The sequence below is a fragment of the Megalops cyprinoides genome, chromosome 14, assembly GCF_013368585.1.
Source record: "Megalops cyprinoides isolate fMegCyp1 chromosome 14, fMegCyp1.pri, whole genome shotgun sequence".
In the NCBI taxonomy this organism is placed as follows: Eukaryota; Metazoa; Chordata; class Actinopteri; order Elopiformes; family Megalopidae; genus Megalops; species Megalops cyprinoides.
In genome coordinates this window covers 20,853,506-20,921,994 of record NC_050596.1, presented here as the reverse complement: position 1 = coordinate 20,921,994, position 68,489 = coordinate 20,853,506, and the positions used below count along the sequence as shown (strand labels likewise).

Below are 68,489 nucleotides of genomic sequence, written 5' to 3'. Positions count from 1 at the left end.
AAAAGGATATAGGCTATAGAGTGTACACTCTATTTTTGAAGTCCGTTAGGCTTCTGGTACGCATTGTGTTAAGAACAAATAGAGTTGAGAGTTGCCAGTAAACGTATATCTTCCCAAAATTGTTTGCTTCAAGGCACTTTGTACTAGCCGATTATCCCTTCGACACTTCAACACCATAGCGTCTGTATGCAAAATAGGACTTAGGGAAATGCCCTTTACCAAACACGGTAAGCCTACGCAGCCGGGTCAAAACGTCGCGCAATGTCTATTTGTGACTGATATCATCTGTTCTACGCTTTTCTACTATGGTTTTTCCAACACCACCCCAACCCACCTGTAGAAATGCGCGGTATACAGTGCTGAAATGCAGGACGATTAAGAGCGAGGACAAATGTTCATAATCCTTCAACTAAACTGCTTATTATTTATTGACGTTTATGGATTTTATTAATGAATATAGATCATGCGTGATGTGCAAAATACGTTTTAATTCTTTTTAGTTTGACAAACTCAATATCCTTTGAAAAGTTCTACTCGATTCATTTTCATTTAACCTTTAGCCCTATTTATCGAGTCCAGAGGAGAAAAAAAAACGAGTAAAAGAAGTGTAAAAGAAAACGAACAACCGAACAAAACCATGTGAATTCAGTTACGAAGTTGTGAATAATATTTTGAACTAAAGGTATTTATTATAGAATAATAGTAAAAAGTCCACTTTCAAGTGGAAAGCCGTTTTGGTTCCATGTGCCCTGCGGTCCTAAAATTTGAAGTGCTGCCAAATACGAAAGTTCAGTAAATTATGAGTGTTGAGTAGCGTTTTGATTTGTTTGTAAGATCAGCTGGCACTGATATTGATCCTTTCCTAAGCTTGAGGCTACAGGTCCTCTGCGCAAAGATTGTATTGTTGTCGGAAATAATTTATTTCTGTACTGCTGTATCTATTATTTTAATATCCGTGAAACACTTTAGCAACCACCCTTCTCCTCTATCAACACAATGTACACCACTCTGAAGGTCTTATTGCTCACTGAAGATGCTGACTATAATTACATTAATTAAGGTGCTGCTAACTGAATATTGGATATACCCTTGAAAAGAGCTTCTGCTCTCAACTAATTTACATTCATATGCAGGTATCGACAGGGACATTGCTGGCATTAGATAGGGCCGAGTTAAAAAGACCAATTTGTGTGTAATTTCAAATGAAGATGAGAAAGGTGACAGGATCCCTCAGGTGGCAAGTGACACTTTAGTTTCCCAAATTAGCCCTCTCTCTATTTTGCGATGAGTAGGGTGTGTTTAGAATAAAATTATGAAAATAAAAGAATAAAAATGTAGCAGGATGGAGGGAGGATTGTCAAAGAACTCCTGTGTGGTTTCATCTCACGCTTCACAGAAACAAGCAATGAGAATATGCCGCAGTGATAAGAAGGTAAATACACTGGCACAGTAGAAGAGAGATGAAACACAGCCCCAGCCTAACTACAAAGAGAAAGAAGGGTCCTTTAGCAGCAGAGATGTCACTTTAGTATTTACTGATAATGATCACTGACTAAAAGGAGCCTGAGGGTGTCCACTTGCGGATGCTTCAATTCTGTTTGTTTATTTTGGGCAGGATGACCTATCTATGTGGATCATGCTAGAATGATCACCCTCAAGGCTCTCAGATATCGGTCCTTGTGTAACTTTTCCCTCCTGTTCAGTTTACACCTCGCCTGTGCACACAAACAATGGTCTGCTGTAGCAATAGAAGTAACGGCCGCTGTGACGCATCACGCTATGTATTTTCAAAATACAAGCCGGATCATGCCCTGAAGTTCATGAATGAAACAATGTAGAACTCCAGTTTCTCCCTAGATGCACAGGTGAAGGGAAGGGCAGCATTTGTCTTCAGGTCTTTGGGGATTATTAAAACGCATATTAGATATGAAAAACTGAAACATTTTTTTTTTTCACTTGCTTATGGCTTGCAAGGTTCCCTTCCAGGATGTACCTATGCCCTCTAACAAACCATCCCAGGCATGAAAACGATTTTTCCCTCTCTTTTTCTCTCTTGTTTAGAGCAGATCTACTTGCCCTCAGGGGCCACGCTCATGCCCTCTTAGTCAGTGGATGTTTCAACAGGCTGCTACAGGGTTCAGGTTTTTTTTTTGTCGCATCTTTTGAATTCCCACAAAAAGGAATTCGTTCAAGCTCAGGCATTGCACTGCCCGTCTCTTCCCATCACATTGCTGCTTTTATCCCATGGCAGCGCCGGGAGTGCAGGAACAGAAGGCGGATGGGTATGTGCTGCTATAGGGGAATAACAAAAGCAACACAGTTTCAAGCTTGTGCGTCCCTTAAGGGGAGGCCGCTGTCTCAGAAGGAAAACATGAAAACTCTAAGGCAAATAGCACAAAGGACAGGCATACAAACCCCTTAAAAATGCCACGAACGAAAGAGACACACTCACGTGAGCACACCCGCATGAATATGCAGACACATTCACAAATAAGCAAAAACATGCACTCACATAAACACATACAAATAAACGCACCCACGCATATACACACACGCGGTTTTCTGAACTCCCTTCCTTTCACAAGATGTGCTTTTCTCAATGGAAATTGAATTTACTCACACATACAGCTGAAAGAGGCGCTGCTTTGTGCCTGAGCGCCTCTCATTACAGTTCATTAGGTCTCAGTGACTGGGCATCTAGCACGGGTGCAGGGAGGGGGGTAAATTTCCTTGCTATTGAAGGCAGACAGGGAATGTGTGAGGAGAGGTAGCGGGCACATGATGAAGAGCTGAGGCGTCTGGAGGACAGAGCATTAGCATATAGGCTCACAGGCATACAGGGCATTGAAGATTATGGAGAGGCTGCGGGGGAGGGTGTCCTTAATATTGCTCTTCCACCCTCTCCAATTTACTCAGCCCCGAGTTTCCACTGCACACCTCAAGCAACATTTTTTGTGCTTAAATGTAGCCGTCCTCAACTCACTATGAGCTTACAGAGGGTAACCTCAATGTGGATAATCCTGTTGCTGTGTCAACTCAATTTACATTACAGATGAGGTTTGTTAGCATCAAGACTAACTCACTGCATTCTCATTGGTTTATAGGAGCCTTGGGCTGTTCCTTAAAAAGGCTGTAAAAATGAAGTGGATCAACTCCTTGTAATATTGTGCCATGAAAATCATTGCATATTTAAAAAGGAGACTGCAGCTTAGTCCTCCATCTGGCAGGTTCAACTTTCAGCAACATTAAACACTCACTGACCTCTGACCCCGGTGAATGCTGGTGCAACAGTCACAGACTAGAATTGGGCAGCTTCAATTACAGCGTTCTGCTTGGCATGACTTACCCTTGGCTCAACAGCTTTATTTTGGAACTAAAATGTACACAAGAGGCACTGTCTTTCCCTCAGTAGAATATTATCTGAGTCACTCTATGACTACTGAATAAGTTTAATGGAATGCAGATAAAAACAAGACGAATTTGGAGAGCCATGCATTACCTTATCTGGTGCTTTGCTAAGAGAGGGGAAGAAAGGAAAAAAAACAAAAAACAAAACAGATTGCTTTGATACACTTGTCTGGGTAGCGACACTCATTGCTGGATTTGATTGTGGAAAATTTTTTAATTAAACTCCACTGCTTGTGTTTTCTCAAGCCTAAACATGATTATGCTGTGAGAGGAATTTAATTAAGCCCAGTGATCCTCTGGCATTCGGAGATTTTGGGAGCAAGTTTGAAATTACTGTATGAGTGTGGGATGAGAGAGAGAGCAAGACCTGCAGTCAATATGGCTTCAAATCATATGAGTGTCTAACTGAATAAATACAGAGAGAGGTACACTGTCTGATGAGGAACAAAATATTAGGAGCACCAAACATGGAACATTTGTCTTCTGTCATCATAGAGACAGGTGTCTATATGTGACAGAAAGGGTGCACCATTTGAACTCCAGGGGACATTGGTGATACCTCCACAGTACCTTCTGTACCTCCTTCTGTCAAATATTTTCAGCCATACCTTTCGATGGTCTCCTGAGACACTAGAGCCAACCCTCATAAGTGCACAGGCCTTTGCGGTTTACGTGTCTGCCCTGTCTCCAGAGAGCTGGCGGTTAAATCTAGCACCGACTTCATACCACAGACTTTGTGGTTTGCATTTCCTCTCTGCATGGCAATTAGCCCTACAAGAGATGCATTGTGGGTAATGACCCTGTGATACATTGGGCCCCTGTCTGGAGAGAGTGCTTGTACCCTAACTTGTGCGTCTGTTTCATGCCATAGAAACTGGAATCACATCAGGTGCCACCCAGACTCAGACACTGCCTAAAGGACTTATAAGTACGAATGTGTCACAGAGTTTACACTGTATAACAGAGACCACCAGAGGCCTCCGAGAGCTGGAATGCAGCTGAGAACATCACGGAAAAAATGAAGCAGTGTTCTTTGCTAATATCAACAGCTCCTTGTTTAAAGACGGTGTCTGTTCTGAGAGGCCATAAGTCAACCTTGCTCAAAGTGCAGACTCATTTCTTTACTTCACAGAGTGTCTGTTCCCTGCACTTTGTAAAGACATGCATATATTTTGGAGGTGACCTGCACAAAACAATGGCCAGTTAGTATCAGTGGCTTATCTTCATCAGTTAATTATGCTGAACCTGTTTTTGTTTGTTTTACTTGATTAACAATGTCGCCAATTTAAATAAGCATCACCCCTTAGTGGCTGATTTCATTTTACTTGATTGCATCTAAGGTGGTAGCTCTGCTTTTGTGCACCACCCGTGAAATCATTATCCTTGCACTGGAAAAAAAGAACACAAAAGTGGTTTGAACTCCCAGTCACTTTATTAAAAAAGAGAATCATTTATTGTTTCATTATATCTACCATACAAGTGAATCTGATATGAAGTGCACAAAGGCGGTTCTGAAACACCAGCGAACTTGTAAATCAAGGAAACAGGACCAAAACTTCTTCCTCCCCTGTTTGTGGCTCATTGACCACCACTTTTTAATATTCACATCTTCAAAGCTGTCAAAGAGATGAGAAACACATTAGCACCCAAGATGGGAAACAGCAGACAGTAATTAAGAGAGTAGAATTAGCAATAAAAGAAGTATTACAGCTTCTTAAAGCAGTGGAATTGAAACATGTCGCAGGCTGGCCATAGCTTCAGGGGTACTAATGAGAGTTTTAATGTGAATTATAAGAGCAATGAACATTAAGAAAAGTTGCCAGGTTTGGTAGGTGAAAAAGTGATGCATTAAAAGTAGTGACATCACCAAGCTTCTGCCTTTTTGCCAGCACAGAAGCATTACTCTACAAAAGCATTGCTCCTTGCTTCAAAAGATGCCAATGCAAGTGTCGATCCAAAGTAACTTTACCCATATTATTTCCCTTTTTCATTCATTCTCATTCACCTAATGTGTGCCCCAAGTCAGAGTTGTGAAGTCTCCAATCACAAAAATGATAGCATCAGGCATAATCACAAATAGGGCTCTGTGTCAGGGCCAAAGGATGGGGGAAACTTAGCACAACTTTATGTCTGAAGATAAAAAAAAAATCCACAAAGAAATAAGTCCACGACTACAGAGTTAATGTCTCGGTGAGGAGCAGGAGGAACTGTCCGTTAAAACGTTGGGGCATAGGCTGCTTTGTTGTCTCCAGCAGTGCACTGTGTGATTTATTTGACCATGCTCCCCCCCCCAAAAAATTTCATTCCCTCCTGTCAGTGGCTGAGCACAAGTGATAGATGTGGCCGCAGCTCTTTTTGAGAGACAGCGCAAGCCTGCCAGTGATTGATTCCGAAACAAGTCCTACTAAAAGGGGTTTCTGATCCAGAGAACTTAACTCTTCAGTGTCAAAGAGCTTATAGTGTTTGTTACTATCTTATAAGGTTGTTGCCTGTGTCTTATTCCCTGTAAGTGCACAGACGGGGTTATGATTAAGGCTGTTGTTATTGTCTTGCATATAAATATTGGTGACTGACTGGATTGTTCATAGCAGGGGCATTGGACTGGATTCTAAGCAGGATAAAATTGTTATACGTTCAAACAAAACCTTTTTAACTTTAAAATTTGGGGTTTTGGACACCAGCTATCAGATTCATATCAGCCAAAATGGTTTGCTAGTTTACATGAACCTGAATACATGAATACACAACAGTCTCTGTGTCAAGAGTTGGTTCTTTCTGAAGTACATAAATTTTAGAAAGTGCGAAATGCAGAAAAGAGACTGTGGCGAAAAACAAAATCCGCCGTGGGTGTGAAGCTGAAAAACATTATTAAATATTGATGGTACAATTCCCAGATGGTTGCTTAACACTCTTAAGTGTGGGGAAGTAAACATTCCCTGAGTTGTAATCATTTGCAGGCCACATAGCCTAAAGTTCTGCAGCACCCATAGCTCAAGAAAAAAAAAATCTCCTTCCAACCAGAGGGTCTCAATGTCTCCCAAACCTCAGAGGTGAGACGGGCTGATTGAAGCAAGGAGGTTTATTGTTTTATATTCACAGGTATGTTTTATGTCTGTTTATATCTTTACATGTACATAGATGAATCTCCATGATTGATTTAAACATTTCAGTGATCGTGTTTGTCAAAGCTTCCATGGCGCTTTCACATTTGTTATGGTCCTAGACTGTACTACGTCCAAAAAAATGTGCATATTTAATATACTGTATGTTTATTGGAAGGTTCTTGTCTACAAACCCCTAACATCATCCAATAAATCACCAAAGTGTATTTTCTGAAAAGGTGCTCCAGCACTAGTGTGCATTAGGTGGGAGTTGGAGCAGATGGTTTTTGCATATGTGTTTTGCATACGTGTTTTGCAGTTTCTGGTGTGAGATGACTAATAATAATGAGTGTTCTAATAAATACATGGTAAAGGTCTAATGTGATTTATCGAGGCTGGCCTCCACTGTGATAGGTTATTGCATGGGTATTTTAACACCTGGGGTAGCAGATAATAGGAACTTTGGTTCAGACATTAGAGAAAAGTCATGTTCCATTTTCCTCTTACCACCCCCACTGCCACACACACACACACACACGCACACACACACGCACACACACACACACACACACACATATTACTCCATAAACATGTACACATGTATACAGAAACCAAATGCACACTCACTCCATGTGTGCATCTGTTTTATGTATCATTCCTGAAGAGTCAAAAGGAAAAGACTGAGCACTTTGCATGATGTAGTTACATTTCCTTGTTTTGGGGGTTTTGACAGTGGCGTTTTTCAACAGAACAAGTAGCTAGTCTTCAGTGAGCTAACTGTGTGTAGTTAATACATGATTCACAGCAACATTTCTGCAATTTGAGAATTTTAGTTTGTCAGGTACACTGAGAGCAGCAAACAGATAATATTTAACCCATGTGATACCAATACTGTCATCTAGACACATCAAAAAAAAAAAAAAGATGCAGCTAGAAGGATATAGGGTGAGAATGTGAATGCCAGATGTGAAAGGCCTGCTATAGTGGTACAGAATCTTGATAAGAACAGTAACATTGGCTTGTAAGACATGGGACACAGGTTGGATATTTCTTATCTGGGCCAAAGGCATTAAATAAATCCTCTGCTCTTGCTTCTCTCCAGCACTTTCATTAGAAGCTGCCAGAGACAAAGAGGAAAATCATGAATAATTTAAGCCCTTAAACAGGTTGCATTCCGTTTGGTACACAGCTGCAGAGAATGCATTGAGAAGCAACTGCTGGTTTGCTTCACTAGGGGTATGGAAGGATCTCTGGGATCGTGATGTTTCCTGGCTGTCTTCAGGAGCCAAAAACAATTTGAAATGTAGACAATACCTCCAGGGACAAGAGGTTTTTCTATTCTAGCCAGGATATTAAAGGTATGGAGATAATTTCCTCTGTGCATCATGCAAACCACTGAAAAGCTTTTGTTTGTTTTTTTTTTTTTACAAACACATGCATTTCAATAAATACCTGAGCAACCCTGAGCTGCTCGGCAGTCCACACTGCTTATACCAGTTGTTTATTTTTATTCCTTTTTGTGAGATACCAACTAACAAGAGTCTGTTTCCTGAGGGAGTCAAGGACATTTAACGATCGAGGAAATCAGACAATAGCATTGGTGCAAAAGCGATCCCCTGGCAGCTCCTCTGTCTTTTCTGCAGCCTAATTGCTGTCAAACTCTCACCTTGGTGGACCGTGTGTGATTAGACAAAGAATAACAACATCCATGCGTAGCAGAACTCAAGGGCATGAACACATGGATGTCTGCTTCAAATGACATCATTTCACTACAGTTATAATGAAAGAACTATAAGTTTTAATTGTTAGGAACCTTGGTCTTTAGCTTGGTGAGAAGTTGGTTGTCTTTAAGTTTACCTGATGGTGTGTCATAAAGATAATGGGGCCTGATGTTGAAAACCTTTTGGTACAAGACCGCCTCCCTGTGCTGTATCTTAAAAGTTGTGACCTTCAGATAAGATGACCCACTACTTATTATAATAAAAACCAATTATTGAATGGATAGTAAGGCTATTGTGTTTGAAAAAGTCAAGTTTTGCTGTTGAATAGACAACGGAGTAATTTTGAATGAGTGAATGAATTTGTAATTCTATATCTGTGTTGACAAATTCGGTGCACTTTTGTAGAAATGTAGATTTATAACCAAAATGTAGATTTTCCACCCAAAAATGAACATTTGCATGGTTTATTTTGCCTAGCAAACATACTCATCTTGGGAGGTTTCTCAGGCAACACACTGTAGTTGAAGTAAATGAGCTCATGGTACAACATCATCCAACACTGGATCTCATCCTGCAGTCTGCTTATTAGAAGTCCTGTTTCCCTACGTGTTATTCTCCACTTTCCCTGATTATATAGGGGGCTCACTGCAATGTTACCCCCAGTGCAGATATGAGGCACTATGTGGAAAAGTGATGAAGGAGCTTAGCTTAGACCTGCTGTTAAATGTTCAAGTACAGAACTTAAATGAATTGCTTCTGTAAATATCCAGCTGTTATAATATGGGAAAAAAAATATGAACTGAGCCAGTTGCCTTGAATAAGGGCATCTGTTGAGCAAAGAAGTAATTTAAATCATTTACTTCTGAGGGTACTTGAAGAGAGAAGGACACACCTTGCAGGCAAGAATAAAATAGCACGCTACAGTCCATGATGAGCATTAATATAGAAATTTGAACAAAGTGGGTACGAAGCCAAACAGTCAATGACAAAGAAAAGAGAAGTAGACAATCGTATTAATTTTGCTTCATGTTGTAAAAAAGAGGTGGTTTTAAATTTAATATTTTCTGTGTGGCTTAGTATCCATCAAATACTGTAACGTTTCAGAGGTTTGACGTTTATGCGTTCTTCTTCCGGTAGGTGTGAGAAATGGTGAGGCACAACACGAAAACACCACAAGCCCTTTGGAGCCAAAAGAATTGAAATTCTAATCACAAGCATAATGGAGGAACAGAAGAACTCTCAGGAAATTTAGATGTATGCCTGCTTGCAGAAAATGGGGTCTTCAAAGCCTCTCTTTTCTGTCTGGGGCTACACCAGATCTATGAATATTGAATTTTTATGTTGTTTCATACTCTCGATACCCTTTCCTGCTTTTTCATCCCCCCCCCCACACTACCACCACATTCAAATACCTGGGGACAGTGGAGCATAGTGCAAATGCACAACAACAATAATTCTGCTCATCTTCAGCATCTCAAACATACATGTTTGTTTTCTCTTTGAGACAAAACAGCACTTGATCACTACATCAATAAGCCACAAACACATGCTCTGTGCATATCTGCCTGTAATTGTCTCTGCCTCTTTTGCGTCTCGCTCACAACGGGACCACAACGCGACAGCCTTCCAAAATATCTGGACGTCATCAGAACAGGGAAAGTGCAATAACAAACACAGCACCAAGAGCAGCCAGATAAGAACTTTGAATTATTGTTGTGCTTGGAGACCGGGGTGCGTCAGGAACGAGGGGCGTTCAGCCGCCGCATTTAATTATGTGTGCTAACGGAGCGTTGAAATTGATCAATTATTTTCCTGAGCCATACTTAATTAATTACCCGAGCCCTCACAGATGTTGACATCACACTGAGCCAGCCTCCTTTAATTCTTCTGCTGTGTGACAGAAAAGTTGCACGCTCGTATATTCTGAGATGGTATGAATCAACTCCCACAATCAGCATTCATATTCAGGCCTGTGTTTTCCTTGGCTCAATTGTTCATGGAGGAAGTAAAAGACAGTTTTGACTTCACCCCGAAGCTGCATAAACTCTGTTCCTACCATAAAAAAAAAAACGTTCTGACCCTGTGCTCAGGTACTTGAGAATCCACTGGGAGAAAAAAAAAATGTCTGCCGGGTTGCAATTTCACTCATGTCAGAACCATTTTGAATATTTCAGGACTTGATTCCTGTTGGCCCAGATCAAAAGATCTGTTTGATTCACGGTATCAGCTTTGTGGGTCATAGGTGTGCAGCAGCAATGTGGAATCACACATGAAACCTCTTCAAACACATGGCCCTCAGAAATCTGAGACTCTGAAACAAAGCTTTTTTGGGGGGATTTTGATGCAGTGTCAAACATATTTCTGTTTAAGGGCACCTTGTGGCTTTTTTAAGCTGTACAGCTACAGAGTTACATAAAGATGGTGCAATATATTTCAGTAATTTCATAAGAACAATGTACATTTTAGATGAACTCAACAAGGATGAGATGACTGAAAGATGAGGTTGAGGCCTTCCAATATATATTCTTCACAAAACAGACTTGATCAAAAACTTTTCCATCTCTTCTGATCAATTGATTTTCCTTAAGTGTACAGTATATCGTGAAGCTGAACTTGTTGCCCCTATTTGTTTGTCATAGAATGTGGAGGCTATTTAGGTTAAAACCTCTCCAATGCATGCATACTCTGTTTGCGCTTCAGAATCCAGTGAACTCATAGCATGTGGCAGCCTTTATGACAAAGCCTTTATACAGGCTTTGACTCTATCTCTGTAATGCTGAGCGCACTACGCTTTGAGCTTTGTTTCTTGTCTCAGCTGAGCCGACAGGTTCACGCTGAATCTGCCTGAGAGTTTGACAATGACTCTCCATGCCTGGCATTACTCCTCCCTCGCTGACAAATGGAAACTGGTCGTGTGGTAAGCACTTCGGAACATTGTCATGACAACGACACAGCCTTCAGAGTCAGGGGAATGTCTGTCATCTCATTCTCCCCGGCTGAAAAACAAAAGGCATATTGATGTATATTAATCTAGATGAGTGTAGACCCTATTCATGGCAGACTCCTTGGGTGGCTCTGTTAAAAAGCTGAGGGACTCTGTTCAGTTAGACAGGCCAAGCATTTCTGATTAAGCCAGATAAGGCCATTGATGCTGTGTGTACTTGATGTATCCTACAAAAATCTCTGGATTTTCAGTTTCAAACATACACTGGCAAATTATTTATTTATTTTTATTTTTTATTTTTCCTTTGAGGGCGACCAGTGGTGGTGGCGCTCTAGGCAACCGCCTATATGGCCTATGCCTTTAGCCGGCCCTGATTAATTTGTACAGCTGGATATGTACTGAAGCAAATCAGGATAAGTACCATACTCAAAGGTACAGCAGCAATGGGCTACCTAGGACTTCAATATGCAGTGAGTAATGCTTTCTCTTTGGTAGTAGATCTCAACTGCATGTAGCCTTTGTCAGCACCACTGCAGAGAGCAGTTCTAAACACACATACATGCACACATATGCATGCTAGGAGCGCCCACATAGAGCTCTCTGCCACCACAGATGGATCCTCACCTGACTTACTTTATTGGAGATTAATTAGTTGCAGGGGTTTGCTAATTGTTGGCAAGGTCACATTTCAACAGCTTGACTTTTTTGGCCTGGATAGACTTACTTTTGCTTTACTCAATACCTTTTTAATTTTGCTTAATGCCTTTCTAGCTATTACAACCTTCTGTTATTATCTGACAAGAAAGCTGTTGTTGCTGATATAAGCTTTCCTTGTTCTCTGGGTGGAGCTGGAGGGATGTCAGGGTTGTGTTTGTCTAAATCGATGCCAGTCCTTTCTCTGTTGCCTCTCCCGCTGTGCACTTTGCCAGACGAAGTTGCAGACTTATGCTGGAGTGCAGCGCTGGATCAGTTAATTTGCTGAGGCTGCTCTTTGGGTCAATACTTTGTAGTGGCGTTGCCAGTTTGTTTGTGTAAGCCACAAGCATAGGGCCTCCGGCACAGACAGGTACAATGGGAACATGTGAATTGAACCAAGTTATACTGAATGTTAAATTGTTGTAAAATTGTTGAGACGATTATTAAAAACAAGAAAAAAAATCCCAATTGCTCATCAGTGATATCATTATCTTAAAGAGCCAAGTGTCCCCCCCACTTTATTGCTACTGTGGTCGAGAAGCTTTGTTTATTTTGTATCTTTGCTGAATGTATTCTCTGGTCTGTGCTCTCCTATTGGATGAATTTAAACAGCTACACAGCAACACTGGCAACTTCTGGTATAAACCCCCTAGGACAACTCCTGGCTCTAATTGTAATTAAGTTGGCTGGGTTCCGGATCTTGTTTCAGAGACACAAAAACACGATTAATTTGGCCCCCTGGAAGCTAACGAGTTGGGTGGAATTCATCGCTGAGGTGCACAGTGGATTGTGCTGACCAGGACTCCCAGACTTAGCAACGGACTATTAAGCTAATGCAGGAGCAGGAGGGCTTTCATGAAGTCAGATAAATAGCGTGGTAGGTGGCTTAATTGAGAGTAGCGTGGAAACTTCAGTGATAACAAGTGAAAATGAACAAACCTTCTAAAAAAGTTGCAAGTGAGTTTTTGACTGTGGTGTAGTGGTTAGAGAACTGTATTTGTAATCTTAGGGTTATAAGTTCAAATCTCTCTTGGGAGTGCTGCATTTTGTAGCTCTTACCAAGGGATGCAATTCAATTCAAAGTATTCAGCAGCAAATCTTAATAGTAAGTAAAAAATGAAAGCTTTATTATCTGCCTTGAATAGGGGTGTTTGCTGAAGAATCAATAATAAAATAATGATGAGACACTACAAACAGTTCAATTGCGAGATCAGGATATTCATATTGAAGAGTTGTTCAGAGCAATAGGCTCTTTCCTCTGTGATTCATTGTTTAATTAGAGATGGATGTACCAGTTAATAAATGCACTGTAACTCAATATTCAGAGTGCCCCCTACAGTCCTTTTCAGAGGCACTATTAGCAGAAGCTCTGCTTGTGGCAGTTTTGGGGCAGGGGTATCCTCTTAATAGTGACATGCTGGTTCAGTTTCACTTGCCCATATTTACCTTTAAATACAGTTTACAGTAGGAATTACTGCAGTACAGTATGGGGCAAGTGACCAGAGGGAAGGATATGTGGGATAAATATAGAAATATATCCAAAACAAATTCTGATTTATAGGGGAGTGCAAAAAAGAATGCAGGTATAACCTCTGAATACTCCTACTACTGCCAATAATAAAAAATAGACAGATGCTCTTATGCAAAGCAATATACAGTATATTCCAATAAAGGCATAAATGCAGAGTACCAATAACTCACTGGAAGCTTTCACAAATATAATCTACTGTAGCACAGGTTAAAATTTAATGTTGAAATATGCACAAGTTACAAGTCTTACATATTTACAGTTATAGGTTGACTACTGGTGGAGCACCCTTACCCAAGTGTTAATAAAGATCAACAACAACCAACAACAAGTCAACTTACACATGATATAAAAAAAGACTTCAAGAATAGTGGCCTATGGTCTTTCCAGCTTAATGTATTCATTCTCAGGCAGTAGTCCTTGGTTGGCAAATACTGATATCTGACCATTTCCAGGTAAGGTACAATTGACCTCATATGCATGTGCTCATTTGATATTTGACAGGCTTCTGGGCTGTGGAGGAACAACTGTAAAAGTTACAGAAGCACTGGTCATGAGTGTTGAGCCTCTAGCGAGCACAATGAAATGAAATTCCTCCAGTTTGTAACATTACACAATGTCTTTACACAAGGAAATTCACAATGATGACTGCTTTACAACTTACACACCCTGACACCCTTTTAAAAACAGCACTTTTACTGAAAGCACATACAGCAGATAGATTAACCTGCCCAAGGGTATAACTGCAATGTCCAAAACCTGACAGGGACTCTAAGTGCAGGTCTTTCTATCTCTTTGGTTCTACAACAAAGAAATATGACACATTTACTTTTTTGTTTCTGAGATAACAGTTGAGTCACACATTACTCAAGGACCTGAAATGATATTCTGCCTCCATTTGTCAAAAAGAATAAAGATCAATTATGTTAGCAGTTGCCCCTAAACTCCCTCCAAAAGGAATTTAATTTGGAAAATTCTACACAGCCTCCTGGGTGTTTTCTGTAATGACCAAAGCCACGGTGAGTCCGATTAGTCTCAAGATTTTTTTTCTCCTCTGTAATCTGACCTCTTTTAAAAGAAGGCGAAGCTTAGCTGTGACACAAACCCTTTAAAAGTTGTTATGTTGTGGTGTTGTGGTGTCAGTAGATCAAACCCAAACAGGAGGTTGTCCTACTCTGGGGCTGTTTGTCCTCTTCAGCTTTCAATTTGGTTGAGTTCCTGAAGTTGAATAAATAAAATCCTAATTGTGCTGGGTGGTATACCGGGTTCATCCTGTATACCGGTTTTAATTTCCCATACGGTATGAATTTTTCATATACTGCCATACCGTAGCATATCTGAAACAACAGCTGTAACGCTTCAATAGGCAGCAAATTATATAATATTGTTCTGGGGTCTGGAGAGGAATTCAGTGGACGAATTCAAGCCCAGACTTGTCCTGCTCCTCCCCTACCCTATGGGTTTTCTCTGGTGTACCCCAGTAGATTTAACAATCGCTGCTCTCTTGTCACACAGAGGCCACGTCACAGACTACATGTCCTGGAGGTGACCTGGGGACTAAGGAGCTTTACCTTGTTTTTGTTTTCGCCTCTACGCGGTAGCCGTGCAGTGAATGGGACGTCCCACGGCGGGAGGTGGGCAGTGAAGGGGACTGACCCTAGCTGATGAGAATTAACCCTCCCCTGCCCCTCGGTTCACTGTCACAGACGTAACGGTGTTTTAGCCTCCCTGGAAATGGTGCGGGATTGGGAGGGAAATTCCTGATCTAGGACTCGTGAGACGTGCGTGGGTGTAGTGTCCGGTCTCAGTCTGTTCAGCCACCATCAGTGTGAGCAAGCAGGATGTCGGCAGGGTTGTCACAGCGAGGTGTGGTGAAGGCTGTGGGGGCTTGTTGTACCATTTACAAACCCATTATCCTTCACCGCCACCAGGGTCGGAGTCTGTCGGAAAAAAGCAATTTGGCGGCGGGTCTGGAAGGCCAAAGCCAACAAAGAGAAATGCAGTGGAGTCAAAAACACCCCGGTCCTCTGAGTGAGATGACAGGTACCACATCATGCTCAGGATCTGAGGCCATCCCTCAGCTGGCTGTGTGCTCTCTCTGCTCTGAGACAGGTGCAGTGGTGTATGTGCTGGGAGCTCAGTCCTAGGGTGACAGCATTTAATATCTGCAGAAGGGCTGAAATACATAATGGAATGGAGCACAATGAAGCCAAGAGCATCTGCAGAACGCCTGACACAGACAAATAACAGTCGGGGCTGTCTGGAAGAAAACAATGACGGCTTTTTCGGGAGATTTGCAGTGCATGATAATTCCCCTCTCATGATCAGATTCTACTCCTGGCAATGAGTCAATTAATAAACTACAATAATCAGCAATAGTGGCAACAGCGTAGTTGCAGTTGCTATGAGGACCTGTCTTATAGCCCAAAGGCTGCTGTTGGGGCAATGCCATTGTGCCCTTGAGTAAGATACCTGATTTGCTGGACCTGTATTGCTTCAGTAATTATACCAATGGTATAAATGGAAAATATGTCCAATGTAAGCTATGTAAGTTATCACAGTTAAGAGTGTCTGTTGAGCAAAGACAAAATGTAATTGATGGTTGGAGGGTATACAGCATATATTCATCACACAAAGTGAGATAATGAATACTGAACAAGACTCAAACTTGTTCTTACCTCAGAAATGTTGCAGTCCTGAGCAGGTATTTATCTTTCAGTGCACTGAGAGTGGCACATTCAATTTAAGCGCTAATGGTCCATCTGCACCCCGAGTGCTCACCTGTTTTGTTATAAAAACCCTAAATGTGTTCAGATGTTTGAATTGAAGTTAATGCACAGATCCACTCTGGTGAACACCCCTAGCCCAACCTTTGACCTCATTATTCACAGTCTTCATTTCCTCTTGCTTACTTTTCCCCGCAGAATCAGTGCATCACGCAGTAATAGTATAACGTGAATGTGTCAGCAGAGCAGCTACTTAGATGAACCTTTAGATATTATTTGTAGATATGTGCTTTGATTTTCTACACAGAAAGAACAAATTGTTAATACAATGAAAGTATATTAAGGCAATACATAAGAAATGTATTGCAATATATGAATACAACAGTAATTCACACATTTCAAATATATTGATTGAGCTATAATATATATATTGATGAGAGATTGAATGTAGGTCCTACTGGGTGTGACCACACTGGTGATCACACCAGGTCAGGAAAAGAGAGGCAGTAAGATTAGGATTGGGTGACAGATTCAAGATCTCTTCTGATCTCTCCTTAATTGACCATGTGGAACTCAGAGGGTAATCTGCAAATCTATCCCCCCCTCCCTCACCCTCCCTCCCCACGGCTGTGATAATCATGCTACGAGGACAACAGGAAGCATGGGGCTACATGCCCTGATGGGCGATGTGACAGGGCCAAATCTGTGCAAAAGGCAATAAGTCCCATTTGTTATTCTGATCAGGGTATAACAAGTCCTGCAAAGATCACAGAGCTTTACTGTTTGTGTACTCCTGAGTAGATTTTTCAACAGTAGTAGTAGTAAAACATGCTCAACATGCTAAAACAAGAGAAGAGAGACACGCACTAATCCTGTGTCAACACGGGGCCATGTGGGGGTTAGCCTGAATAACGCTAATCCTCTATTTACTTGTTTGTATTGCAGCATTGTTTTTTTTTTTCCCTTGAGGGGAACATGCTGACGTGGTGAAACAAAACTAAGCCGTGAGGCCCCTGCCCTCTTTAGCTGACCACTTCCGCTTGCTCATTCCTTTCATGTGAGCGCAAATCTGTTTTTCAGGGGCCTTCTCCGCCGGTTGTTGACCTTCTGCCCATTGGCTCCTCGGTGCTCAAGTCTTGACCCGCAGCTGCCCTACTTCTCATGACAGCAAGGTGTCACATGACCCCAAGTAGTGTGACCGAGTCCTCTCTTGCTGAATGGGATTTAGTGATGACATCACCGTGTTGTTGATGTTGCTGGTGGAGGAGTATCTTACACACACAATAATACTGTACACTCTTACGCCACTCACACTAGCACTGGTTTGAACATAATTAAATAGAACCATCAAAAGTTACTCAATTTCTGTTGTCTGTTGTTTTCTGTAATTGTAATAACCCATATTAAAGGATTAGGAGCACACTACCACAAATCACGCTATTCTGCTTTATTGAATACACTGGTCATATCCCTCCCTCTAGTGGTGAACTGTGAGAAATTAAGTGCATAGAGCTATTTGGAAATGGACTGACATACAGTATGTTTCAGATTTTCTCCACTTACCTGATTACTGTATTCATTTTGTGTCTCAGGATTATGTATGCAGTAAAAGTAATTCTTTTTTTTTGGTTACAACATACAACATAGTTTCAAAGTAGCTGTCCTATTCTGTGTGCGTATTCAACTCAGCTGAATCCATTCCATTCCTAACAACTTTTTGATCTGATTCTTTATTCTTTGGCTTAAGTTTGGTGTATCATCTTAACAGCCAAAGGAGTTGTTTGAGGGTGTTAGGGTATGGTTTGGGGACAATGAAAAGCATGTCTGAGACTTCAAAAGTTGGTCACTTCAAAGGGAGAAGAGTGAAGGTCAGTGGTCACAGATGGACTCAGTAACCCTGGTGAAATGATGGCTCTGTATCTGTCTATGCCGCATCGAGCTGAGAGCCCTGAACACTGGAACGCAGCTGAGGCAGCCCTATAATCACACAGTGACTCCATTATGGGATGGAGCTGAAGGGTGCCAGGGGACTTGCAGACTCAAGGTCACACAGCAGCAGGGAAAGTGCAGTCTATGCCCAGGTGCCCCAGGTACACAGAATAACATCACGTGTGTGTGTGTGTGTGTGTGTGTGTGTGTGTGTGTGTGTGTGTGTGTGTGTGTGTGTGTGTGTGTGTGTGTGTGTGTTTGTGTGTGCGTGTGTTTGGGTAGAGGTATGTTAAAGAGAAAGAGCATGTGTTTCAAAAAACTCTGTGTCAGTGGAAGGATACAGTGAGGAAAACATTTATGGTCTTTTTGTTTTGAGAGTAATGCCATAAAACATAAAACAGACATATAGTGTTTTGTGGGTGATGGATGTATTTACTGGAAGACCAGTACAGGGTTGTTGGAGAAAACTGGAAAACCAAGTTGTCAAACCCACTTGTAACAGCATGTATTCAAGTTGTCCACTAGAGGGTACTCTTGTCTCTCTTGTGAATATTCACCAGTGTTGTTTTCACATACAGACACTGGTCTTTCTGATTTGTTTGTGATTACATTTCTTTAAATAGACTCATTGATAATAGCCTTTGATTTTCCATTTAAGGCTATTTTGACATGAATGTGAGAATGCATAGTGATATGTCACCTACATTACCTTGACTCTTTTATTCTTTTTGGTGTACTGGGTACCCAAAAGCCATTACATTCATGCTTTCTAGGGTTTAAATTAAATTATGGTCACTGCAAATAGATAGAAAGCTAATAAAAAAATCTGACAAGCATATTTTTTATGTCTCAGAATTCAATGAACAAATTGGAACATAAAGATGGTTCATTTTGTGATCAATTCACATAAGCCTCTGCACTTCTTGATGACATTGTGGCTATTTTTTAATCATAGTATCTGTTATATAATATAAATATTTTCATTAAAAAATAATTAAAAAATAATTTTCATTAAACAATTAAAAAAACTATATCAGGATTTCAAGAAAACAGTAACTGTCAATCTATTATGTGTCATAATGATTTATTTATCAAATAATGATACCTTGTCATAAGCCTTGCTCATAATAAAAAAGTTTGTGCTTTTGAGAGAATCTATGCTGTCAAGATACTTGTGAGTATGCAGCCGGAAAATGCAAGCATCAGTTTAAAAAAGACAGTATTAACATTTTAGAGCTTTCTTCATGCAGGCCATGCATACAGGTACATTTGTCACATTCAATCTGCACAAATGCTAACCCATGCTACAAAGTTCCAGAATGGATGTAAAAAAGAGGAAGTAAAATAATAAAAAAATCCTTCTCCAACTTGGATGCACAACATGCTGGTCCACAATTACAATTTCAACCCTTCACCTTAAACCTGTAATTTCTGAAATAATCCTCACATTGGTAATTTGTACCCCTATTCAGTAACTGGAAAACTTGCTGGAATTTGAGGACAGGAATTGTAACATTGATTGAGAAACACACTGTGAAATTAACGACTGGGATTAACAAATTGAGGGTACAAATTATGAAACTGAGATTTCACACAAATAAATAGAGGGTTGTAAATACTCATTTGAAGGTACAGGTTTTCCTAAACTTTTCTGATCTTTTAGTTTCAGTTTCCTGCTGACAGGGTAGAGGAAGTGCTGGAGACCCCTTCTGTGCAGGAATCAGTGAAGGCTCTCTGGAACATGAACCCGAGACACTGCACCGAGACTCTCATCCTTTTCTTCACCTCTCGGCCCATGAGCAGGTAGATAAAGGGATTGAGGCAGCTGTTGACGAAGAAGAGGTAAGAGCAGTAGTGGCCAGCCTGTGCTGCCATGGTCCCCAGGGATTTGTTGTCCGGAAAGAAAGTGTTCTGGATTTGAAACAAGTACTGTGCCACCTGGAAAGGGGTCCAGCACAGCAGAAACAGGAGCACGGTTATGCAGACTGTGCTATTCACCCGGCCCCGCTGTCTGCCGACCCTGCTCTCTGTTGCCACCTTGTGGACTATGAAGGCACTGCATGTCACGATCACACAGAGAGGGAGCAGGAAGGCCAGGACGAGCTCCATGTTGGCTATGAGCTGGACGGCCTTGGAGGATTTTACTCTACAACGAGGGCCCAGGCAACGGATGTGCTCCAGCTCCAGGTTGATTGGAGTAAGGGCAGCCATGCCCCCAGCAACCAACCAGACAACGGCACAGATGAACGCAGGGGTACGTTGGGGCCGGCGGAGCTTGTGCCAGAGAGGGTATTGGATGGCCAGGCAGCGGTCCAGGCAGATGCTGGCAATAAAAAGGGTGCCGGCATAGAAGAAGCCCCGCGTGAGGTACTGCTCCACTTGGCACACTCCCAGCCCGTACACGTAGTCATGGCTAGCAAGGAAAATAGGGATCTGAGAGCAGGGGACGACGCAGAACCCAAAGTCAGCCACTGCAAGGTTCAGCACAAATGTGAGGAAGCCGCCTCTCTTAAGCCGGAAACCCAGGATCCAAATTACCAGCCCATTGCCGAGGCTACCAGCCAGGATGAAAAACACAGTAAGGCACACATCTGCCCAGGCCACGCTGCGCTGGGGCGCTTTACCACTGGATGAGAAAGGAGAATGACTGCAGTTGATGGGCTCTGCAGTGCCATTCACAGCAATCTCAAGTAGTGGCATAGCCTTAGGTGCTGAAAAATCCAAAGGGATACCATGAGACCAAACATTACACATAGAATAATCACAACGTTTGCTTTGTCTTTGCAATAGTTACCTTTCCCACACTAATAAATGCTAAACAGAAAGAAGAGCAACCTCTACGTTTGCATTAAATGCAGTTACAGGACTAACTTCACCAGGAACAATGATGAAATTCTTCAACTTCATGAAAAAAAAAAAAGTTCTTTACTCTGCTCCTGCTACAGAGCACAAACAATGCAATACAAATCAGTCAAATATTGGTTGTCCAAAACCGTTTGCTTACCTGCTTTTCATATGCTGAAAATGTGTCTTAATGGTATACCACAGAGAGGCCAGTGAGGAGGATGAGAGCTGCTGCTTGAAATATCAGACTATATATGGTCTCTCACTCCACTGTGCTTAACCAAATCCCTCAATGTCTCTCATGAACCTCCTCTGGCCCCCTCTTATTGGCTATCTTATTTACTAAGAAACATCCTGACACCATGACCATTCCCATTCCATGAAAGTAGCTGTAATCACGTTATTAGTACGGATATTGTTTCATGGCATTCCTTCCCACTCAAATATCCTATAACTATCAGGCAGACACAAATTTGTATGAAATGTCTTGGCAGTACCAGTCAAAAATCTGGACATATTTTTCTTTCCTTACTTTTACTATTTCCCACATTTTAGAATAGTAAAGCAATTAAAACTATGAATTAACACAAATAGAATTATGCAGTGACCAAAAAATGCTATAAACAAATCAAAACTTATATTTTAAATTCTTCCAAATAGCCAATATATATATATATATATATATATAAGTTAAAGACTTTTTGGAAAGAAACCCATGCATAGGCATGAACTTTGCTATTTACAGTATATTTGTCTAAGGAATGAATTTCAAACATTTAAACATAAGTCTCTAGATCAAAATGCCTTTGAAAGCATGTTTCATATTATTGTGGTCAGGTGTGTCCAAACTTTTGACTGGTACTCGATATATGTATGCTAAAGTTTGATTCTCTTCTCTAGTTCTGAAATTGTAATTTGAAACACACAAAACTAAGACTGAAGCTTTATTGGATGGTGTTCAGAAATACTTTTTTCATATATGACTGCATATTTTTTGGACAGTCTTATCCACATTATTTATTTCTGACCATTAAAGATAACTCGCTAACAGCTTTGTACTTGCTCATGAACCTTTTCAGCTAAAGATGCAAACAGAAAGTTCAGGTTAAGGTTTCGTTTCACCTTGTTTATCCTTGATTGTCCTATCATCTGCCAGTATTATTTGTATGTAAATGAAACTGTGCTCTGTTGTATGGTACATATTGCTGGGGCTCTAACTGAACATGTCTGCCACAGCCAATGATCAGGTGAAGAGATCTGGACAGACAAAACTAACAAGCTTCCATTAAAGTCTACTCATTTACTTTTGAATAGGGAAACTCGAATCACAAAATAAAGTGTTGTTTTAAGGAACATACAGACATTCTGGTCCAAAGTGTTTGAATTGTCCTTATCTGTGCAGAATAATTATTCTCTTGCAGAGGGGTAGATAATGCATTTGATATCCAAACAGGCTGGATGAAACTTTGCCTCTGGACCTCATTTTTTGAAGAAGACTTTATTTACATTTATTCATGTGGCAGACATTTATTCAAATTGACTTACAAGACTTTGAGAGGAATGTTTTGTTTGGCCACATAAGTTACCACTGTTCATTGAAAGACAAACAGTTTTGGGATATGTATGGTATGTGTGTGTGTGTGTGTGTGTGTGTGTGTGTGTTGAAGTTGTACAACTAAAATAGAAGACCTACCATAAATAAAATAGCCTACAACAAAACAACCATACACACTAAGGGAGGAGAAATTTGCCCTTACCCTTCTCCTAAAAAGCCCCTATCCTGCAGTGACTGAGCGGAGGTGGGGCCTGTTTTCAAGCTCATATGATTCAACTCTCAGGACATAGCTAACAGGACAAAGCTGGGCTTCTGATTAGCCGGAAGCTGGAGTCCACCTATTGGTCCAGTGGACCAAGCCCTTCATGGTCAGTTGCCAGGCAATGAGTCAACCCCTTGGCATACCTTTTAGGCCCGGCGGGTAGAGGCTGCGGGTAGCCATGCCACCAGGCGAGAATCTGTCACCATGGCAACGGCCAAACACAGAGCATCGAGCACCCGCATGATCTCACAACTAGGCTGCTGCCCAGCAGAAACATTTAGAACTTTCTTCTTCTTTTTTGAAGTTAAGTACTTTCGCAGAGAAAGACCTTGGGGAAAACACATATACTAAGTTGAATCAAAGACTAAAAGTAAACATATAGCTTACAGAGTAACAAGACTGCCCATGAAGCCACAGTGGTCATTGTATGGAAGAGATTTCAAAGTCTATAATGATAAAAGTCACCATGCGATGGTGTTTAAATACTCTGGACTTTGTGCTTCTGAAATGCACTGATTGCCCATGGTCAAGCCATCGTGATTAGTCGGAAATGTAATTGATAGTTGCAGCTGCAAGAAAACAAACAAAATCCCAATAAAATCTGTAAGCCAATTCCAGTCAATAAACATTTGGTATTCTTTCAAACAGCTCAAGATTTTACTGACTCATTGCCTTTATTTACCTTTGTGAAGATACCATCACAAGAATGTAATTTCATGCAGTTATTAGCATAGGAAAAGTTGTGATGTGATTTTTTTTTACAATGCTTTAAAATAAACAACATTATAACATTATAAACGGCACTATTATTACACACCACACTGTCTACCAGTAGTGCTACTAATAAAGTAGGATCCAGCTTTTATAGAGGCAAAAGCTTGTTTATAATTTATCATCAATCACAGATTCTTCACAGATGGCCACATGGTCCACACCACTGTTGACAAGTAATATCTGAAAGTACAATTTGCAGAAAAAAAAAAAAAGTCAGAAAATGTGTGTGCAGCAATATGACAGTGTGTGCTCACACTGCACACAGCATCCTTATATATGCAGATTTGTAATCAATACGGATGAAGACAGGTGAGGAAGAGTCCTGTTAGATCCTGTAGAACAGCAATAACTATTCATGAATCTCCTTTTATGAAAAAACTGCAATGTGGAACTAAAGTGAACGTGTATCTTATGATATGCAATGCAAAGCTTGCGAGTAATGGACATCTGCTGGATGTCAAAAATGTAAATGTAACATTTAATGTGCTCATCTTGTATGTTGCTCTGCGTAAGAGTCTCTGCTGGATGTCAGTGTAATGTTAAATGCAGTCACATCTTATACGTCGCTGTGCATGCAACTTTCTGCCCTATAAGGCACCTCTGACAGTACAGCTACACATTTATGCACAGGGGTTATTGTTCTGAATTCCAGAGCATAGCCGAAGACGCTGCGGATGTGGTGATGGAGTTTCTTCCTGGTACTACTGTTCTTAGCATCAAAACCAGTGTTCTTGAGACAGAGTTAATGGAACCATGTGAATGGCATCCTGACTGTGCTTCACTGTGCCTTGTCTGTTCATGAGATAGGGACATCCCAGCACCCTTAGCATCCACTCATAGTATGCCCAACAAAAAGACAGTTGGAACTACACAGCACCAGCCCTTCATTTTTTCTTTTCAACAGTCAAACACTAATTCTCTGGCAACACAGCAGCCGTGGCAAGCATAAACAGAATTAAAGAAAAAATAAAAAACAAAAGAGTTATAACCCTCTTTGCCTCACACACTAAGACTGACTGCAGTCAGAGGCAAGTCACAATAATGTACATTGAGTGTGATATAGAGGGACTGATGATTCTGTGGGATTCAGCTCTGAATAACTGGGACAAGGCCTCAAAGGACAATACAAAATAGATGACAGATAACATTGTCCTGTGATGAAAACATTTAATATTTAAAACACGGCTCTACAACTTGTCCTGCACAGCTTCCAGCTGGGATCCCATCTTGCAATGGGTGCAGATTCCTCACATAGCAATGGAATGAGCGAGAGATGGAGAGGGAGCGATGGGGCGAGAGAAGTATAGATTACTGACAGGCAGACAGGCGGTACAGCCATCTGACCACGCTAATTTTCACACACTAGAAGCAGTGTTTGGAGACAACAACACTTTCTTTTTGTCCCTTCGTATGTGAAATTTATTTTCGGGAAAGAAACAATGAATTAATTCTGGAGCGATAAAGAGCACTTTCACAGGGTCCCTTCCTGGCCTGGTTGACAAACAGATGTAGGAGAGGCCGAGAGGGTGGAAAAGCAACTGCTTTGAGAATATGACTGTGTTTTACGGCACTCACTGGTCTCTGTTGTTCCCCCTGTTGAGAAGCATACTGGGTTGTTTGGTGAGGAAAAAATAAATAAATAAATAAATAAAAAACAGGAAAAGCTGTTGATTGGACGTACTGAGCCTTAACCAATCAGAGGGCCTTTTCAGGGCCGTGCACTTGGTGTGAGCTTGGCAGATCCACCTGAACACTTTACCTGGAATTAACTTTTCAGAAACAGATGTTAGTTGCCCTTTTGAAAGGTATATATTTATATGGAATTAAAATAGAGAATTAGATAAAGGATGGCTAAAAGTGATATTTGTACATTATAATGGCAAATCAACAAAGCAGATTTAATGTGAGGATGAAATAAACCAACTCTATAATGTCTCCACAGCAACTCCCATTTGTATCCGGGTCACCCAGGAAATTAAAAATTGATGAGACAGGATGTAGGAAAAGATAGTGTGCAGTAGGGTATACCTTTTTAGTAAACCTGCTGACCCATGAAGAAATAATCGGTATTAAGTCAACTCCTCTATACATTGCTTTATATCAATGTTTTGAATAGCCACACAAGCTACACTCTTGATAGTGTTGATACCTTTTAATTTTAATGTAGCTGTTACTCTGATCTTTGTTTCCCACTCACTATGAGGGGAGTGCAGGCAATTGCAAATTCACTAAATGTTGCAATTTTACCATATTAGTACCATATTACTCCTTTGTCATGAGGTGTCAGGTAAAGTGCAACCTATTTCATTGTTGTCACTAACTAATTCATTGGCTTGTAGAAACAACCACTAGAGCTGTCAGTACCTTAATTACATATTAGTGTTTTATGAATTACCAAGAAACAACAATCAACTAATGGGTTTTACAGCAAAACTGGTAAATTGAAGTACAATGAAACAACAAAGCTTAGTTTCTAACCACTCAGAAATATCAGGAAATGGCCGTTTGTGCTTTTTGACTAGATATTACATCATTACAACTTGTTAGATCAAATTCATAGGATTGGGTGACAGAGTTTTTATTTCAAGTTATTGAAGGGTACATACCGATTTCAACTCTCACAACCGTCTTGACTCTCTTGTACAGCAAAAACATACACTGTCACACACTGCTCGCATGAGTTTGGTATTTCGTCTCCACTTAGCAGTCCGGGCATGTTCCTGGCACACGTCTGGCCAAGTCCGCCAGTGAAAAGGATTTAGTCATTAACATGCAGCGCCATCCATTTCCTTTGAAGCAGGCCGTTGTTGTCCAGAACGCCCCACAACAGACCTTTTGTGCTAATCGTGGTGACCAGAAGCTCAGAGACAATCGAAGAAAGAGGGAGAGAGTAGAAACCCTCTATATGTTGTCGGGTGAAACGGATTACATTTGGGAGCATGCAGCCATGTATAATGTGTAGGCAGGAAGAGTGGAAAAGGCAATTCCCTCTCATTAAGGTTGATATTGGTTTTTCTTTGCTGATTACATTAGGGACTGACATACAATAGCATTGAAAGGGGGTAATCTTGTGAAATTCAAACTGAAATGGAGGTACATGATACACACATGCACACACATATGTATACACACATCAGCACATATAAAAACATATCTAAACTAATTTAAAATGATCAGCTAAAAGTATTTTCATGGCTTCATGTGAATGTGGCATATAGATTAATGCATATAGATTTCATCTGAAAGAAAAAGGATTGTGCTACTACATTTTTGTTACAGAAGAACCCAAATAATCTGTAGGCCTACTGGTAACTACTACAAAACTGTAACATCATGTACCATCACAGAAGTTGTTCTGAGTATATACTCCTACCAGCCATGCCCCTTTAAAGACAACCGAGCAATGTGTCCATTGTACCCCAGTACAATAGAAAGACACATATCAGAGGTCACCTGGATGAGACTGTCAGGAGGAGAGGTGGTGTCCCACTGACTGACCACTCCATTGGTCAGGGAGCTGGACTGGCAGGGGTGGCATCCAGAAGCCTGGCACCCAACCCCCATACACACACACCCACTGTATAAAAGCCTTCTCTTTCTCTCCTTGAGATTACTCTCTTTGTCCTGCAAAATAACTTTCTTCTCCACTGTCACACCAAACTGGTAAGTTTTCTTTTTTCTTTTTCCTCTTTTCTTTGCATTTTTATAACCCAAAACCTCCTCTTTTGTGATACTTTACTTTTTTTGGGTTTTACGCGAACTTACCTTTAAACCAGTGAATAGCCTCAACCAATTTTTGACTATTATTTACAATAACCTTGACAATTTTTTGTAAGGATCAGCTTCTCCTTGTTGTTTACCTAGTCGTGTGTAACTGTCTCATCATATAGTTATGAAATACTGTACCTGGATCACTGGACAACTGGATCACATTGGACCACTGCTTGGATTGAAGTGATTGGATTGATATTTCCCCATTTACATAGATCTAAGCTGCCTATAAAGGGTGTGATAGAAAAAAGCAAACATTATCATAATGAACACTCAGATGACATTCATCAAACAAACAACAAAAAAACCTACCAAACATGCTCTTAAAACGATGAAGGGAGAAATGAATGTTTTCAGATGTTGAAATAGAAATTGTCCACACATAAATGCACTTCACAATTTTAGTGATAGCAATAAATAGTTTTCAGTTGAACCCAATCTCCTTGTCATAATCAAAATTACATACTGTAACCAATCTCCTGATCATTGAAATGATTCCGTGTGAAGTCTGCAGAGGTAATGTCATCCCATTTGAAATAATTAACTGAAAGAAAAGGTTCAGGGTAATTATCTGTACATGTATATTCTCTTACTGTTTGTGTTTCTTGATGTTTGATGTTTTGTTTTTTTCATGGAAAGATTCTAGAATAAGCTGATAAGTCATGAGTCAGTGATAAACACTATTCATCCTTGACAAAAGCTCGATCAGTGTATGATGCAGTGGAAGTAAGCACACTGCCAACACACAACAAATGACCAAGATGGGTATTGTACAGGACAAAAAAGTTTCAATGATGACAGGTACCGTTACAGGTATATCCATTTTCATATATTGCCATGCACCACATTTTCTGCACTGCAATGCTGTTTCCACACTTAAAAGCTCAGGACTAACTCAGTGCTGATCACCATAATACATCCTCGCTTGTTTGCTGTGATCAGAACAGTGACAATAAGCTACAGATAATCAAATGATCTGGCTAGTTATTAAATGTGAGTTTGTGTGTGTGTGTGTGTGTGTGTGTATGTGTGTGTGTGTGTGTCCATCTTGTTCACAAAGAGTTAAATTAACATAAGTTAACTTGAGCTTGGAGACTATGTTGTGAAAAGAAGTGAAACTTGGCGTAGGGGAAAGAGTGTTTATCTGCGCTTTCCCAGATTGTCAGGCAATGTTGTAGGAATAAGCAGCATCCTTTTCCAAAAATGGATGAAAAATAGGCATTGCGTATAAAAAATGTAGATAAAAAAGATCTTTGTTATCAGTTATGTCTCAAAGTGTAATTTTGGCCTAAGAGTCCATTTTAGAAAGGCTTCTCAGGCACAACAGCTTTTTTTCATGGACATGAAAATGTCTGTGAGCATGTCTGTGAGGACCAGTGGGCTAATTAAAAGGATGGACACAGCAAGACAAATTCTGAGAGGGCTCAAGACTGATCACGGCGGACCATAACATGAGCTAGATCAACCAATCACCTGCTGCTGAATAGAGGATAGTTAGATACCGGGTCATCTCTTGTAATGAATACTTCCTGGTGTTTGATGGCATCACCTTCTTCAAACCTTGGATTAACTGAGAGAGACATTAGTTTGATCTGACACCACACATTGATCTGGAATTGGAAGCAAAGACTGAATGCTGCAGTGAACACTCTCTATTCATTGCCAGCCCAAATAATGCTCACTATTGGCCATCACTGTACAGTTAAGGGCATGAAATAAAACAACAGACAGGGTAAATAAAGGGAAAAATATAGGGAAAAATGTGAATAGGAATAAATAGGAAATTCCTGGTTATAAGGAATTTCATAAACACAAAGGGAAAGCCCTGATAAATTTCTTTGTTGATTTGTTTACCTGTCTAAGGCTTATTACCAGAGCAGTACGCTTTATTGACATAATGTTCACGGTTTTACATACTGTTTTATACTGGCATTTTCTATAGTAATGACAGTCTAACGTAATGGCAAGCTGTTAAATTGATGTAATTACACTAAATGGGATGCTGTGCATTAGGCATTAGCCCTTCAGTAGTATTGCAAACAAGCCATAAAACATTAATGCGCTAGAGGTGTCATATCAGCTTACATCTCCTGTCCTGTTTTCAAACATTTGTTGTTCTATAACAGTAATTACAGAAAGCATGAATCTGAAATTGGTCTAATGTAGGATACTGTATGACAATAACACCACTTAATTATTATTGACAAATTTGAGCAAAACACTGCTCTCATTCTGAACACAATGTTAAAATTAAGATCTTTGACAGGTCTTTTATATTTTCTCAACAATTGGCCCCTGTGTTACAGACTGAACATTGCTTGTGAAAATGAGTGACTTGGAGAATGCTCTTGCAACCATCATTGAGGTTTTCCACAAATACTCAGAGAAAGAAGGGGACAAGCACAAACTGAAGAAGAGTGAACTGAAAGAGCTGATCAACAATGAGTTATCATCCTTTCTGGGGGTGAGACACTGCAAACCCCGTGCTGTTGTTAATCTCCTTAAATTCATTTAAACTAAACCATTCATGGGTACAAGCTATTCACATTCTCAGTTCACTATCCTCTTTTGCTTTCAGCAAATCAAAGACCAGGCCACCATTGACAGTTTGATGGAGAGCCTGGATGCTGACGGAGACTCTGAATGTGACTTCCAAGAGTTCATGACTTTCATCACCATGGTTACCATCTGTTGCCACGAATTCTTTGAGCACCATGAAGACGAGTAGGCTACAGTTTAACAGAGGAACAAACTGCCTAGTTTAACAAAATAAAGCAATGTAAACCTTTTAACACACTCTTGTTTTAGACTATTATAGATTTTGGGGTGATTGGAATGTATCTTGTCTGGTTGCACTAGCTTCTCAAAGTGACCTCTCATCAGTTCCTTTTATTAAATGTTTCTCAGTGGAGCTTGAAATCTTGTCCCACAATTCCTTGCACCCAGAGGATTTGACTGCTTCCATGCCAACTGTGCCATTTTTATTTAGCAAATATTAGGTGCAAATTTTGTGGATTTACAAAGTACATACTTATAAGAAATGATGAACAACTTGAGAACAGCAATATGCAGGAACAAAATAAAAACAAAAGCATTATATCTGATCAAAGATTCAGATTAAAGCAGTTAAAGGTTGTGTTCAACTCAGCCTCTGTACTTAGTTCCATATGTTTGAGCAGTAAAAGAAAACATCATATTTTTGACAATGAATTCCACAGATGATTACTGTGATAATTACATAATGCAGAGTTAAACAAAAATGTGCAGTGTTCTCCCAAATCATCTCTGACAGTTATGAGTACAGTGGATTAAAATATTTTTTTTAACTCAGACTGTTGCTTTAACATTTCCAGAGAAGCATAACACATGACAAATCAAGAACACATTTGTTGCTGTGAAGCGGTTTGGTACCTTGTAAGACAATACATAAATGTAATTCATCCTCTACTGTCTCCTCCTTATCATCATCATCATCATCATCGTCATTACCATCATCATCATCATCATCATCAGAAATACCCCTAATAGACTTACTGATACGGCTTTAAGAGACAGAAACCACAAGGCCTCAATACTAAACATACAACAGATCTAACCACAGCAAGAGGACAGTTCTTGCCTGAAATCCTTAGATATTACAGTTCTAATAATCTCTGTCAGCAGAGACACATGACACTTTGCCTAGGTAAGCATATCTTTCTTTTTTATCCAATCTCTTAGCTGGCTTGCATGGAAAATTGGGTGATGTTGGGATGGTACAAGTCATATGATGAGGTAAAAAAAAGAATTATGTTCAAGATTTTTTGCAATGTGCTGTGATGACCCTGAATAAAATGATCTGTTCAAAAGGGCCCTCTTCTTGTGTTTACATTGCTGCTACATGTGTGATAATGTCTCTCTTACCATAATATAAACACAAAGCTTCAACATATTATACATTTGTTCACTTTTGTGTGGGACAGAACATGATGACACAGTGGCGTTGTTAGGTCCAATCATTCAAGGCTATAGTCCTGAATATTTTAAGCCTAGCCATGAATATTTTTCCCCTGAAAAAGGAGGTGTTTATAGCAAAACAACAGAGAGACTGTGTAACAGAGCAGAACTTGACTTTCAGCATCCGAAGGTGTGATAATATTTATTTGTTATAAAGGTAGATATAACCTCCCCAACCTAATCTCCCTTCAAAAAAAAAAAAAAAAAAAAAAACTTGCCTTAGCCCTGGATCTTTTCAAAAGCTAGAAACATTCCTGCTATGACATAACTCCCGGCACCCTTATTTATTACACCAAGGGAAGAAAATGTATTTAGGGGTTTTCTGCTTGTTTAGAACTACTTTGAAATCATCACAAATGTGAAAACTATGATGTATGAAATGTTTTAATTCATGGAAAATGGTATATCTGCAGTGTAAGCAACACTGCCCTCTTGTGTGGAAACTGGATCAGTAACAAGAATGCAATATACATACATGTGTTTGACAGGACAACATATTTGCATTTGATAATTGAATGTCAACAAAAGCTGAATTGGTCACTGAAAAGTCCTCTCTCAGACACTTAATAGAGGTTAACCCTCTAGAACAAGATGTCTTCACAGCTGAAGATTCTCATTCAGGGCCTCAGCATTGTAGGAGGAGAAAAATTCAATGTCAACATAAAGTTAGACATAACAAAAAAGAAAAAAAAACAACAAGTTTATCTACATTATGTCTTTAGTAAGAGAGTAAAAGACTCATGCATTCTAAACGATGGCCCCAGGGCCTTTTCGGTGCAGCTTAAACATGAGTAAAATTTGATGTGACGTTTTCATCTTTTTTTGCTTTCTGTTGCAGCTTGTTCTCTGTGTTTCTCTAACTCAATTACAGCACATTTCTCACTTAAGTCACCCCCTTGACAATAGCATCTGAGTGATACTTTTATCCATACTGTTGCTTGACAAATGGAGAAAGCATACAGGCGGATAAGGAGAAAAATGTATGACATGATAACTGTGTTTGTTGAGGTTTTACAGCATTGTCTGTGCAAGCTCTCTTCACTGTTGCTTTTCTATCATTGATTTCTCATAATGTGGATGACATCTGGCTGATAGACATGCCAGTTTCTATTGGTGGCTGGGTTTCTATTTGACCTGGGGCCAGTGAATTAAATCCCTGAAAGATCCAACAATGTGTTTGATGTGCACATTATTCCACGGAGCAGACAGACAAAAAGCAAATACCTCCTGCAAAAAAACATGTACGACTTCATTCTGATCTTTTCACTGCACAACAACAGCAATTAATGTTTCTGGACAAAGTGACTTTTTTCACGATTCCAAGAATGTTGTTCTGCATCGATTTCTCAAACATGGCCGACAGACACATGTCTTTATTGGGTGGGTTTCCATTAGATTCAGGGATAGCCAATTCAAGCCCTTTGCTGGCTTTCATTCTGCTATACCTCGTGATTGTTCAGGTGCAACCATTGACAGGACAGAGAGTTAGCTTACCTGTTGTCCCCAGTGTCATTCATGAGCAGAATGAACATAGTGTTTAGAACCTGTGGGCCGCTTAGCTTTGAGGACTGGAAGTGTATATCCCTGCACTGGATTGCCAAAGCGTTGGATAATCACATATTCTAATTTTAGGATTTTGCCATGTGCCCATTACTCTTCCCTTTAGGGGACCACTCACTCCTGACAGACCACATTAAAATGTGCATAGATGTGGCAAAAATAAAAACAGTATCTCTGCTGAAAATCTTCCCCACCAGACGAAGTGCACTGTACTTTTCATTGAAACTGAAACTGAAAAAGTTAATGTGGCCCAATATTTAATGTAATATATTTAATGTAATAAAGTGATTAAATGAAGTATCAGTGTGTCCAAAATATTTGTATCCCTTTCATTTTGTACAGAAAGCCTTGCTGTGATGGGTCACAATCTGTCTGCTCCAGAAATCAGTTAGTGAAATATACTCCAGACCCAGTGCAGATCATATCTCTTTCCACTGAGTCACTCTTCCCACAAACATGCTGGAGCAGACTGTTGCCACAGCCCATGTAGAGGCAAATGCTAGTCTTCAGAGTCACCTTCCAGTGCATTGTTCTCCTCTGTGCCTTGCTTGGAATCTGTGGGATTCCTCTTGTTCCTCTCGGCCATGACGATGGCCGCCAGCACGGTGATCACCACGGTGACGGTGATGATGAGCACGGTGACGGTCTCGGCGATGCACAGCTCTGTGTCCACCTGGCTCAGCCAGTAGCCCCGCAGCTCGGGCGGCTCCCCGCAGCTCAGGTTGAGGTAGTCGTCCAGGAAGAGCCTGTGCACGCTGCGCAGCTTCCTGAACACCCTCTGCAGGTCGCAGTCGCAGTTCCAGGGGTTGTGCGCCAGCAGGATGTGGGTGCTGTAGGTGCGGATGCTGAGGAAGGTCTTAAACTGGATGGTGCTCAGACGGTTGTGGGACAGGTCCAGCATGGCCAGGCTCTTGAGGGGTGTGAAGACCCCCACCTCTGTGCTGCTGATGCGGTTACCCCGCAGGTTGAGGACCTCCAGGGACCAGAGGGTGGAGAACACGGCGTCGTCTAGGTAACTGAGCTGGTTATTGCGCAGGTGCAGCTGGCGGAGTGCGCTCATGCGGGCAAAGGCCCTCACCTGGATTGAATGAATAGCATTACTGCTCAGGTCCAGTCTCAGCAGGCCGTCCAGGTGCAGGAAGCTTTCTCCATCCAGGCTGGTCAGCTTGTTGTGGGCCAGCAGCAGCTCCCTCAGGGAGCCCAGGCCGAGGGAGAAACCTTTGCTCAGGGCTGAGATCCGGTTGTGGCTCAGGTCCAGCCTCTGGAGGCTCTCCATGGAGGAGAAAGCCCCTCCTGTCACAACACTGATGTTGTTGTCATTCAGGAAAAGAACCCTCAGGTTCCACAGCAGTCTGAAATCCCCCTGGTGGAGCCCCGTAAGGTAGTTCCAGGACAGATCAAAGTGCTCTGTGTCAGGGGGGAGGTTTCCCTCCACAGCAGTGAATCCCCTGTTAGAGCAGTTGAGGAACCTGATTTCAATAATGCAGTCACACACCTCCCCACATGGATGCAGTCCCAAAGCCTGAGGGCTTTCAGCACCCAGGTATAAAAGGAACCCAAAAAACAAAGCCATCACTTTCTGATGATGAGGTCTTCAAGAGAACAAAGACAAACATGTATAAAATGGCTTACTCAGATTCTTCGAAATTATTCTCATGGCACTGTTGTTACAGCTGTATATGAAAAACTGTGAGGTGTAGATACACTTGAGGTTAATGATTTTGCAAGCCTGCAGCAAACTTTACACTCAGTTATGCATCTCTCCTCTTAAATAGGAATATATTGCATTATATTGATAAACTATGTTAAATCTAGCTCTCCACAGAAGATGTGCACATCTCCGAGTCCTTACCTGTCTGTTTAAGCTCCCTTAATCGCAGTCTGTTGGCTGACTGTCAGCTGGACAGGATATGGGACAGTGAAGCAGATACCTATGAAATGAGGTGAGGGGCTCCGTGCACCAAAGTGACCAACAGTCGCTTGATACCTGCCACAGGTGAGTGCTGCGGAGACAAAGGGTGCATGAATAATTCATGCGCCGGCGGGATTAGCTGGGCCACTTCTCCATTTGCGACATCCGAGGAAGAGACGACAGGATGCCGTGAGCGATGGAGGAGAGAAGGAAGTGTCAGCGTGGTCTACTGCCTGCATCACCACACGGAAGCACGTAGTATGGGAGCGGATTACACCCGCTCCAGCATGACTCATCTCCTGCCCTGTTATCCGTCATGTCAGGACCACAGCTTACTTCCTCTTAGATAACTGGCCAACTGTCTGAAAATGTACTACAAATATACAGATGATTTTTTAAAAGTGATTTATATATTTGTTTGTGAGAAATGATGTTCAAAGGGAAATAGTACTACTGGAAACTACTCATTACAGTTTATGTCTTTCTATGTTATATTACCATTTTAATCTGTGGACAAATAATTTTATCATTGCTTTTGTTTATAGGATGAGGGTCTGTCAGGGAATATGATTTTTTTTTAGTTTTGGTCATTTTAACCACAACCTTCATTTGGGTTAAACAATTTATGAATGTAAATAATTGTGCTGACTCTGTTGCAATGGGTGAGTCTTCTGCAATAGTTTACTTCCTACCGTTCACAATCATTTGAAAAATGGAAATGTTAAAATCAATATTGTAAATGGTCATTCGAGCAATTTCCTGGGTCCACAATTTCCTGCAGAAAAGTGGGATTGACAAACCAAATGACATTATCATGGTGTTATGGTGACAAACAACATTGATTATGCACATTACACCCTGAAAATGTCCTATCCCTTCTCTCCAAAAATGAGTGCATGCATAATGTCTCCCACTGGTTTTCTTGCATAAGCCTCAATATTATTTCACTTAATGGGTGATATCCTTTTACATAATTCCGTTACATACAGTATATTACATTAGTAGACAGAAATGTGAACAACATTTTCTCCACTAATGTTGAAAAATGAAACTTTTTGCACGGTTGAGTAAAGTTGCCCATCTCTCTAATGCATTTCTCTTTGGTTCTGTCTAATTCCAAACAAAGTCACCAATTATATATTTTATAGTTGTGTTTATTACGGCTAATGACACATGACTTGTCCATTAGCCTTGGGCAGGCTGAGATGAATGCATTTGATTCTGTTTTTCAAACAAGGAACAAAAGTTCTTCAGACTGGAACAAAATGAATTTGAAATGTTCAGTAGTTTCCTGCAATCCTGTATTAAATGGAATAAAAATAAGATGACTCACCTTGTCTGGGTGTCACTGTGTGAATTGCTGGCACTGTTTGGGCCACATTGCCATACCCCACTCAATTTCTTTAACTACATTAAAACATTAAATCACACTTTCACTCACATTAATATTTTTTATGTTAATTGTTGCTGTGGTGTCATGCCACTTTTACATGCAGTGACATGTCCTTAGTTCTTCAGAGTCTTAGTGGAAAGTGGAACATCCACTTTTTTAGTTGCATTTAGTTGCATTTGGTCTGAGTTGACCTGTTGTAAGACAGTTAATTTTAATCTATAGACATTACCTGGTACTTTTTACCTGGTACATCGAAGTACTTAGCAAACCTGCAGAGCTGTTTTCTCAAAATATTTAACATGCTAGTTGTTTTGATAATGCACTCTATACAGACTTTATGGCTTTTTATGTATGTGCCATTTATGTGTATCTGGTGCTTTCCTCCAAAAGAAGTGCCAAGCTCCACTTATTTTCACACTGCTTTCCCCAAGACAAGTGTCTTAGTGAAATGTCTGTGTGTGTGTGTGTGTGTGTGTGTGTGTGTGTGTGTGTGTGTGTGTGTTGGGGGGGGGGACCCTTGCAAACTTACCTACCCCATCTCCAGTGGAATGAATAGTGGACAGTTTGATTTTGTTCTGAATTGATTGTTTTGAATTGTTCCATTGGGCAAATTAAACCATTTGAGTTTTGAGTTTTTGTATTTCTGGTTGATGTTGTTCATTTGATTCTCCTAAATTACACATGCTTATCAGGACAAGTGCTTTATTACCAGTTTCAAGTTTCAAGGGTTTCCATTTGGTTAAATATAATTCAGTTTGTTGTTGACTAGAAACTTGTCAATATTTGCAAATCAATGTAGACTAGTCATGATACAGTAGGTAATTACATCCCAATCATTAATGATGCACAAAACAGTAAGATGCACAGACACTGGATAACCAAGTACATACTCGTTGCAATACGTCAAGTATTGCAACGAGATGTGCAAGATCATCCACCAGAAACTCATACACCTAACAACAGACCAGTAGTATATTTACTCAGCAACAGCCAAACTCACATGCACAAAACTTAAGCAATTCCTTCTTATGACACAGAGTAACATCACACTCTTTTACCCCACAGTAGGTAACAGTACAGAATTAACCTGATATAATAGGCTGATTGACAACCAATCACCTCGCAGACAAGATGGAACACTGACACCATGCTACTTATACCTGCTTAAACAAAGTATGAATTTTAGATGTGAACTTAATCCCACACATTTATATCACAGCTTTGTATTTGACACATAAATATCTTAGGTCTATGTAGGTGGGTCTATATGTATCTTTTTCATAGGGGATGCCATATATGTTTAAGAACTTTTTAATCAAAGTATGAATTTTATTGTGCTATGCTTTGTATATAACACATATGATTCTTGCATGGGCTTAACAGATCTTTTGCATATGGGTTACAATACTGTACATATAATTACAAGCAATATTAACATTTCTGTTTACTGAAGTAAATGCAAACACATTCAAATTAAAACCCACAAACATTAACTGTACGTATACCAAAGCTTTAGTAAAAAACACAGTATTCTTTGGCCAAAATTGTAATCTGATACTATGTGCTTATTAATTATTTAAAGTATTTTAGCTCTGACTGGTTCACTCAGCAAGGATTATTACCTTGACTGGGGTTCAATTCACTCATGCTGACACTCAGTTCTTTCAATTCACCAAACAGATTTGTTCAAAAAGAATAAATCATTTGCAGAACTGCACATCACTATGAATTAAGCCAATTTGTTCTACTGCTATGGACCCCTGATCATTTTTGGCTGATGATACTATCCGGATTTGAGACTGGGCTGTATAGTTCAACTTGCTGTTGAAATAAATGCCTTGACAATTGAGCTACTTAGGACCCTGTATATTAATATTTGTTATAACTGATAAATATTGCATTTAGACACTGTAATTTATTTAGCATTATTTAGCACTGTATTTAGCATTAAGGTACTATTTCTTTAAACTGAGTGTTCCTCTTTGCTGAACAGGACAGAGTTCTTGCTGAGCTTACTCACCATATCTGCATTCAAGTTGGCAGAGTAACAAACTTCTTTAAAGTTAACAAAGCAGAATTGCAACATTCCGTTATTTATTTGTTTAGCTGATGCCCCCATGTCCACAGAACGCCAAAAGGCTGATTGTAAACCCACAATGTGCTTTACATTTGCACAGCTGGATATTTACTGAAGGAATGGCATTACATTAATGTAATTTAGCAGACACTCTTATTCAGAATGACTTACACAGGTTAGAATTCTTACATGTTATGCATTTATACAGCTGGCTATTTACTGAGGTGATTCTGGGTTAAGTACCTTGCACAAAGGTACAGCAGCAGCGCCCCAGCAGGGAATCAAACAAGTAACCTTTTAGTTACAAGTCCTCCTCGTTACCACTATGCTACACTGCTGCCCCAATTCAGGTTAAGTGTCTTGTTCATGGGTACAGGAGCACCACCCTGCACAGGATTCCAGGAGGCTGCAATGAGTGGATTATAAAATAACTTCCTGATCACCACTCTGCTAAGTAGGACATGTGCCTTTTGTTATTTGTGTATCTATCATGTTTCTTCCCAGTATCTCCTTGACTTTACTGGAAGGGGTGGATAAAGATCCCCTCATATCTGTATTCAGTGCAACGGGCTCAGCTTCTTTGGGATTCAGGGCATCTCTTGGTGTTACTGTCAGTCACTTTGACAACCCTCCTCCCCGCCACACACGCGAACATGCACACACATACACTCGAACACACCCTCGCATGAGCTGGGGCCTAATCGGACCTGACACGGCAGTTTCAGATCTGGCCGTGCCTGACGTGAGGGGAAATAAGGAACATCCATGCACTCTCCATGCCTTGTCTGTCTCTCCTGTCCCTGAAATACAGACCAGCAGAAAACATGGGATTACATGGGTGGATGGGTTCTGGATGGGCTTCTGCAATCTTGCTGCACGTGTGCACCTGACTTCCGACGTGACAGGAGCTGAAATGCGAGCCGAAATGTGCAAACCTACAAGCTACAGCTGAGGTTAGTAAACGTCCTGTGTGTGTGTGTGTGTGTGTGTGTGTGGGTCTGTGCATTTGTGTGTGTGTGTGTGTATGCATGCAGATGTGTGCACTATGATTCTGAAAAATTATATAGCTGGAGATTGATTTAAAAGAAAAACCAACTGATTTAGAAAGCTGTGTTAAAACATTATACCTGAAGAACCTGCCATTTTGCACTTTTTTTCACCTCTCCATGTTTTTATCATAGCTATTTCTGTTTGACAGAGGTGCAATTATATGGTGTGCATTATCAGAACTCATTTCTGTTTGTCCTCTGCGGCTAGACAGCACCAAAAAGTGGTGAAAACCAACAATTTAAGTCAGAAAAAACATAACTGCATAATTATCTGTCTGTTCACTTTGATAGTCTCCGATGTTCATCTGTTTTTTCATTCACTGTATTCTTGTGTACACCCAGCATTGCAAGTGAGTGACTCCACTGATTACCGACATAATGGACAGAAAGCTAAGTATCCGTAACACCTAACAATAAGAAGTTTTACAATGGAGACCAAGAAAGTTTTTTTTCCCCCATTAGCTGTTAAATTACTTAGCTACATTACACAAAATTCTACCAGTCAAAGCATTAGGTTGCTTTCAAGGGAATGAGTCATTGTGCTCCATCTTCTGAAGAGCAGTGATTAGGAACTGCCAGTTTGCTTCAGAGAGCACATTAAAGAGAAGCAATGCACAGTTATACTCACAGAGTTATATTAGGAGAGGCTTAAGTGTGTTTCAAGGTATGTTTGTGACATAAAAACAATGTTTGGTGTATTTTAGTGATGCGTGAAAAGCACTTCACATTAATGGAGATCACTATCAACCCACATATTAAGGAAGAGGCCCCACTTAACCCTTGTGGTAAAGTAGGGGCAATGCTTTTTGGCATAACCATGAGATGAGAAACGGGTCTTGCTTGCTTTCTCTAGTGGCACAAGCAAGAGTATAAAAGTGCATCATTTTGGCACTAATGCGTGGTGCCAAATCGGTAGCAAATACCCAGGACGATATTTTTGGGCCCCTCAACTAAAGATTCACTTTGAAATAGTTGAGTGGAAGCTGACCTTTTCCGCATGTGATGCATGTGTGTTGTGATGCATGTCTAAGACCCTCATTGATGTCCCTATCTCCTTTGTAAACATCTCTCCCAGGGAATTCAGCATGGATAAGGAGCTTGGATGCTAGCAGAAAAACCATGTCCATGCATCACGTAACCCCCCACAACTGTAAGACAGGATTATAAAAGAACATGCTTGTTGTTTTGATGCGCTATTTTTTTTCCCCCAGGAGCAACCAGTGGCCTGGTAATGTCTCCCAGAGGAAGGCATTTTCCCATCTCCTTAGTGAGTGGGTGCGACTCTATATTTTTCAGAAAGCACTCCCCATTTTAGCTGAGTGGCATTATAGAAGGTCTCCAAAGGCATCCTATGTTACGGGACCTGTTTAAATCTCTCTGCTGCTGTAAGTCTTTTGGTATTTGTCTCTGCTCACATGTGACTGACATTAACATGGAAAGCGCAGTCCTGATATTCACAGAGAAGGGTTTTTATTTCACTCCAATAAATCTTAGGAGGCAGTGTGTTTGTCATGATACTTTATGTATGTACGTAATGATTCATTTCAATCTTTGGTTCTTCTTCTTAAAGTTATTACAGTAATATATGAGTATAATGTGATTACATGGTTTGGTAACTAATATAACAGTATAATTTAATTACATTACCATTACAGTTATGGTAATTAACTTACATATTGGTCTCATTAATGATTGGTTTATTTTCATTTACTTTGATTTTTTCATGCATCAATAGAGGCAGTATACAGTGCAGGCAAATTGTAAATCTGACAGAACCAATTTACCTGCTCACCCCAATCAGCTGTCGCTTGGCTAATTTATCAATCACCGCACAGGGTGGACCTTCAAGAGAATTAGAAATCACAGCAGGGACAGGGACTCAATCTTCTATATTGATGTGGAAACACTGTGTGTGTGTGTGTGTGTGTGTGTGTGTGTGTGTGTGTGTGTGTGTGTGTGTGTGTGTGTGTGTGTGTGTGTGAGAGAGAGAGAGAGAGAGAGAGAGAGACAGACAGACAGACAGAGAGAGCATGTGTATGTGTATGCATGCATTAAATTATTATTAATTGAACACTGTGGTGGGCATGTAACATTTATTGATAGTATCCTACACAAAAATGAATAACTTGTAATATGTAATATATTCATTGAATAAAACAGTATACAAATAGTATTGTTGTTGTTATTGTTGTTACATGTATTTTCTTCTTCATAGTAGTTTGCACACTTAAGCACATGGAGTAAATTGTCTGTTTAGTGCTGTTTGAAAGCCTTCATTTTTCCAGAAATGTTGGCATGTTCCTTGGTGCATTTTTCTTTGTATGCTTTGGGATCTTAAACTCCATGTATCCTTTAGATGGCACTGTTGTGTCACAAAAACAAATATATGCAAGCAGAAATGTGCTGAAGACTCTAGAGACAACACAATATCATTCTATTATTTTAGTTATATTGTTGTTTTCTTTGGAGCTTTTAATTTTGTTATCTGCTCTGTCCTCTAGTAGTGACAATGATACCTTCAATAAATTGTCCAGTTATTAACAATTATATTGCTCCATTTAGCTTCAGCTTGTGTAAAAAGGTGTGCATGCTAGATAGCTTGTTATTGCTCCTTTTGCAGTAAGACGGCACTCTGAATGGAGAAATTTTAATTCCTTATTTTAGCATAACCACAGCACACTTCTGTTTTGCTGGAACACATGCAGTTGGAATATTAGCATCCCAAGTTTGAATCATATCTCCACCTGGCCTTGCCAGCTTTTCCTGTGAATCGCACAGAAATGGATGGAGTTTAGCCAAAGCGGGATTGGCTGGGCTTGCTTTCACTGGCTTGGATGTGCTGTGAATGGCATCCCGCCTCACAGTCTGGTGCGGGTGGCTTCCCTCCACATGCCATTTTCGATTCATCTCCCTCGTTCACGTGGAGGCAACTCATCTTCCTCAGATCACAACAATTTCTCAACCGAAATAATTCTGTCCTACAACATAAAGGTTGTTCACAGGCACTACAACAGTCATTTACCATTTGTGATGCTGGATGAGTAATTTAATGAGAGGGAAGGACTTAGTCTTTCAGAGGCTGTCATAGAGCTTCTGTCGACCCGCCGTATAGGGAGAGTGAGGACACAGTGGCCAAATATAGATGTGTGATCCCTTTGTAAGGTAAGAATTAAAAGTGACAGGCCCATCCTATGTGGTTCTGCAACGTGGACACAGAACCCTTTCTTGTGAAGGACCTGCAGACAGACCGGTGGATATAGGTTTGAACCTCCAGAAAAGTTTGTGTTTCCATTGGGGTCTTTGTAAAAAGAAGATCTGAATGAAACATGCCTATGTAATGAAGATGCTCGTACATGATGCTTGTGCATGCACACTCACACAAACACACAACTAGACAAAGCTCTCACCACCCATACACCTTCCACACTTCAAAACACAGTAATCTGTTTAAAAGCTATTGGACTCCCATAAGAGAGGTAGATTTCCTTAAAGACCTGTCCTGTACTGCTTCTGGGGTGCATTATTTTAACTAGGAACAAAACTGGACCATGCTGATGAGATTCAGTCAGGAGCCATGGGATTCAAAACTGTGAGCAAAAGTGCACTCTGGGTTCATTTTGACTCCACTGAACCCAGAGTGCGTTGGACGTATTTCTGACAACTGCCGTTCCTGTAAATAAAGAAGTCTTTTCCACAAAGATCGCAACTGCGGCTTGTTTTTCCTTACACTACCCTGCACAACTCCACGGCTGCAATTTTTAATACATTAGGTTCTGAGATAATATTTCCTTTTTCAATCATTTTTAATATTCTATGATGTCTACACTACTTTGTTTCATCATTTAATACTACTTTACTATATCATCTGGGGTAGTAACAATTTTTGTCTTTTTCTATTTTTTTTGCAGTTCAAGGGTTTGACTTATTATTTTAATAAAATACCCAGTGCTTGTACCTATTGATTTCTTGTGTTTCATCACATAATGCTGGTAGGTCTTGATTTACACTGATGTTCAAAAGTTTTAGACACATTAATTATTCACAATATGTGGATGAATGCAACTCATCACATCTATGAGTAAGAAGATCTAGACAGAATTGCATTACTGTGTACAGACGCATGATCAACAAGTGCAGAGGAACGCCCTCTGTAATTGACACATAAGACACAAAAAAAGCTGCCAAGGAGGGTGAGCAGTATTCATATTTAATATGCTTCAGACATAAAAAAGAGGACAAAAATTGAACTGGAAGAAGGCTCAGATGTCATTGTCCATCCATTAATGATATGGAGGTCACTACTGAAAGTAGGATGAACTTCAATGAACTGTAAATAAATAAATAAATAAATATTCATTTGAACTACTGTTGAGATGGAGGAACTGGAATGAAAAGTTAAAATATGCACAACATGCAAGATAAATTTTAAGTTTCTTTTACATTTATGCATATAGATGGAAAATGTCAAAGCATTTCACACAGCAATGTATCTATTTAAAGGATCTGGTTACCAGGACAATTTTTCAGAGTTCAATTTAAGTTAAAGCAAAACTGGCACATGACAGTCATCTCCAGAAATATGCTATTTATTTTTGAGTGGTTGTTTATTTTTGGTTTGTTTTTTCTTTTTATTTGCTGGCATATATAGAGAAAAAATGATAGAGAATAGATGGATAGAGAAAAAATAGAGAAAAAATGGATTAAATAAAAGTTGAAAAACTCTTATGCTCAAAGCAATGCACTACATCAGTTTATCATGGACTGAAACCCAACAGACCAACAGCAAACGAGATTACTTATCTCCATCTATTTTGTGCAGATGCCACGGCCATTTTAAACATGTTGGTCATGACTATTTATGAATATCTTTGAAAATTCACATTTTGGAGTTTGAGCTCTCCCAGATAAAGATTTCTTATCTGTCATGGAAAATCCTAGCATTGTTTTCAAACAGATAAGTTGATCAAACCAGCCAATGAGTCCACACCTGGCCCAGAGTCACGTTTCAGTTCTCATTTATGTTTAAAAAAACAGAAAAAAAATCATTTATTGGCTAAAAATGATTGCTTCCTGAAATCCTCAACTAGACTGCTGAATCTCTAGATTAGAAACATTTTGCCAGTGTTCTGGCCTTCTTGTCTGGCTTGTCTGCAATGACACTTACTCAAATGGCCCAGGTGTAAAGTGTAAGATTAAATAAAGCACAAATGTAGTTAAAGAGCAGGCTGGAGGTAAAGCTGCATGCATGGATGCAGTTCTGACAGCACAAGAATAATTAGTCTGCTCATGCAAATATGAGCTCATTTATCTCAGGCTGATGGTGGTACAAATGACCAGGGGGGATCCGGGGGGAAGGGACTGGATCAGTGTGAATACAGGGGTACAACTACCCCAACCCACCCCACACTGACTGTACAGATGTACTGAGGTGAACCAGAACAGTCTCCGTGGCGACCCTGAAGGGGTGGAGACCACCCTGCTGTTTCCTGTCAAGCGCACACCTGCTCTCTTCACTCGCAGAGGACCCAGGGGCGGGGGGTATGGAGACAGAGAGGGGGTGGGTTTAAGCAGGTCAGTTGTATCCATTTAAGGGACACTTGTTTTGAATTTGAATTAAATTCATATGTATTGTGCAGATGCGTATGTATTAACTTGGAGTGTGTAGTCTAACAATATCACTTTGACAGGGCATTTTCCTGTTGACTGCCACCCTCATTTAAAAAAAAATGTATTTGTGTAAAACTACAACATGTACAGTATTATTTCACATCATCATTGAAAATATCAAGGCTTATGGAGGATTCATGTGTCTTTAGATGTGAATGCAGGAAGACTGGTTAATTTAGTCAGGGCAAGGCCAAACCAGAGAGAAATTAATCTCATTACAGCAATAAGCTGCTTTGCTTAGCCGGTCCATTGACTAAATTTTTCATAATGAAGGAAGAAAACTAGAATTGTATTTTCACTCTGGTTATGTAATTAACATAGCTCATTTCTGGTAATAAAATATTGGCCATTAAATAACATCAAATGAAATCCAATAAAATAGAATGGGGAACCTTAAAGATCTTCATGAATTGTTAAAGGAAATCAGCCATCAGACATTTCCCTGGTGTACACCTGTTCTATGATTGCTGTTCATCAAAGTTATGCTGTGACAGGAATATCGTAATGGCAACATTTTAGCACGAAATAGCAACAAAAAGGTTCATTTAAAAAACACTTTCTAAAATGAAATACACATAAAACAGCAAAACACTGCAAAAGATTGCATCTGGTGGACAAGAACAAGATAAATACAGGCCTAATAGTCACATCAAACATTTGAGAATGTGACATTGTGGATGGAACACAGGTCCAGAGGCATGAACAGATACATTAATATAGACTCTACTGCGAGTGATGTTTGTCAAGTATATGTATATATGTACACATTTATACATAAATGAATACCACATCTTGATGAATTCTCTGGTTCTGCCTAAACATTGTCAGTACATAAACTTTAATAAACAGTTTTGCCTCTAACAGAGACCCAGGAGACCCTTACTACAAAGACAAGGACGAGAAAATGAATAAACCTTCTTCTGTGATAAAGGCTAAAAAATGGGTCTCCCCAGTGGCAAACCCTGATCCCTTCGGCTTTAATCCATTTGACCGGCCAGCTCCAGTGATGTGGTGGAGCACTGATTCTGGGCAGTGACAATAGTCCTTTTTCCCTCTATTTGTCAAACTTATTTAGGGCTAATGTCTAAGCACTGCTGTGTGGTGATGCAGGCAGCAGACCGTGCTGACACTTCTCCCTCTCCTCTGTCGCTCTCTTCCTCGGGTGTCACGGACGGGAAAGGGACCCAGCTGATCCTGCCGCCGCGTGAATTATTCACGAGCCCATTGTCTCCGCTTCACTCACCTGTCAGCGGTTGAGCCGGGACGGACAGCGCCCCCCTCGGCACTGTCAGAGAGAGAGGCGTGACTGTCAACAGCAGGTCTGGGGGGCTGTGAGGAGGCAGTGAGTGCAGCAGCTGACAACAAGGAGCAGTCGCAATCACAATGCACAGTGTAGCCTCTCTGTGCTGCAACAGTTACGTAGACAAGTGTAGTACAAATGAGCTTGCAGAAGGGATGGCTTGTGTGTGAAATGTGTTGTAATTGAGTTAGAAAAACACACAGAGGACAAGTTGCAGTGGAAAGCCGAAAAGATGAAAACGTCACATCAAATTTTGCTCGTGTTTAAGCTGCATTGAAAAGGCCCTTTGGCCACTGTTTAGAATGCATGAGTCTTTTACTAAAGACTTGATGTAGAGCAACTTTTTCTCCATCATGTCTTGCTTCCTGTTGAAATAATTGGGTCATGTTTCTCCCAAAACACCAGGCCCTTGAATGTGATTTTCAGCAGTGGGATGGAGGCATCTTCCAACACGGGGATAACCTGTAGCATCTGAGAGACAAATTCAGCATTTATTGGGGATGTATGCATTTTCAAATTTCACTCAACAGAAGTAGTTAGGCTTATCCCAAGTGGAGATCTACATTATCAACAGTTAATGGAAACACAGTTATGCACTTTGTGTATGTATTTAAATGCCTGAATCTGTCAGATAATAGTGTATCTCTACATAAAAATGGTACAGTCACAATAGTAACAGCTAAGTGGCAACAGAGTAATAAAAACCTTGCAGAACATTGTCGGTTGAACTTCATTCTTTTTAACTTGCTCTGTCCTCCTGTTAAATGCCAAAAGGAAGAGCTTGTAAAGTTTGACATTCTTATTTTAATTAACAGGATAATGTTGCATTTACAGGTATAGCATAGGGGATTATAATGGAAAAGCATGACACTGACAATGTTTGCACAGCAACTGGAGTCTTGCAAGGCACTCAAGCACCAGGCTTATCATCTGATGTTGCTTTTACCATGGCAACATTTCAGAACTTTACCTAGCAGCCATGTGGATACAGAGGAGACTCATCTTTCCCATGGCAACAGATGGCAACTGTGGTGATACAGGTAATGGACTTCTGGATGTCACATTTCAGATCTCTGTCTCTACATCCAAACTCTCCAAAACCACCATCAATCCATCCATAGAGGCCTGGTCTTTAATTTGCTAAACATAAATAGGGGAGTGAGCTGAGAACATGGGATATTATATACCGATTTATGGTCAAGTTCCGGGGGTAAAAGAGGCTAATCATTCTTGTCTGTAGAAAATGGATGTTAAAGGTGTGCCCAACCACCAAGAACATTCCCATTTTGACTGCTGCCATTGACAGTCTGTTCTGCTCAACCAACAGGTGCCAATCATACCATTCTCTGCTATGAAGACTATGGTCAACTCCAACTTTCCCTGTTTCATACAGATGCCGTTTAGCTTGTAACTAACAACACCTAGATCTATGATCATATACTGGGGAATTACAGAGTGCCTATGAATAGCATACATTTTACATGTTCAAACTGCTTCATAAATACTAAGCAACATATTTTTGCTATTCCTAATTTCCATAGCTAAATGCCGCTCACAGAAACATTTTGCAAACCAATAAGGTTTTTGGCAGTGAGTGCAACATTACAGTACAACAATGTGATAGCATGCGTACCACCAATTATTTTCAAGTTGAAAAGATTGAAAAGAAGAGAAAACCATTCCCCAAACAGATAACTTTATAGCAGTAAACTATTGTCCACATTAAACTTCACCATTGTCAGAGAAATGTTAGCGACTGTGCCACATTTAAGACAGACAACTATTTAACCACAGTACTATTCTTTTTACCATAACCTGTGTATGGCTATTTCTATTGCTCGTTCATCAAACACAATTTTGTTAACAAATTCCTTAAGACTAAACAAAAATATTATCAATGAAAAAGCGCTGAAGCAATATTGTGCTCAAAAATGTTCCAGTGTACTCCAGAATGATTGTTTTATTTTTTTGGGATTAGGAAATTGCTCTTTTTTTCTATGTTTCCTAGTCTCAAAGCATTTCTCTTCCTTGGTTAGGCAAAATAAATGTAAAAATACTGAACGAATTTGCGATGAAACATCATAAATAGAGCTAGTTACAAAGGTATCTGTAATATAAAAAATATGGCTGAAATAGGCAGTGGAACTGTCAAATGTAAGGTCATGAGCAATATACAATATTTTAGTTTTTTTTTTTTTTTTTCCATTTGTAGTTAGCTTGAAAGTGGTCTCGATATTGCCCAGTACTCTGTCTTGACCAGGGTGAGTTATTGTGAGGAGATATCTGAAGAGTCAGAGATAGCAGGGGCTCATTTCACAGCAGACTGACTCTAACAATCCAACAATATAAAAAAATATGAAAAAAAAAATATATCCAATTACTGCTGTATCAATCTCTGCCCCATCTCTCAATGGCTCAATGCCTCTGTCAACTTTCTCTGAATTATCTGTTGACAGGGAAGAGCTAAATAAATTAATTAGGTGTAGGTAAGGCTTTTAATATTGCATTTAGCGATGGGATGTGTAACCAAAGTCATAAATTATCAGACTGGTCACACATAAGCAACTTTTTTCATCCCAGACTATATATCACAAGTGTCTCAATAGGTCAACAATATTCCTCACATACTCTAGCACTGAGAAAGCACTACTGTGTACCTCTCTGGACTAAAAAAACAGTCTGCAGAATGTGTTATTTCAGATGTGTTAAAGAATAACACCAGAGGGTGTGTGTACATCCAGGGAGTTTTCAGAAGTCATTTTCAGAGATATGTATAAAACTAGGGTGGTCTCTAGAAGGAACTGGAGTGTATTGTATAGTGACACATTAGGAAGGAGATTGTGTTTCTGGGGTGTGTTTTAATAGTGGCTCCATAAATGGAGCTTCTATCTGGGTTGCATTTTCAGTGTGGCCCTATAGTGGTACTGTCTGTGTGACCTCGGAGCATGAGAACACAAGCCTACTTAAGAGAGACTGTGAAGTGGTCATGTTGGCCAATACCCCGAGGTTGAACTCCACAAAATGTCCTTGTAAGATGATGAATGGCTGGGCTGAGGAAAGGCAGCCGGAGAAGCCTGTGGATCCTTCCGCCATCATCTCCTCAAACAAAACCACACTTCCTGTAGGCATCAAGGACAGGAATATTGCCTGAAGTTCGTTCACTTGTCGATGTTATCTAAATTGAATCTGAATGTTTTCAGGCATACCACTGGAAATTGTAATTAAAAGTGATCATAAAAGTATATGAATATGTGAATTTGGCTTGAAATCAAATGTAAGCACAATAAACACAACCTTGAACACATCATGCAGCCATTAAAAAATTCTACAGATGTTCTAAAGATGATAATGTTAATTTAATCCTATTGATGGTTTTCTGTGGAGAGCTCATTCAAAGGAGGGCATCATTTTTACATGAGATTGAGAGTAGATCTGATCATCCCTCACCCTGTCTTCATTTGCAATTAAAATGCATGTAAATGCAATTATAGGCCCTCAAAATGCAGTGCATCTTTTCTGGTTTCCAAATAATCACTAAATACTTTTTTGTTTGTTATATTTGAAGAAAAGCTATTAGCAGTGATTGTTACTACATTTCTGCACAGTGCCATTCATTATGATACCCCTGACATAAGCAGGAACAAACAATACATACTACAAAAGAAAAACAAAATCCAATTTTTTTATGCTTAAAAAATGAAAACGTTACACATTACTCTTCATATCATTTCATGTAATGTTCACAAACAATGCATTTCAATCCAGAAAACATGAGTAGTCTTAAATATTAAATTGTACCTGATTTCTCAGAGTGTTTGACTCAGTTGAAAGATCTATATGGCAGGACCCAGGTTTTCTATGGCTAATGTCCTTGAAATTTAACTAAAGTGTCACTGCTGAAGAATTTTCTGACTGCAGTGTTATGCATATGCCATACCTCTTAATGCAGATGCATTCCATAAGTCCTTTAATTATCAGTAACTTTGCTACCAGACACATAAATAACACAGGATATATAGTGACTCCAACACATTAAATTAAGGCAGGTGATACCTGGACTGAAGCCCAGGTGGAGCAGCCAAAAGGGTGATCCTAAAATTCCAGCATCATCACGTGTCACCATGAAGTGCGCTAATTAAAAAGACAGTTAGCTTGCAACTTTATATAGGCTAACTATGTAATAGGTTGGCTAACTATGTAACTTACCTTTCTCTTTCATCTTTCTACCTTCAATTGTATGAAAATCATCAGATCCAGCTCTATCAGATTCAAAGCAAGGTGCCAAGCATTAATGGGAAGTGAAGTCCATCATTTAATTGGCTTCACACATGAATTGTTGGCTTCATGTCTCATTTGTCCTTTTGTAAATTTCAAAACTTTGCATCTCAAACAATTGCTATTGGTAGTGCCTCTCAATAAAAGCCATACTTCAATGGAGTGGACTGAATTGGTTTACATCTGCCATTGTTCCTGTATAATACATTACCATTTAGTGCATTATTTTGTGCTTGGTTGTGCTTACTATTGCACATTAACACTTTGTTGTGCAGGGAGCTCTTTTATGCTCCATTATACCATTACTGGGCGGTGGGGAGGTCAGTTTGGTCCTGCATTAGAAAATGGGTAATGGGCAAAATCTTAAAGAGACAACATCAAAAAGCACCTTAAACATGAATTATTCATTCATTTAATAAATGTGTATTGAATTGTATTGAAGTGGCGGTTCTAGCTTGTATGGCACCCTGAGCGATTCCTTCCCTGAGAGCTACCACTCACATGGACATACACCAATGAGCCAAAACATTATGACCACCTGCCTAATATGCTGTTGGTCCTCCGTGTGCTGCCAAAACAGCGCCGACCTGCCGAGGCATGGACTCTACAAGACCCCTGAAGGTGTCCTGTGGTATCTGGCACTACAACATTAGTAGCAGATCCTTCAAGTTCTGTAAGTTGCGAGGTGGCGCCGTCGTGGATTGGACTTGTCAGTCCAACACATCGCACAGATGCTCAATTGGATTGGGATCTGGAGAATTTGAAGGCCAAGGCAACACCTTGAACAGTTCATCATGTTCCTCAAACCATTCCCAAACAATGTGTGCAGTGTGGCAGGGCGCATTATCCTGCTGAAAGAGGCCACTGTTATCAGGGAATACCGTTGCCACGAAGGGGTGTACCTGGTCTGCAACGATGTGTAGGTAGGTGGCACATGTTAAATTGACGCCCACATGAATGGCCGGACCCAGGGTTTCCCAGCAGAACATTGCCCAGAGCATCACACTCCCTCCACCGGCTTGTCGTCTTCCCACAGTACATCTTGATGCCATCAGTTCCCCACGTAAATGGCACACACGTACACGGCCACACATTTTTAGCCTCCTCTTTATGAAGTCAGGCTATGAGTTGAACCCCACTGTAATATTCAAAAATTGAAAAATTCAATGAATTACTTGTGACTCTTAATCATGTGGGGCTTGAGTAACTGTGTGCCAGCCGAGGCTGTGTACAAGAGTTTACAGCATCTGCTGGTAAATGTGCTTTTGATTACGATCAAATAAAAACACATGAGCTGTGGGAGAGGGTGTTGCGTTGCAAGATCACCTTCAGAACTGGTGAGAAGGCAGTTATAAATAGGCCGATCTGATTTCCTATCTAAGTGTTTTGTAGCTTTCTGCATGACAGCGCATTTTGAATGGGGGGGGGATTGAGGAGCTGTTTGAACGCATCTGAGGATGTAATGAGGATGTTACAGAGGAGAAATGGCTTATCCTAAAATTCAGAAAGAGTGACTGCTTTAACACCATGCCTGCGATGCGAGTTCAGTTATAGGTAAAAGTGACAGTTGAACTTGAAATTAAAATAAAATTGGATTTTTTTTTTTTTTTTTATGAATTACAATATCACCGGGGCGACTTCCGGGTCACCAACGAGATGGCAGCGTAGGGAAAGCGCTCTCGACAAAAGAAATTGAAATTTGCCCCAAAGTCGAGGTAATACAATAATTGACTCATGGTCATTGTATGAAGCATAAGGGGCGAGGATGACGTCTAAAATTAAGGGTAAAAAACCTGCTCTGGACTCTGAAAAAAGCAACAAAGGGCAGCAACACGAAGATGCTAATGATAGCTCACACTCGGCTAGCCATGGCAGCGATAGTAAGGGGGGGGGAGGGAACCCGGTGAACCTGGCCCTGATCCTCAGAGAGATACGCGACTTTAGACAAGACAACAAAAAACAACTTGAAGATATCAGAGGGGAAATGACAAAGTTTAATTCGAGGCTGGTCGAAGCCGAAACAAGGATCATGGAGAACGAAGAGAGACTGCAAAACGCAGAGGAGGTACTAGCAGAAATGCTAACGCTACATGAGCAGCTCCAAATGAAGCTAGCGGACCAAGAGGGGCGTACACGGAGGGAAAATGTGAGGATATACGGGGTACCCGAAGGTGTAGAGGAAGGGCCCAGAGCAATGATCTCTTTCGTGGATAAGCTGCTTAAAGAAAACCTCGACATACCCGAGTCGAAGGATCTACAGATAGAGAGAGCCCATCGAGCATTAGCACCACAACCACCAGCAGGTGCCCAACCCAGGTCGATCCTTGTTAAATTCCTCAGCTTCAGAACGAAAGAAGAGGTGCTTAAGTTAGCATGGCAAAAGAAAGGGTTCATGTGGAGAAACTGCAAAATCAACTTCGACCACGATTATGCACCGTTTATCCTGACCAAGCGAAGAGAATACGCAGAGACACGGAGGGCCCTGAAAGATAAAGGCATTAAGTTCCAGACCTTGTACCCGGCCCGACTGAGAGTCTACTATGAGGATGAGACTAAGACCTACAACTCGGTGGAAGAGGCGACGTCGGATCTGGCAGACCGTGGATTACCGGTAAAAGTTATCACACAGCCGGCGTCCCTCCTTGAGAGGATCCAGCGGGGGTCATGGACACCAGCGAGGAAACGACGCGCGAAGCGAGCCAGTGGAGCATCAGGATACAAAGAAAAGCTGCTGGCATTCAGACGTGATCACACAGAGGATAAAGACTAACTTGAAGCAAAATAATTGGTACGGTAGATTGACTCCGGAGCAGGTAAAAATAGAACATTAACAATTTAACAATTTGGACGAAACAATTTAATTCATTATGAGGGAAGTCGAGACACTGAAGAGGTTTGGTTATGGCTGTGGAAACAGCGGAGGGCCCTCTAACCCAGTTAGGGAAGAAAGGTTATCCCTCAAAACAGAGGCTGGTGAGTGAAAGAGCCTCAAGGCTGGAAGTATGGACAAAATTTAAAATGTTTCTTGTTGAAAATGTTCAAGGTTTTTGTTCTGGTTTGTATTACTGGTATTCTGATAAGAAGGGACCACCTATTATTTATATAGAGAGGAAGAGCGAGTATTTTACATTCTTAATGACAGAATGCAAAGTGGACTAGTGAAAATAATTTCTTTTAATGTGAATGGGGTTTTGAATCCAATTAAGAGAAGTAAGATTTTGTCAAAATTGAAAAAAGAGAAAGCACAGATAGCCTTCCTTCAGGAAACACATATGAGTCAATCAGAACATGCAAAATTACAAAGGATGGGTTTTAGAGAGGTATTCTCTGCGTCATTTAAGGCAGGACACAAGAGAGGTGTGGCTATCCTTATATCGAATGTACTTGCTTATGAACACATATCAGAGACTGTGGATGAAGGGGGAAGATTTATTAAGATCACTGGGAGAATAGAGGGATCTTTAATAACTTTACTGAATGTTTATGCTCCACCGGGAAGTGACTGGTTACTATACAGACGGGTCTTTGACTTAATGGTTAACTCTCAGGGAGTGATAATATGCGGGGGGGATTTTAACATCAGGTTGAACCCAGCACTAGATTCTTCAAGACCAACTATACAAAACCGATCTCTGACTAGGAAACTGAAAGCACTGATGAGAGAGTTGGGCATCATAGATGTATGGAGAGAACTTCACCCGACTAGTAGAGATTATACACACTATTCCTACCCGCACTCAGTGTATTCAAGATTGGATTACTTCTTCGTCTTCAGCTCTGAGAAATTTAGGATCAGGGATTGTAACATAGCAACAATTGACCTGTCAGACCATAGCCCTATCTCTATGTCATTAGCTCTAGGAAGGAAAATAAGGAAAACTGTATGGAAACTGAATTCAAACATACTCAATGACTCAAAACTATTGGAGAAATTAAAGGAAGACATTAGAGAATATCTAGACTTTAACGACTCAGGGGAAGTATCACCAGCAATTCTGTGGGATGCACTGAAGGCTGTAATGAGGGGGAAAATTATCTCCATCACTTCACATATGAAGAAACTTAAAGGACAGAAATTAACAGACTTACAGGAGAAATTAAAGAAGCTACAGTTAGCTGACAGTAATAAAATAAACACCAATTTGAAACAGGAAATTAAAAAACTTCAAAGCGAAATTGACGAAATATTTACACTAGAAACTCAAAAAAAGTGTGTCTTCTTGAAACAAAGAAATTACGAGGCAGGAGGTAAATCAGCAAAATTGCTAGCATATAGGCTAAGGAAGCAACAAATGGAAAATACAATCTATAAGATAAAGAATCCAAAAACAAAAATAGTTGAAAATACAATAGAGAAAATTCAAGAGAGCTTTGAAATATTTTACAGGGAGCTGTATTCTCAACCCCGGGCCTCTGATGAAATTCAAATAGATACATTTTTGAGTTCATTACTACTACCCAAACTCAGTAGTTTACAGAATGAGAGTCTTATCCAACCAATTTCTGTAAAAGAACTGAATTTAGCCATTTCCAAATTGAAGCCTGGTAAGTCTCCAGGCTCTGACGGCTTCACTTCAGAGTGGTATAAGGCCTTGAAGCCACAACTAACGCCATTACTACTTAACACATTTAACCGGATCCTACAACAAGGAGAACTTCCACCCTCTTGGAGGGAAGCAATTATATCAGTCATTCCTAAAGAGCAAAAAGACAAACAAGAATGTGGTAACTACCGGCCTGTCAGTGTTCTCAACGTAGATTACAAGTTGTTTACATCTATCTTAGCACGCAGACTAGAAATACTCCTACCTGATCTCATCCATCTAGATCAGACAGGATTCATTCAACATAGACAGACTCTGGACAACATAAGAAGAACTTTACATATACTAGAACAGATAAAGAAAGACAAAACAAAAGCAGTAATTGTAGGTCTAGACGCAGAGAAAGCTTTTGACTCGGTTAGATGGCTGTTTCTATATAAGGTTTTGGGAAAATTTGGCTTTCAGGAGAGATTTATAAGAGTTATTCAGACCCTTTATGATAAGCCTATGGCACGAATTAAAGTTAACGGGGATCTTTCTGACTCTTTTACTTTGGAGAGGGGAACGAGGCAGGGCTGCCCGATATCCCCCCTCCTTTTTGCTTTATTTATAGAACCCTTAGGACAATTAATGAGACAGAGTGACACTATTAGAGGCATTGAGGTGGAGGGGATTGAACAGAGGGTAATGCTTTTTGCAGATGATGTTTTGGTTCTTTTGGGGGAGCCAGAGAGGTCCTTCTTGGGTTTGATGTCACTGTTGAACGAATATGGAGATTTATCAGGATATAAGCTCAACATATCAAAGACACAGGTCATGACTTTGAACTTCACGGCACCAAAGAGCATGCAAGACAAATATAATCTGGATTGGGGAGCAGAATCATTAAAATATCTAGGAATAATGCTAACAAAAGACCTTTCAAAATTGTCTCAAGCAAATTATGGACCATTATCGTTGAAGATAAAATCAGACCTGCACCGATGGAATCTTATCCCCTTTCTAAATCTAAACTCGAGGATTAGCGCAATTAAAATGAACACTCTCCCAAAACTATTATATATCTTTCGGACTTTACCAGTGGAAATAAATGACAATCAATTTAGGGAGTGGGATAAATGGATTTCTAGGTTTATTTGGCAAGGTAAGAAGCCCAGAATTCGATTTAATATTCTACAGTTGAGAAAAGAGAAAGGAGGTATGGCACTTCCTTGTTTAAAGAAATATTTTTACGCTGCACAGCTAACCCCTCTACTATATTGGTGCAATAATGAGTATAAAGCCAGATGGAAGGAACTAGAATCTGAAATTAGTTTAGATTTACCTCTACAGGCCGTAATTGCAGATAGAGGTTTGATAGCTCAATTAGAAGAAAGAAATAACCCCTGGATCAATCTTACGTTAAAGATATGGCAAAAAGTGGTTAAATCAAGCGAAATTCACAACATGCTCAGGCTCTTTAGATGGTGTGCTTATGATACAGAATTTATTCCCAATAGAGGGGATAAAAGATTTAAGTCCTGGATACAGAAAGGACTTACAACTTACCTTTCATTCACACACAAAAACGCAATACAGAGTTTCCAATACTTGCAGGACAAACATGGTCTAGAACAGGAAGATTTCTTCAGGTACCTTCAACTGCGACACTATTTCAATCAGGAGTGCAGACCTACTGATTTCTCAAAAACAGAGTCGGAGTTCTTCAGGATTCTAAGGTCGGCCCTTGGTTCGGTTCCCTCCAAATCAATTTCAAAGTGGTATAATGCTCTGTTTCTGACTAAAAATGAAAATACCCTGTATATTAAGGAAAAATGGGAAAAGGAAGCAGGAATAGAGATTTCGGAGGAGGCTTGGGGGGAGATATGCAGCTTTCAGTGGTCCTCAACTAACTCTATGGAGTGGAGGGAGCACTGCTGGAAAAACATAGTAAGATTTTTTAAGACCCCCTACCAGGAAAGATATAATAATGAAGGTTCAATCTGTTGGAGACAGTGTGGGTCAAGGGAGGCAAACCACTCCCACATATTCTGGGAATGTCCTAAGCTGAGTTCATATTGGAAGGGCATCTATAAAATATTGTGCACGGTATTTAAAATTCATCTATCCATGGACATAGAGACACTTTATTTGGGCCACATTGTGTGTTTGAAACAGAGGAGGGATATAAAGCTATTGCAGGCCCTTTTGGCGGCGAGTAAAAAATCAATCACCAGAAGGTGGCGAACTACAACTCCGCCTACCGTGGAAGATTGGTATGGGGTAACCTTAGAAATATTTAAGATGGAAAAATTGACTTATTCTTTGAGGGCTCAAAAAGATAAATTTTATCAAATTTGGCAAAAATGGATTGATTTTGTAACCCCAATGAGAACAGACTTTGTATAACTTTGTATAACATTTGTTTTAAACTACTTTCCTCCTATAGTTGAGAAAAATGTAAAAATGTAAACTCCCTTCAGTTCAATTGTACATAGTTAATGTTTTCCGAAATAAGAATGTGGCATATGTATAAAAGGGGAACGCCCAGTGGCTGACTAAATAATGTGGAAGTTCATAGGACTTTAAAGATACTTGATGTCTGGTGGGTGAATACGGATGAGCAGCTTCATTAAAGTTATATGGACTGTAAGGCATTTAAGGACTGAGTCTTAACACTGGAAAACTGCGACACCCAGATGTTCTTTTTTTTTTTTTTTTTTTTTTTTCTCTCCCTTTTTTCTGTTACATATGCATAAGACTATAAAAAAAGAAAACAGGAAGAGTGTGTTATGAATATTGTTGAAAAGCTGTATGTTAAATTGTTGTCTTTTCCAAATAAAAAGATAATTACAAAAAAAGAATTACAATATCACCAACAGGACTGTTGCTCACACAACGACTTTTCAGCCACATATCAGCTCTAAACTCTGAAGATGCCACTAATACAGTTGCAACTCCATCTGTCGTGCCCTCCCTCTCGCATTTGCTTTCTCCCTTCCCCCCAGCCTGCTTCATAAATACATCCATATGAGAGATTTGCCAGCCGTGATTACGGCCACTTGACAGTAACAAATCCTGAATTGCCGCCGAATCGGGAGCTAAGAGAAGCTGAAAGCGATGACCTGAGAGGAATGCCAAGTACGACAGCTGCCGGGTTTTCAGAGAGAGGGCCCGTCGCTGATTCCGAGCAGAGGTGAAAAGTCTCATGTTATCAGTGGAGTCTGGCACAGAGCTGAGATGATTTCATTGGGAAGTTAGCTGGAGAGATGTTCTTGGTCACAGAGACTTAATACTGCCTTACTTGAATCACGGATGTTTGATATTCTGGTATTCCAGTTTATGCGCTACTGCTGCATAAAGTGGAACATTTAGTTATAAACAATGGGTATGTATAGAGAGATAATATTAGATTGTTAGGGAAAACAATTTTAGGAGGATTCATCACAACTGCAGCACAGTAATGCGTGTATCAATGATGGCCCCTTCTAAAGATCAGTTTTCCCTGCAAACTCTCCCTGCTGTCTCTCCCTATGTAGCAGCTGTCATGCTAAAGGTTAGCTATGAGTCAGCTTTGCGTTCAATCTGGTGAAATTCAACATGAAATCTCTCATCCCTTTCATTGTATTATTTTCTGAGATTTTAAACACCAACTCTGATCGTGACAATCAACTAATTGTGACCATGGTTACAATAAACATAATCATAAACAGTAACGCAAATAATGTAGCATTTTCACAAGAGCAAATTTTGCTTTCAAAGTTTACAGAACAGCATACTCCTAAAATGTCAAATGATTTGTATAGTGAACAATACCAGTGCCTTTCCCTACCTGAAAAATCATAGGTGCTGTAGATTCCATTAAAATGATTGAAATATTCATTTTACTCCCTGTGACAAAGCTGGCCAACACTTCTCACAAAAAATGAACAGAAAGAGTGAATCTTGCAAAAACAAATAATTTATTTTAAAGAAAAGCAGAAACCAGCTTTGAGCACATAGCCAAATTGCTGCAAATAATCTCCTCCAAACCCCATAGGACAGCACAGACACCCAGAACAGCTCCTTTCAGATTGTCTTCCAGCCCATGACTCTTAACCTTCTCAGATTCAGCTGGTTTCCCCTTCTTGGTTTAGATTGCTCTCCTCCCCTCTGCTATCACAACATTTTGAGTCTCACTCTGATAACAAATGTAAGGAATGCTTCCCTCCCTGGCTAATGCTTCCCTCAAAAAACAAAGGAGTAAAAGATTTTAAAAAGAAGCAAATGATTCATTTAAAAAATAAAAATAAATAAAACAAACTAAAACCCAACAGAGACCAGCTACAGTTTAAAACAAATGCTCAAGTGTTACACTAGCTCAGCCACACACAAGTATTTAACCACTGCCAGCTAAGGCAGGTGTGGCTCATTAACCAATGGCTGGTCCAAAATTAAATTACACAGATAATGGCAATTACAAATGACAATTAATCTGTTTAGAATGACATTAATGAAATGGGATCTGCCTGTTGTTAATGTGGCAAATGGGCTGACAAATTAGGATCTTTAAATACACAGAGACTTAAAATTACTTGTTCCTGTTGAACAGTCACAGTTAACTTAAAAACAAAACACATTTGCCGTACTAACATCCTTGGACAAATAAAAAGTAAGTTTGTCTGCTTTCAGATTCAATGTGGCTGCAGTAATATTTGTTCTTCTACAACTTGGTCAATACACTGTAGAAGTAAAAGTGACTTATGGAGTCAGGATTTGGGCAAAATATATAAAATGTGTTTGACTGTGGTTTACACTTAAATACACCTCTAAAAACATGTTAAAATATGTTAATGTTCAGCAACCATTAAAATAACAATGACTGAAAAAGCTAAAAGTCACAGTAATATTCTTGACACCTGTGACCTCTGTGACAAGCATCTAACCTTAGCAATGGCCCACTCGCCCCCCCCCCCCCCCCCCCCCATGCATGTGCCTCTATGTACATGTACCAAAGCTTTCATCCGTTTTGCTTTGCAGGTGGAATAATCTCAAATGGAAGGTGCCACTTTTAAATAAAAGGCAGCAATTTAACAAGCCTTTCAGACCTTCCAGTTCACAGTTGCAAATCACTACCTGCCATTGTCCCTCTCCACCCTTTTCAGAAGCTTTAATGGATTCTGCATCACAGCCCAATAAAAGGCCAGCAGCACAATACAGGTGAGTTATTTAAGGGAAGGTGTTCTAGCTTTTACTTTTTGGCCCTTAGTGTTGCACTCTTTGCCCTGCCAAACTCAGTCAGGGACAGCTGCCTGCATCCCCTACAGAGTTCTGATCACTTTTCACAGGAAAACTTCAGCAGAATGGGCATAATGCAGGCTCTTATTCATATCACAATCATAAGACCAGCATTAATTTATTATTAAATAACACAACATTGCGTTAATTCATTCATTTATCACTGAATCATAGTTATAATCAGACTACCTTCAATTCTGCATCCAGAACAATACATTGACCAGTATAATCAGCATAACAATCTACACAGTATGCACTATATAGTATATTGTACCATAGGTGCAACACAGGGAATCCAGTGTACTAAGAATATGTTTTTAAACTGCATTTCATCATACTAATATACTGCCATCCCTGAAATTCAAGAACCAAATGAAAGTATCAAAGTGAAGGACTAAACAACCTCTGCTCTCGAGTGTGTTGAATTCAAGAATTTTATATCTCTGTGCCAAGGGCAGCACCTCAAAAAAGTCTGGCCAAAGTATATGTGGTATCACTGGTCATGTCTCCTGCTTTATTCAGAACACTATTTCCTGGCAATCCCTGGAGGCCTTTGAATTGCAGGCTGCCACGGTTCGGTCCTAGAGTAACCATTTTTCTGGAGCTTGCCCCCATTACTCACTGCTGTGCCAGGCTTAGCAGCACCACTGGCCGCTTCTGCTAGTCGGCTGGCATGAATTTCATCAATGATGAATCAACGATGATACGATGAGGCATCAAAAAGGCTTTGTGTTTGGAGTAGGTGTGTAAATTACACATATTTCTGACCATCGGTTAATGATGACTGAGAAAAGCGATTATCAATTAATCGATGATGGGTAGGACAAAATATGTTTGAAGTAGCTAGTCAAGCTAACTAACCAAGTTTCAAAATCCCCCCTTAAATTCTTGTTTTTAATGGGAAAAATTAATTAATTGAACATGCTTAATAGCATTAAGAATTTTTATTAGTTTTATGGTTTTTATGTCACCCACTACAAGACCCCCTTGAAAATGAGGTTATTTTTCAGGATGTTATAATGGGATGGTAGACACTGTGTCTGTACTGCACTTTACTGTCATCTGCCAAGTTATGGGTTAGTGGGATAAATGCTATACCTATACCTAAAGTTAGACCTTTTGGGGGTTGTTACAGAAATAACCAAAATGACACTGAGGTCTGACCCACTGTAAACATTTAACTCTGTTCTCACCACAGTGTAGTAGTATTTCACTATATGTCAGTAGAAACACTTGCAAATTAGGTCTGCCATTAAAATTATTGTCATTGAAATGAAGTCAATTTATGCTTAACCTGACAGAAAACTAACAAGTACTATCATATAGCAAACCAAACACAAACCTTCCTGGATTCTTTTATATAACTTGCTCCTGTGTTGATAGTGTGTATTAATTTTAAATAAGTAAAATAAACCCCTCAGCTTTCTGCTTCAGCAATGTGTCACCAAAAATGATCCCATATCTCCATCAAAACAGACTTGCAAGGAACATCTTGCAGTCTTTCGCACCACACTTTTGCAACTGCATGCTGCAGGCTGAAATGCCATCCTTTATATTCAAGTATTCCATAGGCAAAATCCAAGCAAAAATGCATTTGCATTTTTTAATTAAACCATTGTATTTGTCTTAAATAATGTTTTTATTTTGTTTACATTTATAAGTTTCATTTTCAGTGCCAAAGTCACATGGTCCATTAAAACTGCTGCTGTGAGAGAAATGATATGCATTATAGTTCAGCCAGAGGTGATTTTGATATTACAGGAGGCTTGTGAGAGGGTGTGATGCTGGCATACCCTGACGTTATAGCTGAAGAGGGAGATTAAATGATGGAAAAATCCAATAAATGTTCTCTTTATGAAAGCGGGACAGAGTACCGGAGGACTGGAGCCCAGTAACAGCAAAAAAAAAAAATAAAAAAAAAAATAACCCATTTAAATATGATTCAGTTTGACCTTGATTTCATGTTTTACATGATCATTTCCTCATTACATTTTAGCCACCTTGATAGCTCCCAATAAATCAGATGTTAATTTTCAATTAGCGTCAGATGAGATGAGAAGAGAACAATAAATATGACATAACTGGGGAGATGGTTGCACTGTGTTCATAACTTAAGCGTCAGACAGCTCATACATAGCAGTAATCACTGGCTGTGGGAAAGAAAAAGATGTTTACTGTTTCAAATTAAATAAAAAATATATTAATATTTTCCCATCCATGGATACACAGGTAGAAATTTAATAAAATCTCTGAATATCAAACACTGTGTACCAAAGATAATCCCAAAAGGATTTCCCTATGAGTTATTTACCCCAATATAATATTTATTTCTTTGGTGTAAAAGAAGAGCATTGTCAATGGAAGATCATAATGATAGCTTTTAGTTTATGCTCTAGTTGTTATGTTTCATAATCTGTCAGTGGAAATGGATTCATGGTATGATTTTCCAATTGCAATGGATATAGCCACTGAATGACATAGTTCCTGCACCTATTGCATAGGTGGTTATGGTGTGACTACAAAACACTTAAATTGTAGGCTTTTTATTGATTGATAGATTGATTGTGTCAAATATTTATCTCATTTGCATAATGTTACAAGTTAAATTTTCATTAAGCATTTCATGCTTTGCCCCCTTTATATAATCCTGATTGGAACTTCCAATTGTACAGTAGGCTCATGTCACAGCAACAGCTTCATTTGTCTCACTTCAGTTCAGGAGCACTGAAGTGAGACAAATGCAATCCTCGACCAGGTGTCAATCAACACACTGCACAAGGGGTACTGGAAATTATAAGTTAATACTGCAGTCGTATCACATTTTTACCATATTTTTTACACCTTTATCCTGAGCTGTAAAGCAAAGCACAGCTGTACACATTTGTTATTTGCTGAAAATATGTATAAGTTCTCGCATTAAAGTCTAATTTCCACTTCTTCTGTGTGCACAACCACACACACTTCTGCTTTCCTTCTGTGTGCACAGCCAGCTTTATGAGCCAAAGCAGACATTCTACTTTATAAATTCAATGCACCACCTTCCAAACTTCATTATGCTAAACCCAACAACAAAACATAATCTATCATCATTAGAGCACACAAACATGTTTTACATGTGAATAGAGTCAATTTGGATCAGGGCTGGAGTGGCTTCAATGCTGACAAACAAATCTATCCCTGCTTAGCGGAGACTTGCTGCTTGCACACTGATAAGACGTGATGATAAAAAGCAAACAGTGCACTGGCATGAAGCTGTAATTACAGAGCTCTCGAAACAGCTCTGTGATGAGAAAACAATCCTTTGTTTAAGAGCAGCGGCTGAACTTCCTTTGACACCAGCAGCCAGAGTTAATATTTACTGCGGGTATTCTAAGGAGGGCCTGGTAATGCCTGATGAAATTAAATGTTTTGAAAAGCAGTGGGAGGCCGTTGTTTATGTCCTGTCCTGAAGTAAGCTTTATTCTATAGGTGGATTCCGCCCCGCATACTGTGACAATGAGGACAGCAATTTGCGTGGCATATTTACATGGATACTGTACAAAAAACACATTCAGAATAGCCAGACACATCAATCACTGCTGCAAATATATAAATTATTCAAATTTTAACCCTCTCCTGCAGAGTGTACATACTTGTGTATGAATAATAGAGGAATTTTCACAATCCTTAGTGCTTCAATTTTTTCCTCTTTATTTTTTGATAATCACTTACTTTGTAGCACCTTCTTATCTGGGATTTGACTTGTAGCCTGTCACCCCTTGATGTGTCCATTAAGTGCAAAGCAGGGTGGTGGAAATTTGTTTGCTTTCATATTGGCGTAAAGTCATATTTTCCGCCGCTATATACACACAAGGTGGCTTCCAGTGTGATCAATCTGATTGATGCTATACAGTCTTTACCATCTCTCATTGAATCTGGCACAATGGCATTGTGGAAGGGCTGAAAAACCTTGTGGTGTCCATACAGAGTGATAAATAAGTTAAATAATACAATATATAGTTATTAAATACAGTATATAGTATTAAATACAGTATACAAGACAGGAGGACACTCTTCCCACAATGGCTAAATAATTTGCTATTGTGATGGTGGACAAAAAGGAGGAACATTACAATATAATCATAAATAAATAAATAAATAAATATATCATTCATTCATTGATTATGAAATACATCTTTATTTAATTCATAAAAAAAGAAAAAAAAAAAAACTTACACGAGTCCAGTCACCAAGGACTAAGACTAAATAAATGAATGATTCTTTTAATTCAATGTATACACTTGTGTGTGTACTGACACCTGCACACACACCGAAAAAAAAAAAAATCTTCTCACTTCAGTAGCCACTCACCTGTATTTAAACATGGCTGATTCCACAGGTTTTGCTTTTTAAGCTACACATCCCTCACACGCGCACACACACACACACGAATGCACAAACTCATTATTGATGGAACTGATATCTGAAATCAGAAAGTTTTAAACAATTAAACATTCATTAATTAGTTTAAGATACAAATAATGCAAAAAACATGTTACTGACTACAAACCATTTTTTCCAACTCAGCAAGAGTTACTTTTTTCCAGTATATGTTAAGGCCAGTCCTGCACAGCCATAATAAAATAACTCCTGTGTCACATTTAGTTTTCACATTTAGATCCCAGGTGCTCTCACTCACTACATTACACTACAAGTCCTTGCAAATTATTACTTGTATGAATATCCCAGTGTGTCCCAAAATTAATATCTTCTGTGTCAGGGTGAAATTTACTTCCAAATTAATTTTCATTGGTGCTCCCTGGTTCTTTGACAGAACTGATCTAAAATAGCTTCTGCTTCCCACCTCATTGATCCTTCTTAACATTACCTCAATCATATCTTATCAGTCTCTTTAAAGGGACTAAAGAGATAACAAGATGTGAGTTTCCACAGAAAGTAATTCATTTACCACTGGTCTTAAAGCTACATGAACATGAACTGTTTAAAAACCAGAGCAATGTAAACATAAAGCCAATATAAATTGTCACTACAAATGATTGTACATATGCAGGAAAACTGTTCACATATACACGGACCCTGTCATGTCACTGGCATGTTACATGGGAATGGGAAGTAAGATGAATAAGATGAATAATAATAATAATAATAATAATAATAATCTCCAATTGTGTTGACCTCCCTGTGGCTGAACGTCTTAATAAACATTATTCCTTCCATGAGAATGTTTTTGGTGACAGGCTGCAGAGGCAAATCACGTATCCTCCCTTAATCCCCGAGAGAGTGGTGAAATGGCATGAAGGAAACATTACAGGATCTGAGGTTTTGAAGACCTGCCAACAAACACAGAAAAAAGCCAATGGCAGGAACAGGTAGGCTGAGGAAAAATGTGCTCTGTATTTGTTATTCTGTGCCTTTCATCATCAGCAGAGGCCAATTGTTTGTTTACCTATTTATTTTTTTTCTTTTTTTCCAGTTATAGCCAGGACACAGACTAAGACCCCAAAGCTGATGAGAGGGAGCAATTCTTTCATTTACCTTTCTGGCTGTGTGTTTGAGAATTGTGTGCCTGATGATTAATCCTAAATGAGATGGATTGATTCCAGCACAGGTTCTGCAATTCCAGTGAAGTGATGGAGACAGATCGGTAAACAAATGGCTGTCGCTATGGTGACAGTTGGGTGTAGAGTGAGGGGCGAGCTGAAGTTACAAGTGCATCAGTACAAAACACTAGCAATTCCTTCAGTGGAGTTTGATAAAGATGAGGGGAAAAAAAAAACATTTTGGCTTTGATCATCAGTGAAGTAATTTTGTCCTTTTGCCAATATTTATGTACTGAACTCTACAGAGTCAGCAGAGACACACAAATAATTAGAGAGTAATCACCAATCAATGTCTCTAATTTCAATAGGACTGTTCCTATGGTATACCTCACTCAAAGCAAAAAAAAACAAAAAAAAAAAACAGCTGAAGTACCATTTTCAGTAGTAAAAGGGAATGTGCTGTTATCTTGTCTATGGGTTAAAAATAAAGGTGTGCAGTTCAAAAGAATTTCAATGACTGTAGCTATACTATACCTAAGCATTATGCTCATTAATATGGCCGTACCCACCATTGAGTATTTTTTCTGAGGTGTATATAATAAAAGTCGTGAGATAATTGCCTAAAAATAACTACTTTGGTGCTGCAAAGATATTGTATAATGCCAAGACAACCAACTTTCTCATCTGATCACCAGCGTCATTGCTTTACCGTGGGTTGAGTGAATGATCTTGTCCTTACTAAAAAAATCTTTACTCAACACGTTGGTTGTTTGATTATGTCAACAAACCGGACAGGCAGCTGAATCCGCCGAAGCATGATACAGGTAACTAGAGAATTTTACTAGCAGACTGCTTGTAGTTCAACGCCATTCATCCCAGACATTATCAAACCCCCAAACAATTATCAATCACATCAGCCCACTCTGTTATTCAAAAAACATTAGATGGTGTTAGAAGATAACTAATGGCAAAATTACCACTGCCCGAAAATGTTGACTTCATTCATCCGGAGCTTTGGCCTGAATGTAAACAACGGCTCCACAGATACAGGATAGCATCCATGCTAGATGAGGAAGGAGTGCAGTTGTGTACCCTCTTGTATTCACTTGAAAAGGAAGTCAAACACATTGTTCATACTTTTGTATATGAAGATGAGGAGAATGAGAATCAATACGAGGTAGTATTGGAGAAGTTGGCCAGATATTTTGTCCCTAAAAAAAAAACAGAACATAAAGGATAGGCTAGTGATAGGTGTCCTGGCCGGTAAATTTGCATATAAATATCAATTGATCCTGTGTTTACTTTCTTCACTGACACAGAGGAAAATGAAAACAGTTTCCCAAAGCTCAGATTTAGGAAGGGAAGAGATGTGGGACAAGATGAGGAGACTAAGAGAAAAAGAAAGAGAGAAGGTGATGGAGATGAGAGAGGAAGAGCAGGTACTGCCCACTGTGCCCAGGATAGGATTATGTCCCTGTGCTGTTCAACACAAACAAAAACTGTCTGACCTAATCACATTCAAACAATGTAGGCCTAATTACCATAGAAATATATGTTCTTTGGTAATTACAGTGGAACCTATAGGCTTAATTTAAGAACAACACAAACCTAGCATAAATATAGTGTCATAATATAGTATTATTGTATAAATATATTATTGTATAAAACACATTTTGCTTACATTTATATATTGTTTGAGGCACATTTCTATAATTCAAATCCAAAATGATGCAAACTCAAACACAAAGATGAAATAAAGAAGAGAACAAGAGTAGAGGACGGAGAGAGAAATGAACAGAAAGAATGTAATGGAGAGCAGAGAGAGATGAGAGGTGAGAGAGCTGATGTCAGTCAAAGAGACACATTTCTACATGAATTTGATCCTACCAAGTTTAAAAATAAACCACTAACAGATGAAGATAAGTACTGCCTTCTCAAGAATAAGTGGTTCAGACATAACCATAATTACCCTAAAACAAAGTTTGGTGAAAAGCAATTACGCTATAATATGAAGTGGGAGGAGAAATATCATTGGCTTAGATATTCAGTTTCAGAAGATTCCACCTACTGTGCTATTTGTATGCCATTTAGCAAAAAAAAAACAACAAACACAATTTTCATAAACAAAGGATTTCGAGACTGGAAAAATGCTATTGGTGAGAGGCGGGGAATCATTTCGAACCACAGTTGTAGTCCAGGGCACCTCAAACAGTGCTGGCATCAACAGCAAAAAAAAACATTGGATCACGTAGACATGCAATGCTACTCTAACATCCACTGTATCCTCTCCATCTACCTCACATTACCAGTGACCACCTGTTCATGTGAGAGGTCGTTCTCTGCATTGAGGCGGCTGAAGACCTGGCTACGATCAAGCATGGGAAATGACAGGCTATCAGGACTTGCAATGATGCGCGTACATAGAAACACAGCACTAGATCCTGAAAAGGTTCTCAGGCGCTGGGATGCCTCTGGACACAGAAAGATCACATTGGTGTTTGATAGAAAGGTAACATTTATGCTAAATAATCCTTGAAACATTTCTTATTTAAGGCCATTCATGTTTCGAATATGTGATGGTGTATTGTCAACAATCAACGTTCGTATAGACTAATTCATGTCATTTTAGTGAGTCTCCATGTAGACATATTTTAACTCTGA

The 68,489-nt window shown here is 39.8% G+C and overlaps 3 protein-coding genes across 3 annotated transcripts; 1 reads left to right on the top strand and 2 right to left on the bottom strand.

Moving 5' to 3' along the window:
- Window positions 1-19,718: 19,718 nt before the first annotated feature.
- Window positions 19,719-20,753, bottom strand: LOC118789294 (C3a anaphylatoxin chemotactic receptor-like). The gene has a single exon (XM_036545637.1). The coding sequence runs from the start codon at window positions 20,751-20,753 to the stop codon at window positions 19,719-19,721; it is 1,035 nt and encodes a 344-aa protein (XP_036401530.1).
- Window positions 20,754-27,056: 6,303 nt separating this feature from the next.
- On the top strand, window positions 27,057-31,110 carry LOC118789110 (protein S100-B-like). The gene is made up of 3 exons (XM_036545427.1): window positions 27,057-27,151; window positions 29,566-29,723; window positions 29,838-31,110. Exons 2-3 carry the CDS (start codon window positions 29,586-29,588, stop codon window positions 29,985-29,987), a joined length of 288 nt encoding a protein of 95 aa, XP_036401320.1. The 5' UTR covers window positions 27,057-27,151; window positions 29,566-29,585; the 3' UTR covers window positions 29,988-31,110.
- Window positions 31,111-33,314: 2,204 nt separating this feature from the next.
- On the bottom strand, window positions 33,315-50,432 carry LOC118789293 (leucine-rich repeat transmembrane neuronal protein 2-like). Its single transcript, XM_036545636.1, has 5 exons — window positions 50,420-50,432; window positions 49,214-49,332; window positions 46,157-46,268; window positions 41,031-41,088; window positions 33,315-34,407 (listed from the first exon to the last, which is right to left on the bottom strand). The coding sequence occupies exons 1-5, from the start codon at window positions 50,430-50,432 to the stop codon at window positions 33,315-33,317; spliced, it is 1,395 nt and encodes a 464-aa protein (XP_036401529.1).
- Window positions 50,433-68,489: the final 18,057 nt, after the last annotated feature.

What these genes read in the sequence shown, in the direction of transcription:
- LOC118789293 (XM_036545636.1), bottom strand. An exon ending in CCCGGCTCAACCGCTGACAG is followed by an intron (nt 41,089 to 46,156) that starts GTGAGTGAAGCG and finishes ATTCTCTTGAAG; the next exon opens with GTCCACCCTGTGCGGTGATT. An exon ending in CAGCTGATTGGGGTGAGCAG is followed by an intron (nt 34,408 to 41,030) that starts GTAAATTGGTTC and finishes GTTCTCTTGAAG; the next exon opens with ACCTCATCATCAGAAAGTGA.
- LOC118789294 (XM_036545637.1), bottom strand. Translation starts at nt 20,753, where the DNA reads ATGCCACTACTTGAGATTGCTGTGAATGGCACTGCAGAGCCCATCAAC.
- LOC118789110 (XM_036545427.1), top strand. Translation starts at nt 29,586, where the DNA reads ATGAGTGACTTGGAGAATGCTCTTGCAACCATCATTGAGGTTTTCCAC. An exon ending in AGTTATCATCCTTTCTGGGG is followed by an intron (nt 29,724 to 29,837) that starts GTGAGACACTGC and finishes TTTTGCTTTCAG; the next exon opens with CAAATCAAAGACCAGGCCAC.